Below are 72,089 nucleotides of genomic sequence, written 5' to 3' on the forward strand. Positions count from 1 at the left end.
GCTTGAGAAGGGCCTGTGAAAATGGTAAGAAGATGCTTGGGTGTTTGCAGGTGGTTAACAACCTGGGGTAGTGCTCATACGGAAAGAGTTAATGCTTGTGTGCTTGTACCATTTATTTTAGACAATCTCCAAATAAGATGTTAAATTTTGAACATCATCAAATAACCTAATTACAATCTGATTATAAGGACTCAAAAAAGGTAACTAAACTAATTAGAAAAAGTCAACTCTCCAACACTCCCCCTTAAGTTGGTGCACAAATGTTGTTTATGCCCAACTTGACAAGAGAGTTGTAGAACGCTTGACTTGTAATAGCTTTAGTTAAGATATCCGCTAATTGATTCTCTGACTTTACGAACGGGAATTGAATAATATTCCCATCCAACTTCTCCTTAATGAAATGTTTGTCAACTTCCATGTGTTTTGTGTGATCATGTTGAATTGGGTTGTGTGAGATATCAATAGCTACTTTATTATCACAAAATAAATCTGAGGCTGAATTCGAAGGAAACCCAAGTTCACCAAGTAACCTCTAAAGCCATAATAGTTCACATACTTCTTTTGCCATACCCATGTATTCCGCCTTTGCACTTGATAAATCAACGACTTTCTGTTTCTTACTCTACCAAGTCACTAAGTTTCTTCCCACAAATGTAAAGTAACCAGATGTGGACCGACGATCAGTAACGTTGCCTGCCCAATCTGCATTGGTGTAACCATCTATTCAGCAATGATCATTCTTGGAAAACATGATATCTCTACCTGGTGAGGACTTCAGGTATCGTAGGATACGTTCAACTGCACCTATATGTGCCTCACTCGAAGAATGCATAAATTTACTAACAACACTTATTGCATATGCAATATCAGGCCTGGTGTGAAATAAATAAATTAACCTCCCAACTAACATTTGATAACGATCTCTATTAGTGGGAACTTGATCAGGGTGAACGACAAGATGGTGATTTTGGACTATAGGGGTGTCAACTGGTTTACAATCAAGCATTCTGGTTTCAGCTAACAAGTCAAAAACATATTTTCTTTGAGATAGAAATATACCATGTTTAGATCGAGCTACTTTTATACCCAAGAAATATTTCAATCCACCAAGATCTTTCATCTCGAACTCAGTTGCTAAGCAATCTTTCAGCCTTGAGATTTCCTCTTTATCATCACCTGTAACAATCATGTCATCCACATAAATAATAAGTGCCGTCAATTTACCCATTCGACGTTTCAAGAAAAGTGTATGATCGGAATTGCTCTGCCTGAACCCATACTTCCTCATAGCCGTCTGGAACCTACCAAACCATGCCCGAGGTGATTGTTTCAATCCATACAATGCCTTATTCAACTCACACACCAGTCCGGGTTATGAAACCTATGCATAACCAGATGGAATATCCATATACACTTCTTCTTTAAGATTACCATGTAAGAAAGTATTTTTGACATCAAATTGCTGTAATGGCCAATCCAAGTTAGCCATCAACGAAAGTAACACTTTTACCGTATTAATCTTTGCTACCGGAGCAAATGTTTTTATATAATCAACACCATACATCTGAGTGTATCCTTTGGCCACTAATCATACTTTGTATCGTTCAATCGACCCATCAGCTTTGTACTTGATGGTGTACACCCATCGACATCCCACTCTCTTCTTTCTTCGGGGTAGGCGAACTAAATCCCATGTTTGATTTTTCTGAAGTGCATCCATTTCTTCCTCCATTGCCTTGGTCCATCGATCATCAGATAGTGCCTCATTCAATGAACTTGGTGTGCTATCATTGGATATTTGTTGTACAAAAACTTTGTCGGGTTATGATAATTTAAGTGATGACACATAGTTGGCAATGGGATATTTAGAACCTTTCATTGTTTCTGGTGAATATCAATTGGGTGGCTTTCCCCGGTTGTGCCTGAAAGGTAATTGATAATTCAGAACATCGGATACATCAATAGGGATGATAGATCTTACCTCAGGAATATTCTCTGGAGTATGGTCATCTGGTGGTACTATATTTTGAGATGTGGGGGAGTCGTATCAGTAGAAGTCTCAAGATCGGCAAGTGGCAGCACCGTTGTCGTGGGTGAGCACGGCACTACAGTGCTTGCCGCTAGTTCTGTGGGTAGCAATGTTGCTTCTATTGGCTGGGCTGGTAGTGTAGCCACTGCAGGCTCGGCTAATAGTGGCAATGGAAGATCAATGGTAGCAACATCCATCGTCCGAACCTGCTCGTTATGCAGTGTCTCCCCCTGAAGAGGAAGGTTGGAAAAAGCCGAAGAGTAATACATCTCAGACTCGGAAAAGTAACATCCATGGTAGTATACATATTACATGAAGGAGGGTGGTAGCAACGATACCCTTTTTGATGTAATTCATACCCTATGAAAGCACACCGAAGAGCACATGGGTCAAGTTTTGTCTGTTGATTTTTATGTAGATGAACAAAGACAACACATCTAAAAACTCATGGTGGGAGCACCAAAACGGACGGTAGAGGCACAAATGTAGCAAGAACTTGCAAAGGTGCAAGAAAATTCAATACTTTGGATGGGATACGGTTGATAAGGTAAGTGGCAGTCTGAAAAGCAACATCCCAAGAGGAGCGGGGAACATCTGCCCCAATCAATAGCGATCGAGCTGTTTCTAATAGATGGCGATTTTTGCGCTCAGCCACCCAATTTTGTTGAGGAGTTTGAGGAGGATTCTGTGATTAGTTAAATAATGTGTAAAATCATTATTAACATATTCAACACCATTATCAGAACGCAAAATCCAAATTTTAGTAGAAAACTGTGTCTGAACCATGGTGTGGAATGTCTTAAATGCCAACAACACATCACTTTTATGCTTAAGAAGGTATAACCATATCATCTGTGTGCAATCATCTATGAACATTACAAACCACCTAATACCAGATGAAGTAGTAATCGGAGATGGTTCCCAAACATCCTAATGAATCAGACCAAAAGGAATATCACCTTTATTAGAATTCAACGGATAAAAGACATGGTGACTCTTGGCAAGTACGCAAGTGTCACATTTAAAGTCTGAAACCAAACAACCAACAAATAAATCTGGAAACATATGCTGTAAATAACTGAAAGATGGATGACCCAAACGGTGATGCCATAACCATATCTGACGCCGTTTGTGATCAACGGCTCTTTGGGCGAGATTGACCTGTCCTATACTGACATCGTCCACAAAATAGAGATCCCCCCTCTTAGTACCACGACAAAACTTCGTGAGAATATCTTGAATAAGACAAAACTTCGGATACAAGTTGCTCAGTAGCTTGGCCAAGAGACATTAATTTATGCTTTAGTGAAGGTACAAGTAGTGTATACGGCAAAGAAAGGGTAGGCATGAGGCGTACAGTGCCAGCACCAGTTACCGGTGAGGTGACACCATTAGCATTAGTAATATTTCGTCGAAGTGGAACAGTATCACAAAATAAATCAGTGGGGCCATAGTCATATGATCTATGGCACCAGAGTCAATAATCCAATCGGATTGAGTATCACAATTATTCATATTAAAAGCATAACCATAGTTACTTGAGGACTCCGGAGGCATGTCAGAAGAACTCGTAACAGGAGGATTCATGGTAGGGTCAGTTAGGGTTGTAGTGTTTAGTATAGGGGTAAGATTGGTTAGGATGAAATTGTTTCCACCATGGAGAGTGGTAGGTTCTTCATGGGAGGGCCGAGTTTGCTTGATGGAACGGGCAGAGCAGAAATCCTAGGATCTCTGCTCTGATACCATGCTAATTATAGCTTATCTTTGGGAAGCATTAAAGATAAGGAATCAACTACAAAGAAGGAACATTATCCAAACAACCTTATCTTATCCAAACCTTATCCAATCTTATCTTTTCTTATCCTATCCTAATCTTTTGCTACCTTAATTCCTGCTGCAAGGGGGACATCTAAATGACATTAGAACACCTTAATATCAGGTTCTAGAAGTTCTATCCTTCTCCTACATTGGTGTCACACCTAGCCTTTTCTAGAAGCCTAAATCTATGCCGCATGGTCCCTTTAGTTTTTCCTCTAGAAGCCGTGTATTCCCTATCTTTATTCTCTTTGGTTTCTGATTTCTAAATGGTTTTTTCCATGTGGATTTGGAGTGTTTAATTCTTCTCCAAAACAATGACTCTATGCCGTGTGTTTTAGCCCTATAAATACTACATTCTGTCGCATAAATCAACCACCACCCTCATCCATCCATTCACTTATTCAAGCATTTATTCATTCAGCCATCTCATACCACAATTCACACCACATACACCTAAATCTCTCTAGTGTCGCAACAAGGAAGGAAGGAGAAGAAAAGTGTCGTGCCTGCCATCATCCAAGGAGTGCCGCAAGCCTACTTTGGAGTGTTGGAGCGTTTCTGGGTTCTTTCTATCCTTAGTTTTAGTTTGATGCTTATTTTAATTTGGTTTTCAATTATGATGAACATGAGGAACTAATTTCTTTATAGTTGGAGGTGAATTCGAAGCCATGATTATATGTTTTATATGAATTGATTACGTCCAGTTATTGTTTCTTGAGTCTTGAATGTGTTTTGCTTATCTGAGTTATCAAAACTTGTTTATGTATGTTGATTGAGGGTCGACACTTAATTTGCATGCATGAATTTGATGCTAGAGTATAAGGGAGTTTAACCTAATCGTTATGAACTTATATTCACAAGTAATGGAAGCCACTAGTCATGATTGTGTTAAGTAAATCCTTGGTATGAGTATCATGCTTTTCATAGTTACGAATGCCTCGTCAATGCTTATGGTTTTCAAAGAACTTAATGACCTTTGATATGTCTTTCTATCATGCTTTTCATAGTTAGGGAACTTGATAAGGATATTTTGGTTGCGATGCGTATTCCATCCAATTCAATGAGTTAAGGAAAATCTAATGGTTAATTTGTGCTATCACGGTTAACTTGGGGCGTTGTCATTTATAGTCTAAAGGAATAATAACTGGAAATTGGTTTGTATGCATATGTCATGTGTGGAGAAGGACCCTCTAACTAGTCTTTCACCCTTTTCAATTCACCAAATTCGTTTTTATAAAGTGTTTTATACAAAGTTTCTGTTTTAAGTTTAAACTTGTCAAAAACAATCCCCCTTCCATTAAGTCTTGTTATTTGAGTCAAAATCTGTTTTCTTTTAGTCTCTTGAGTTAAGTTAAGTCTTATTTTCGTAGAAATCACTTGTTTGGTCTAGAATTGAGTCTTTTTTATTGTTTGTTGCTGTTTTTGAGTGTTTTGAATCAGTTTTGAGTCTATAGAGTCTAATTTAGTGTTTTTAAGTCTTATTTGTGTTGATTAGCATCCCTAGTTAATTCCAGGTCTAGAACGATCCCTACTTACATAAATACTACAATTGTTAACATTAGGGTTTAATTTGTGTGTCAAGTTGATTTTCACATCAACTTTTCTAATACTCTTTAGATTAAACATTGATTCTATTTTGAAATTTGATTAAGACGCCTAAATAATAGCCATGCCAATATTTTTATATTTATTTAGATTACATGTAATTATTGTTTTTTTTTAAATTTAAAATGTTAATTATTATCCTTTAAGGTTGATATAGTTTTGTACGTGGAAGCCAGTTTATTCTCCCACGTTTGAGCCGTATGGTTTCTTCTCCCACGTTAGAATTCTGTGATCCTCATTTTTGAATTTTGAATGAACTTATCCGTTTCAATTAGTGGTTGTTTTCACTATTTTATATTGATATCATGCGAGATAATTAGACATATTCTCTATTTTCGGAGGCTTGAGGCTGGTACGTTCATATAATATATTTAAACATACCGAATACGTACCAAGAAGATATATAAAGTAACGTACCAAATATGTTTTTTTTAAAATAAATATAAATGTAGAAAAATAATATATAAACGTACCAAATTGACACACCCCGACCCAGAAAGTCCACTTGGACCCTGAATCGAGCTGTGCTGGCCGACACCTGGAAGGTGACGAAGCCATAAAATGTGATAGTGTATAAAAAGTGAATAAATTTGAATCTAAAAGTGTCTAAGTACCAGAGTGCGCTACGAGTGGGAGCGAACCCATTTCACACGCGATGTCAGAGCATAAGTAAGGTACAGTAGTGTAGGTAAGAATCATACCCTCAGAAATATCCATCAATACTAAGATTCGCCACAGATTCTTGTCGATACAAACTCAGCAGCTAAAACCTGGAGGGCACCAAACAGAAGGTGTGAGTAAGCAATAAAACCAAGCTTCCCAAAGTTATTACCTCTCTAAAAGTAATGCCCTAAATGTAAAACCCGTATCGTTTTCCATAAGACAGTACAACATATATACCTATATCCAAACCATACTCAGAAATGACCAAAACCACGGTTTACCATCAACTCCACCATACATTAATAAGTAGGCCAAATGAACTAAATCAATACAAAGTGATATATCAGTCAGAGTCATCTAAAATGACATGTACAACTTATCCATATCTCATCAATCATGGCTAGCATATAAGTCGGAGTCACCTATAGTGACCTGTACGACTTATCCATATCTCATCAATCCTGGCTAGCATATAAGTCGGAGTCAACTATAGTGACCTGTACGACTTATCCATATCTCATCAATCATGGCTAGCATATAAGTCGGAGTCACCTATAGTGACCTGTACGACTTATTCATATCTCATCAATCTTGGCTAGCATATAAGTCGGAGTCACCTATAGTGACCTGTACGACTTATCCATATCTCATCAATCATGGCTAGCATATAAGTCGGAGTCACCTATAGTGACTTGTACGACTTATCCATATCTCATCAATCCTGGCTAGCCAATAGCTCAATAAGTATAGCTGCACACGAGTCGAAACCACTTAAAGTGGTCTGTACGACAGGACTGGGTGTAAATAAATACGCTCAAGTGCTACGATCACGTGAAGACTGGGCGAATAATCGCGGGTCACCTACGAGTCGGAACCACCTAAAGTGGTCTGTACGACAGGACTGTGCACCTACCTTAAATCCAAGGTGAGCGTAAGGTGCGGGAGGTGAACATCACGTGAAGGACTGTGCCCTGGCCACGGGCGGGAGCACTAACACCGGGGTGTAGGTTTATGAGCTATACTATATCTTAACACAATCGTACTCACTACCATCACTAACATCAACATGTACTCACCTGAAGCTTACCTGGGTGTCCTGCGTCCACCTTTGCACTTGAAAGCATTCCCAATAATTATATGCAAGTAGTATACATATGGATATACCATGATGCAATCTAACACTCAACCATGTTGTAGCATTTTCAATTATAAACTATACAGTATGAAATGTACAATCAATAACGCTCTACTCCCGAACTACTTATTTTCAGGGATAATTATCCATGATAACCCAATTAACACTAATTAACTAACTAATTCACAAAACTAAAACTTGTCTTTATCAATTTCCTTCGCATTACTCAATTTCCCAAATAAGGCTTTTGTCTCAAATATTTTATGGCTGCATCTAACGTCTCGTTAGACTGCCTACGTACCCTAGACAGGGATCAAGCCATTCGTAGTTCATATAGGTACTTCAAGCATTCACAATAATTATACGAAGGTAATATGCCTAATCAATTTAAAAGTGTCGATAGAACTCTCAACAATATGTACGATAAAAAGGAAAAGATCCACTCACCTGGAGTCCACGCTATGATTCTCTAGCGCACGCATCGAGGCGTCCTGAATGATTGGTCCCTGTGACCAATCATCAAATCACATCTCAGAACTCTTATCCGAAGAATACGTCATTTACATAAAACACAACCTCAACGACATTCTAAAATAGTTTGAGACCCATTGACCACAAGTCAACCGTCGATCAAAGATTGACGGTAGGGTTTACAACCCTGTATAACTTGACCCGGAAGATCCGCATATCATATTTCCAATCCGCAACTCCCAACGATCCACAATATATTTCTAGAATAACATATTAAAATTTCATTACGATCCAACGGTCAGATCTCCGCCAATTGCCTAAAACAAGTGGCCGTGAACATTTATTACAAATCCAATTCAGGAAGATCCGTAAGTCGGATTCCCGATCCATAAATTCCTATGATCTTTAAATATTACATATTATAATGTACCCAATTTTGGTGACGATCCAACGGTCGGATCATCGATTCACATTTTTATCAAGTAACGTATCGTAACGAATTTAGGTTCCAACTATCAACCTATGTCATTCAAATGACAAAACTGAATTCAATACATTTAACATAGCCTAAAAATAGCATTGGCGACCCACTGGCCACGCGCCACCGCACGCACCGCCGCGGGTGGCGGTCGGCCGGCCCGACTCGCCGGAATATTCAACTATTTCCAAAAATTCTCAAACTTCACAGAAATGAACATCTTAGTGAGTGGAGAAACTTTCATACCTGCCACGAAGTCCAAAAGTGGACGGAAGATGGTCAATTTTGCCCACAAAGCTGGCGGGTGCCTAAAACTTCCCGACGTCGATTCGTCGTCTACGGTGGTCCAACGGGGTCAAGGTTGGTTGGGTTTTGCTCCTGGGATGATGGGCTACAAATTCCAAGTGGTGGCATCGGCCATCGCTTTGCCGATTTGCCGGAAAATCGAAAAGGGTGGCCGGAGCACCATTGATTTTCGTCAACTTTCGTGGCCTCAAACCACCTCATACCATAGTTAATCAAGGTGGTTCTTGGGTGGGTTTTGTAGAGGGGAATGAGAGCTTCAAGATGGTGGTGATGGCATCCAAAAACTCCACCGGAGTTGGCCGGAATCGGCCTTGGAAGATGGATGGTCGTGCATGTCGGGTCACGGTTTTAGGGGAGCTTTCCCATTTTTTTTTCTTTTCTTTTCTTCTTTCTTTTTGATTGGCTGCCAACTTTACTTCTTCTTTCCTCCCTCCATTTTCTGATTAGGCTTCCCCCACAAAGTGGGGATTTAATTTAAATAAACATTAAACCTTGAATAACCAATTTCGAACGTCCGTAACTATACCGTTATAATCCGGACTCGCAAACGGCTTTCGCCTATACGTTCGTACCAATGAGTACTACGAGGATATGCTAAAAGAATAAGTCCCACATCTCTCAAGTCGATGGTCTACGGAAGTCAAAGTCCTTGCCTCTAGGGCAATTTCGTAAATTCACGCTTTTAAAATAAAATAAAAACGTAAAATTTGGAACGGGTTGTCACACAAATACATACAAAAAAAGAAATATGAACGTACCAAATACGTACCAAGAAGATATATAAAGTAACGTATATAAAGTAACGTACCAAATATGTACCAATGAGAAATATATGTTTAATCAAGAGGAAATATATGTACCAAATATGTTTTTTTTTAAATAAATATAAACGTACCAAATACATACAAAAAAGAAAACAAACATACCAAATATGTACTAAGAAGATATATTAAGTAACGTATCAAATATGTACCAAGAAGATATCTACGTTTCATGTGTAATTTGAAAGACTTTTTATTAAAATTGAATACTAAAATATTTATCTACAAGATTTTGGGAGTTTTGAGATATTATCTAAGAAAATTAAAAGGTATATTAAATATAATGACAGGTCGCATTCATTCGTAGGTATTTTGAAAGACTTTTTATTGGAATTAAATTATACAATATTTATCTACAAGATTTTAGGAGCTTTGATGTATTATCTAGGAATTAAAAAGTATATTTATATAATGGCAAGTTGGGTAATTTAAATTATAAAAAAGGCTACTTCTAATCCATGTGGCACCTAAATTGTAGGAAATGTTTAATCAAAACTCTAAAAGGCATAAATGTTTAATCTCAAAATTTTAAAACCTAGGCATCTGTATCAAAACCCCCCTATTATTTTATGGGAATTGTTATTGGCACTCCAAACTTTCTATATTTAGAAAGAAAAATATACTTGTGAGGAGTGTAGAAAGAGAATTTTGGAGTACCAATAATACTTCCCTATTTTATTACATTATAAAATAAATGATTAAACTAATAAAAATTAATAAAGAACATTTAATTCATTATTAAATTGACACCCGTTCATCTTCCTTGATTGAAAATAAGAAAGAGGTAGGATAATTGCACCGATCAACTCAACACTAATTATAATAAATGATTAAAAACAACCCCTCTATTGCCAATCCATGTTACCGTTACATAGGAATTGACATTTCAAATTGACAACGTTACTGTAGTCTTTATTTTATTTTATTTTATTTTATTTTTACTGTTATAGCTGATGTGTACATTTTGACGTCTCATTTCGAGATGCTCTTATTTTTAGTTTGTATTTTAATAGGGATAATGATAAGGAAATCAAATTTTCAAATCGAATGATGTGTCACCAATAAGAAACAAACACGTTAATCAACACTTAATTAATAATTCAATCATTTAGCTACTTAATACTACGGCCAATGGTATTCCTCTTCACTTGTAAGTGAGAGATCTTAGATTCGATTGTCGTCAAAGAGGAATTTTAACCACATTATTGCTAGTCCATTGTGAGGCTAAGCTCACCCTCTCCTCCTTAGTATAGATAATATTGTTTGTTAAAAAAATAATTCAATTATCTACAATCATAATATTTGGATTAAAAATTTTGATCTCCTTAATATTACACTTTTAATACATTGAAATCTAATAGTATTAATTTTTGCATTAAGTAAATGGACAAAGGTCATTCAAACAAGTAGGAGACGTAAACGAGACACCAAAACCAGGACAGCAGACCCGCTGCTGGGAATGAGTTTGGTTTGGATTCTTCAATTTTTTTTGTTTTGCCTTTTCATATTTCTTTTTCGTTTTCTCATATATACCCTTCATTTTCTAATTTACAAAGTTGTTATAAGCAAATAGGGCTACATTTGTCATTTAGAATTTAAACAAATTTTTTGGATGTAAGTTCAATTAATTTACTTTTTTTTTTCTTTTGTCAAACGATAAATTTTGTTATATTAGATATTAAATTAATCATCGACGGGATTCGAACTCATACCATTATATAAGAGCTCAACTTCTTTCTACTATTGTAACTAGCATTTGCCTATACATTTTTTATGTATAAACATATTTTTTTAGAAAATGAGAAGGAGAGAGGGGGAGAGAGAGAACCCGGGGCGGGGGGGGGGGGGGAGTGAGAGGTTTTTGTTTTTGGTTTTTATTTTTTTATTTTAAATATTAGAGATATTTTAATATTACCTGTAGATGAGGTTTGAATAAAAAAAAAAGTAAAATTTGGACCTGTGAAATTACATTATTACCTATCATTTTTTATGTGTTAGAAGACTAAGTTATCTTCTCATCCTCTTTTGATTGATAAAAAAAATTTCATTAATTAGTAGAAACTAGCAATGTGCCGTGAATTACGTAAAAAAAATCATTGTGTTCCTTGTTCTTCGCTACCACGCAGTAGGGCTGAACTGTGACTAGATCCATCTAAATCGCAATTTCAACATGCAAAGGACTTGGACTGGATAGTTTCAACCGTGACGGCAAAATCCGTTAGAAGTTACGCATAGTAAACTCATTTCAATCAATATTTCAATAAATTAACATACTCAGAAATTCGTGAGAATTAATTTTCCTCATGAGAATTTTTCTCACTCGGCTTTTAATTAGCATGCAGTTAACGATCAAACTATTCTTTTTCACTTTTGCCATGGTTTACTCAAGATTATTCAAATTATTGTTCCTATGTACACAAGTTTTGTTACTCATCATCAACGTTAATTTCACTCAAGCCCACAGTTTGGACCTCCTGGAATTCCAGAAGCCAACCGTTTTAGCGACAAAGGTAAGTACACAGCTAGCAGCAGCTATCGAATAAACCGCAATGTCCTCTTCCACACCGTACGACAACGGCTACGGCTTTTACAATTCCTCCCTTGGCGAAAACATCAACAGAATATGTAAAATCCGGCTCTGTCGGGGAGATATTAAATCGCACCACTACGGTATGCAGTAGCGTAGTCATAATTTTTCAAATAATGGGGTCATAATATCAACCAAAAAACTTCATTTGACCATTTAATCGAGCACTTCGCAAACTCCATGCCAATATATGTCAAAGGCTTACGTCAACATATGTCGACAAGTATTATTATATGTAGAGGTTTGTTAAGTGTGGATGCAGGATACTGTAGAGTAATGTTGAAGACTACCAAAACTTGTCAACTAAGGTATTTCATCAAGCACGTGATGGCACAATAGAGTCACATACAAAATGAAAGAAAAGTAAGAAAAATATAGCAGAAAAAAATAAAAGTAGGAGGAAGAGGTTGTAATTTAATTTGTCTTAGTCATTTATAGAGTTCAAACACAATATACATAAGATTTTTTAAGTTGTTGAATGATCAAGGGCAACAAATGATTCTATGTTGGCTCACAATTGGCAGTACGTGCCTTAATGACGCTGCATCCGGTCTCAGGATCAATTGTCCTAATCAGGTGGAGGCAATTGGATGGTACCCCAAGTGCATGTTAATCTACCTAAACCGCTCCATACATGGCATGATGGAGATTAATCCGGCTTTCCACATGCCCCAAAAGGAAATTGTATCCATGGGCCTGGATGCGCTCAATCGAAAGCGCTATAGCTTGCTTACTGGACTAGGACAATAAGCAGGCAATGGGCGGTGATCTTCTTAAGTTTGCAACAGGAAACGCAAGCGTTACAAGTTTTTGTTTTTTATTTTTGTTTTTGTTTTTGTTTTTTAGTTTAGCTATATTGTTGTTAAGTTAAAAATTAGATTTGTCACTGACAGAGTTTAAACTTATGCCGTCCATGTAAGGACTTCACTCCTCTCCACCATTGTGGTAGAAATCATCTGCCATTCGAAGTTTTAGGGTAAAGTACAAAAAACTACCTCAACTATTGGTATCACGATACTTTCATACCTCATCTTTTTTAAATGACAATGTCATACCTCAACTTACGAATTTGTGTCAATGTCAGACCTCCGTCAGTTTTTCTGTTAAATTTTTTTGTTAAATGCTGACGTGGCTTAAGATGGGCTACACTCCTTAGTCCAACTAGATTAAAAAATAATTAAATATATTTTTAATAATTAAATATTATAAAATTAAAAATAAAATTATTTTTTTTATATAAAATTGTGGGATCCACCCTCTAACCCAGACACAGATGTGATGGCAGTGATATAAATAAAGCAAAATCGAGGGTCAATTATTTGACTGTATCTCGTCAAATTTAGAATAGATAATTCTTCACTAGTACGCAAAAAGGGCCGAGACTGCGTTTTACTCCGACAGCACCTACAATTCCAACACGCAAGAAGTTGGATTGGAAGGTTTTTCAACCGCGGCGGCGACACCTCACATGTCCACAATATTTCATGTTGTCTTGGTCAGAAGTCTACCAGACCCATTCCAGTCAAAATTTCAAATAATTAAAATAGTCAGGAACTCGTGAGAATGCTCCTCCCATTGGCTTTTAATTAGCATTTATGCAGTTGACGATCACATTACTCTTTTAACTTTTGCCATGGTTTCCTCAAGATTAATCAGATTATTGGTCCATTGTACACACATCTTGGTACTCATCATCAACGTTAATTTCACTGAAGCCCAGCTTGGAAATGAAATTCCATCAGCCGACTGTTTTGACAACAAAGGCAACTACACCACTGGCAGCACCTATCAAACAAACCTCAATGGCATCCTCTCCAACTTATTCGATGCCAACAACGGCTACGGCTTTTACAATTCCTCCCTTGGCGAAAACAACGACAGAGTTTATGCAATCGGGCTCTGTCGACTAGATATTAAAAAGGAAACTTGCGGTAGCTGCCTTTCTGGCGCTGCAAACGGTCTCACGAATAATTGTCCTAACCAGAAGGAGGCAATTGGATGGTTACCCGATTGTATGTTACGCTACTCAAACCGCTCCATATATGGCATAATGGAAACTAGTCCGGGATTCTACGCTTTCAATACAAAGCAAGTATCCACGGGCTTGGATGCTTTCAATCAAGGGGTGGTCATCTTATTTAATGGACTACGAGCCAAAGCAGCAAGGGGTGGTCATCTTTGGAAGTTTGCATCAGGAAACACAACCATTCCAAGTGCTAATATAACAATATATGGTCTTGCTCAGTGCACCCCAGATTTGTCCGAGCAAAGTTGTATTGATTGCTTAGAGTATGCTTGGGGAATTCTTGGATCATATTATAATGGATCAATTGGTGTGCGAGCTGTGACCCCAAGCTGTAGCTTAAGGTATGAAGATATCCCCTTTGTTGGAGATACAAATGAGACACCACCACCATCCGCACCATTAGCACCACCACCTGCCAATACCACGATTCCAGGAGGTATTACATATGTCAAGTTCCATTACTCTTTGAAAAAAATGTGGTTTAATTATTTGAGATGCAAATCGGACATCTTGGCATCATTTTTCTATCCCACCTTATTCGGAGTAATATGTCTGATTCTTTCCCTCGGATTGTAGCACCAACTAGAAACAAATTAATTTGTAACTTGGTTCTCAAAGTTTAATAAATTATCATTCGTTATACCTAGTGATAGAAAAGATTTAGATAACTGAAAATTCAGGCCCATATATAATCCGATATGATCAGAGAAGCTATATTTCTGATTTGTGCAGGAAAGAAGAGTAATGCTTCTCGGACTGTGATCATTACGGTTGTCACAACAGTTGTTTCCTTGGTACTAATTATATCGATCTGCATTTATCTGAGAGTGAAGAAGATAAAGGCAAAACTTGGAGGTAAGTTTAGATAAGTTAGTTTTTACTTCCCATGAAACAGAATGGCCTCACGGAACACCTACTATTGATATAAGAACTTAAACTCAAACATTAACATACATGTATCCGTTTAATTAATTATGCATGAAATGGCCTTATTTAGTTTTTGGTTTCATTTTGCATCTCTCTCATGCAAAGAAGCAGATGAAATTCTTGATACAGAAGCCTTGCAGTTCGACCTTGCCTCCATAAGAACGGCTACAAATAACTTTTCTGAAGCCAATAAGCTTGGACGAGGTGGATTTGGTACTGTTTACAGGGTAATGAATCGTATCATTAAAGATGTCGATTAAATTATTATTGTGAGAAAGAAGTCAACATACAGATGGTGGTTGAATGCAGGGTAGACTTTTGAACCAAGAAGATATAGCGGTTAAAAGGCTTTCTAGAGATTCTGCACAAGGAGATGTAGAATTTAAAAATGAGGTCACGTTAGTAGCCAAACTTCAACATCGCAATTTAGTTAGGCTCCTTGGTTTCTGCTTGGAAGGAAACGAAAGGCTTCTTATCTATGAGTTTGTCCCTAATGCAAGCCTCGATCATTTCATATTTGGTAGGGTTGAGAACTTGGATTGCTGGTTTTAGTTTGGAATGTATTGTAAATTCTTCTATGTAAATGCTTCCCAAAAAGAGTACACTGCAACAAACGTCAATAACTGTCATTATTATATAGTCTTCTTGCTTGAATGTGCAGATCCGATCAGGCGTGCACATTTGGACTGGGACAGTCGCTACAAGATCATATTAGGAATTGGGCGAGGACTCCTTTACCTTCATGAAGATTCTCGTCTTAGAATAATTCATCGTGATATGAAAGCAAGTAACGTTTTGTTAGATGCAGAAATGCAACCCAAAATTGCAGATTTTGGCATGGCAAGACTGTTTGATCTTGATCAAACACAAGGTGATACCAGTCGAGTTGTAGGGACTTAGTAAGTACTAGCAGATCTTGTACGGCTTATAATCTCAAAGTTCATGTCATTTAACAATACAAGTAAATTAAGAGCACACAACAAGATAATTTAGGCATAACTATTACAAGTTTCAAATATATTAACAACTAACCTTGCTTTCATTGATATGCAGTGGTTACATGGCACCTGAGTATGTGATGCGCGGACACTTTTCTGTTAAGTCCGATGTATATAGCTTCGGTGTGTTAGTTTTGGAGATAATTACTGGACAGAAAAATAGTTCTTTCCGTCACGGTGGGAACGTGGAGGACCTTCTAAGCTATGTAAGCAACACAAAAAGCTGGGCTATACCTTATCCCTGCAATTTATTAAGATTAAACTAACGAAAGAAAGGTCCTATCCGACTTGGTAATTTCTAACCATTCTCAAACTTATGCAGGCATGGAAAAGTTGGAATGAGGACACAGCTTCAAATTTAATAGATCCCATGTTGAAGAGTGGTTCAATACCAGAAATAATGAGATGCATCAACCTAGGATTATTATGTGTGCAACAAAATATAGCTGATAGGCCAACCATGGCTGCAGTTATTCTCATGCTTACTAGCAACTCTCTTGATCTTCCAGTACCCTCACAACCAGCATTTTTTATGGATGGTGGCATCGAATCCTCATCTGACACGTCTTTGGCATGGGATGATAATTCTGGTGTGACAAGGTTAGATCTGTCTAAAAGCAACTCTGTCAAATATATGCTGCATGGATAGCTTCGATTCCAAGTCACAACCTCACTAGTTGACGGATGACGGAATGAAATGTTTGTTGTTGTTTGGTAACACTTTTGTCCATTCATTTTTATGCAATTCATTGTCTATGTATACAGGTTCTGATTAATCTCAAGTTATTGGGATCAATTGGCCTTTTTTTTCCTGTTATTCTAGCGGTAGTCCACGTTAAAATAAGGCTTATTTTTAGCTAAGCCTCCTGAAATATTTCTTTCAGACATATTCCTTTCTTTAATCTCCAACCTTCTTTTAGGCATAAAAGATAAGTAGCTACTAATTAGGCAGTGTTAAATCCTAGCTCATGCATAATTGGACAATAAAAGCGATAGTATTATGAAATTGAATCCTCCTAAATTCGAACTCAAACAAACAATCCAAGGGTGTTCAATTGAAAATCAAATCAAAGTGCTTTTCATTCAATTAGCCAGGTGTATCTCATTACTTGATCTTTTTCTTGCTTTTTGATACATAGACATACTTAGATAAAGAATGACATGCCTGAATAAAAATGGCTGAATGAAATATAATCATGTATTGTGAGAAAAATTTATGAATTGCCCCAGAGCCGGTGCAAGTTTTGGTCATGACTCACCTCTAAAAGAATATCCTCCTTCTACTTTGGTCTTTTCTCCTTCATAGCTTGCCCTGAATTTACTGAACGGTTTTCAAAACCAATTCCAATGATCAAATTCACGAAATATTCAGTCTCGCGAAAATTCTGAAGCTTATTAGAAAATGGCAAATTATAAGATTTTGATGGTATTTGGAAAGTGTGGGAGAAAAGATCAAATTAGAAGGTCATGTCTTTTCTCTCGGAAAGTAAAGAACCTCCTTTGGAGGTATATGCATCCACTCTTTGTAATAGAACTATCTATATACAGCAGACCTATTCTAAAAGATTGTAAACCACAAACAATCTTGTTCGAAAGAGACGTATCATCTATAACAATATTGCAGCATCAATGAACTTAGGAACAAAAAAATTAACTGAAAATTAAAAATGTGAAATAAATGAGTCTTATTTCAATAAAGAAGCCCTCCGCTTCTGTAAGGATACCTGTGCTTTTCCATCGCTCACCAATAAGCTTTGTCAACTGCTCCGATGGAAGTGCTCTGAAGTGTTGACCACTCATCGACCAAAGGTTCGAATAAAACATGACGCCTGGGGGTAGTTTTTATCTGAACATGAAAATATATACCTAGAGCAGCAAAATCATTTTCTCAACTGGGAATTGGTTGTGGACAATCATCAGACAGGTTGACTGGACTCCATAAAGAATGCATTCAGAATGATTATTGACAGGAGGAAATCTCCCAACAGTTTGACAAAACATCCATAATCATAACAGCAAATCACCAACAGTTTTTAATATTCAAACCTACACAGTTGTTTGTTTGATCTTCCTACTTCCTAGTTTGCTTGTAATTTAAACTACCCAAAATAATTCAAACAAACTTTGGTGGGGCATCTCACGAAGCCGAACGGCAGTTCCCGTTCTCTTTGTTCCGAAAAATGGCGGCAATATTCTATGCCCTGCTACTAAGACATGCAACTGCCATTCTCATTTCTGGTTTCTTGACGGAATAAATGTGCCTAAGAAGAACGAAAAAATGGTGGCTTGATTTGTAGGTCTCTACCAATCAGTGCACTGATATATATACATCTCCATGTCCAATAGCCACAACCGCAATTGCAATCTCCAAATGTAAGAAAAAACTAAATCCTGAAAGCTAGCATTTAGTACACAGAATTTGAAATTAGATAATGTTATTGCAGCAGCAACAGCATTTAGTACCCAGTGGAAATCAAACTCATTGAACATAGTCTAGCTATGTAACATACAAATACAACCTCTGCAATCAATAAACAAAAACCAGATTTTAAAAATTAAAATCTGCGAAAATTCAACAAAGAAAAGAGAATCCAGAAATCAAACCCATCAATCAATTGCTAATCACAAAATTACCCGCCCAATTCTGCCGTAAAACTCAGGGTTTAAATTTTTCTTCGAATTTTGGGTTTCTCTTCGTCAATAAACTGCGCTCTTGATCAAGATCCGTCAAACTCAGGGTATAAACCGAAATTGCAGATACATAAACAAAATTAAAAACCAAAATTCCTTCGAATCAACACAAAATTGAAAAATTGAAAAAAAAGAAGAAAAAAAAAAAGCGATAAATAAATAGTCCAATTACCGCTCTAAAAACAGTGGTAAATTAGGATTAGAGTTTCACAGTTCTTACCCAAATTCGAGCCTACCCGCAACAACTCCAGTTCTTTCAGCCTCAAATCACCATTACGAAGACGAATCTTAAACATGCAACACAGAAACGAATTAATAGTGCATATACTAATCCGTGATAAAATTGAGATGAATTGAATTGAGGATGAATTTGAATTGAGGATGAATTAGATGGAATTAAAATGAGGTAAAATTAGAATCAGATGCTTGTTGAAGTTATTTATTAAAATTGTCCGGAATTGAAAGTTATTTATTAAAATTGTCCGGAATCGAAAGTTATTTTATAAAGCTGTTTATTAATTCAACAAAATCGGAATATAAACTGGTATGATTACTACAATGTTCAAATCAAATATTTTATATACTTTTTTTAATAAAATTTGATATGGTATATAATAGTAAGAAAAAATTAAATTGTTTTTTTATTTCATAGACATACTAAAATGATTTTGTTTATTTTTTTTTATAAATTTAAGTATTGACTTTAATATCTAAATTTTTTTGCTTAAGTTGTAGTTTTTCCTCTTCGGCATATGTATAGAGTTGTGCATAATGTGAATAAGCATAGAATTATGCTTAATGAGCTAAAAGCCTAGAAAGACATGGAAAGAATTTGTTAGAAGCATTTTCAGAAAAATAAGTCTAGGGTTAAAAGGATAATCTTAGAAATAATGAAAGTAAGTGAGGGCATAAAGGGGAAAAAATTATCATTCTGATTGCTTGGGCAATCCGGAATCCAAATACTTTATATATGTTGGGAATCCAAATCCTCCAATTTCAGGAATTGGATTCCATTTTTTGTGTGGGCCCCATGCACTTTTGATTCCTCCCAATTTTAGTAAAATCATGTATAATCCGTAATCAGAATCAGATTCCTTATCCTTATTTCAATTACGGGTTAGTAAATGCTCTATAAATTCCTAAAATTTCAAAGAAGATGACCATGCGGAGAAAACGAACTGAGTTGCACACGAAGAAGATGACGACGCGGTGACTACGTGGAAAGAGGCAAGGGCAAACATGAAATAACATTAATTAATCAGGGATAAATCCGCCATTTTACTGTTAATAAGTGGTGCACACGATGAACAGTAATTTTCTGCTGGCTTTTTTTACATAGATAATTTGCTTTTTAGTACGTACATACTATCTATTTTTTCCACAAAGTACCTTATTCCATATAAAAAAAAAAAAAAAATCTTCTCGAAAACCATCCTTGAAATTATATTTCCGTATAATTTTTGTTAATTGATACTATAAGAAGTGGTATATAAGAACTTTGTTTTATTGATAATTATAAAAAAATTTCTTTAACTGATACTATAAGAAAGGGTGAAATTTTGTTTAATTGGATTTTATTTTTTCGAACATTTCGGCAACGATTGCTTTTATTGATAGTGAAGTTATTATGCAACGTTTTCATTACATAAAACTTAGCTGGCAAATTATATCGATAAACTATGAACGACATTAATATTATCTATTATTTAAAAAGATTGGTAGTCTAAAATTTTTTGGAACATTTTACCCTTTTAAATTTCGCCCCTCATCCACCAATTCATAGCTTCGTCACTATATGCGTTAACATTCAATAATCATAAAATATACAAGAAGAAACTATGAAGTAGATTTTTTTGGGTTGCTGTGCTTGAGTTGTAGAGATGGAAAAAAATAAATAAAAAAGAAATGATTAATTTGGTAGACCAAATCAAGGCCACTTAATGGAATTAATAGAATTAAGACAAATGTGAAGCGAATTTTGAGTTGTATAAAGTAAAATGATGATTTTTAAGTTTCAGGGGGTAAATGAGATTAAAATCGAGTTTCAAGTGGCAAAGTAGAATGAATTTTGTGTTTCAAAGAGCAAACTAATTTATGGCTTTTAAATTACATTGGGCAAAGTAAAATTAAAATTGATATCTAGAAAGCGTGGTCAAAGATAAGTCATAAATTAATCTAAGCATTGAGGAGTGTTTGAAATGCAATGACCTTTCCTTCTCCCAACATTGTGAAGGAAATTGATTTAACACTTCAACAACATGAGAAGAACATATTCTATGGCTAATGGGATGTTTAATTCATGAAAAATATTGTTTTTTGAAGATCTAAGTACAAGGACATTATAAATTTCGGAAAGCGATCCTCTCCAAATCTTTCCCTTCAAAACCCAGGGATCAAGTGATTCGGGCATTTAAAATTTGATTCAACGGCTAAAAATTATTGTAGCTTTTAAAAGTTTTTACTAACTTCTCTTTTTTAACCGTTGGATCAAATTTTAAAAGCCCGAATCACTTGATCCTTAGGCTTTGGAAGGGAATCCGAAGAGGATCTCTTTCCATAAATTTCATTTAATTTCCATATTGTCGCAGCCGCGTGGATATGATCTTTGGTCAATGGCTCTTAGTCTTGTTCTTCCATTTATTTGTCTCTTCCCTTCCCTTTAACTTCCATATTGTCTCACCACTCAGTACTACGGTTTGGTAGTATTCATCTTCACTTGTAAGTAAGAGATCTTACGTTCGAATTTCGTGGATGGTGAATTTGTTGGGGAACAACATAGAGTGCACAACTCTAACACAAGTGTTGGAGAGACAACACAAGTAAAAAAATTACTTGTATTACACACACAAAATATTACAGCACACAAACTCTAAAAGAGACTTTAGAAGCAGTGACACTCACTTACTTTCTAGAGACACACTCTAGATCACTCACACTACTACAAGACTATTCTTGCTTCTCACTTTTACTTGATTGCCTACTTGCTTCTTGGCTACTTGATTGTTTGGTTACACACATACATACATATTTATAGTGAGGTTTGCCGACTTACTAAGTCGGTTAACATGGCTCAAATTCATCCTAGCCATATTCTAGGTATTTCTACAATCAGCCCACCGACATAGGCTTTGCATGACAACCTCACAATTGTACAAATAGCTAGATCTTTCTAGCTAGTGATCCACTGTCATGCTTGCTAGAGCTTTCTAGCAAAATCCCATGTATAATTCATCTAGAACATCAAGACTTCATAATGGGCTGGACTTTAAGTTATGGGCTGGTGTTGTACTTTCAACACTCCCTCTCAACACCAGCTCATTCTTTCCTCCATGCGGAGTTAACGACGGAGCTTTTTCTTACACACCCATTTGCATGATATGGGTTTCACATCTCTTTGCTTTGGCAAGATTCCAAGCTTGATTTAGCTCCGCTGCAGTGACCTCTTTTCCTAACTTTGAACCGCTCAGGTTCAGCTGCTTCTTCTTCTATGGCTGCATTGATGTATCTTGGATTTTGCTTCCGGATTCTTGTTGACCTCTTTAGTTGTGATTGTGGAGTTGATACTTCCACTTCACTAGGTCTATCTTCTTCTAGTTGTTGACATATGTCAGCTTGCCAAGGGTTTTTGGGCATTGCTTACTCAACACCATCACCATCAAGTGAATCTTCAGACTTATCTGGTCTCGACTGGATTCGAACAATTTGCTCCCCCATCTTTTGCTGCAACTTATCTTCTATCTCTCTCGAATCAGGCAACACATCATTTTCTAAGGACCAACAAGAAGATGCTTCATCAAACACCACATCTCGTGATGTGTAACACCTTCCATTCGTAGGATCACAACATTTCCACATTTTCTTTGGCTGTCGTATCCCACAAAGATACATCGGATTGCCTTCTTGTCAAACTTGCTACGCCTTCTTGTCAAACTTGCTACGTAAATGACTTAGAACAAATACGTAGCACACACAGCCAAAGACTTAAAAGTAACTAACTGTAGGTTTCATATCCCACAGTTTCTCAAAGGGTGAGACAAATTCTAACCTGGGTTGAGGAAGACTGTTGATCACATAAGCTACAATTCTCATTGCTTCGCCCAAAAACCTTCCTTGTACAATCTTGGCATGGAGCATACCTTGACATATCTCTGCAAGATGTTGATTCTTTCTTTCCACTACGCCATTTTGCTATGGCATGTTAGCACATGTGAACTGGTGACGTATTCTACATTCTCGTAGATACCAGGAAAACTCATTCGAGGTATATTTTCCTCCATTATTCGTACGTATGCAACAGATCGTCTTTCCCATTTCTCCTTCGAATGTCTCCTTAAACTCTTTAAATTTTGAAAATGTTTTAGGTTTTTCTTTCATAAAGAAAATCCATACATACCTGGAGAAGTCATTAATAAACATCACCATGTACCGCATCCCACTTATCGATGGTTGCTTGATGGACCCAAACACATCGGAATGAACCAACTCCAATGGCTTTTTCGCTTTAAACTTCGACTCTTCGTATGAAAGTAGGGATCGTTTTAGGCCGGGGATTAGAAGGGATGCTAATCTACTCTAAACTGACTTAAAAACACAAAACAAAGCTTAAAAACACTTAACTGGGCTTATATGACTCAAAACAAACTAAAAAGACTCAAAACAGCACAAAACAATCAAAAAGACTCAAACTAGACTCTAAAGGTGATTTGGACGAAAATTACTTTTAACTTGACTTTAAACACTTAAAAACACAACCTGGATAGATTCTAACTAATTTGACACAACAAAGTAAAGGGGGATTGGATTTTGGACGAAATTAAGGTAAAAACAAACAGATTATAAAGACTCTAAACAACTTGGACGAAATTAGGGAAAACTATGGGTGATAAGCTAGCTAGAGGGTCCTTCTCCACACATGATATATGCATATAAACCAATTTCCAGTTATTATTCCTTTAGACTATGAATGACAACGCCCCAAGTTAGTTGCATCGCACAACTAACCATCAGATTTTCCTTATTTCATTGAATTAGAGGGAATACGCATCTAAACCAAATTATCTTTCTCAAGTTCCCTATATGAAACGCATGATAGAGATACATATCAAAAGTCATTAAGTTTTGTGAAAATCATAAGCATTGTCAAGGCATTCATCACTATGAATTCACTTTTGAATGCAGAAATCAACTTTGAACACCAAGGGAAACTTCAAACAAAACTCAGGGTCAAATTCAAACTTTTGGACCCTTTCTTCAACAGTCAACACTTGTGAGTTCATTCTCACTTATTTTCAACTCCTTTTTCTTTCTTTTCCTTCTTTTTCCCAATTTTTTTTTTCTTTTTCTTTCATGCCCTATTCTTTTCTTTGGCACATAAATCATCCATCCCCCTAGACTCCCACGAAAATCCTTCCCCCACACTTGTTTTTCTGCAAATTGTAGAACAAAAGGAATTCCCTCTAAGTCATGCTTTACTATACTTTAAGAACAAGGGTATGGATAGTCCTATTCTAGGCTAGGTAAGGATAATGTGGTTAACAAAGAAAATTAGGCTAACTCAGGCTCAAAGGGGTTAACATACAATACATATGCAAAGGGTAAGGCTTTTTGGCTCTTGTTTTAACTAAACAACTTCATCTTGTTTTATGTTATGCACTCAATTTTATGCTTTGAATGAAATGGGCATGAGTTCTAGTATTTGGAACTATAGTGATGAAACGCATTCTAAGTAGCAACCAAGCAAAGAATAATGAGATCATGCAACGACTTAGAAAACAAGAAATCAAGATTAATAACTCTCCAAATAAAGTTTAGGCTCAAGTCTCTCAGGGTTGTAGCATTAGTTTGAGTTCCTTCCTTCAAGCATGTTACAAAAACTGATTTTTTTTCCTTTGTGATTACATGTGAATTCGTAAATGTCAACTACAACTAAGCATAAACCAAAGAGTCTATCAAACTTCCATCCATGTTTGTAACTTTCTTTAATAGTCATGCGATTAAAAACCAAATCCTCATCATTGTGTTGGAAGGTATCCTAAGACACAAACAAACATAAAAACAAAAAGGACTCTAAAAACAACTCTTTTTCGATTTTTTTTTTCAAATTTTCGGATTTTCTATTTAAGACACATACAAACACTTCAAAACACACTAAAAACACTTTAAAACAGTGAAAAACAACTTTAGAAATGATGGGTGATAAAATCCCACGAATTTGCATGAAAAACACTTTGTTTACCCCCCCCCCCCCCACACTTAAACCAAACATTGTCCTCAATGTTTTAAGCATAGACTCACAAACAAACAACCAAATAACACAACTAACAAACACGATAAACATGGCAAAATAAAAGCAATAAAGAGTAGGGTTTAGGAACGCAAATCTGGTTATGGAGCCGGAGATTCCTCGGTCTTCTTTATTTGCATGCATGCATGGGTTGCCTCCCAAGAAGCGCTTGCTTTAACGTCTTCCAGCCGGACAATACCTCCTTTTAAGCTACCCTAGGTCCCATGGCATGGAATTGATCTTTGAATGGAAGGTGATACTTGAAATGATCCGGTAATGGTTTAAATTCTAGAGTGGGTGACTGAATCATTAACAACATATTAGTATAAAACAAAATTGAAATTCGGGGAGGTGGCTTACCTGTGTGCTCCGACATGAACTCAAGAATAAACACCCCTTCGAAAGTTGTAGGACTAGAAAATTCAGCTAGATTTGGTGATTTGAGAGTTATGACTTGTCCCGTGTCATAAAATCCAATTTCTTTACGAATTGTTGTCTCAAGTATATCTCTTTGATGAATTCTAGACATTCCCCAGCCACATCTTGCTCTTGATTCTTTCGAAAGGATTCAAAGATGCCTTTCTCACCCTCTTCTTCCTTGGAGTGCATGATCCTGCAAGGAATAGGGACATTTGGTGGAACGGGGTTAGAAATAATTAAATTTGGAACAACCTTACCTGAATTGGATGGCGTAGGAGCAATAGGTGCCTGCGGCAAAGGTGTTTCCACCCTTGCCGTGGGTTGGGTGTGTTCCTCTTCCTCAAATTGCAATCTTTCATCTTCCTTGTAATTTGATTTTGATGGTTTAGGGTCTATTCCAACATCCTTACTACTTCTCAAGATGATTTCCTTGGCAGTTTCAAATCCTCCCTTCGGATTTGCAATGGTTGAAATAGGGAGTTTGCCTTGGTCTTGAAATTGTCCTACGAACTCCGCTATCTGCCCAATTTGCTTTTCCAAGTGGTCCAACCTTTTGTCTTGATTTTGCATTGCTTTGTCTTGATTTTCTTGCCCCTGAGACAAATTGGTGAGTAACTTAATAACCGTATCATTATACAAAGACGTACCTGAATTTGTTTGGGCAGGTTGTGGTGGCTGCATAGGTGTTGTATAGAACTCCTCATATGGCTGCCAATATTCTCCTTGTTGAGCCTCCTTGACTTGATTTTGTGAGCCCTGCACCAAAGAAACTAAGTCATTAAGAATTTGATTATAATCTATTGACGAACTTGAGTTTGGTTGGGCATATTGTATATGAGGTTGTGGCGGCTGCATAGGCGTTGAATAGAACTCCTTATATGGCTGCCAATGTCCTTTGTGTTCAACTTGTTGAAATTCCCACCACATAGAGTTTGAATGATCACTCCAATCTCTTTGTGGAAATTGATTTGCATGATATTCTTGCTTATAAAAAGCACCAAATGTAGGGACACTTTGCATTGTGGACCCTTCGGCATACTGTGATAACTGACAAGTAAGATTCGCTATTTGAGCCTGAAGATTAGCAATTGCCATGTCTTGCTTCTCTAGTACCTGAAATCAAAGAAATAAAACTAAATTAAATATCAAAAGAAAAATAAACAAACAAACAGAGGGATTAGCAATTTTACTAATCCCCAGCAACGGCGCCAAAATTTGATGTGGAATATTATAACCCTCAAATTAAAACCCTATGATTGTAGTATATGAAAGTAGGGATCGTTTTAGGCCGGGGATTAGAAGGGATGCTAATCTACTCTAAACTGACTTAAAAACACAAAACAAAGCTTAAAAACACTTAACTAGACTTATATGACTCAAAACAAACTAAAAAGACTCAAAACAGCACAAAACAATCAAAAAGACTCAAACTAGACTCTAAAGGTGATTTGGACGAAAATTACTTTTAACTTGACTTTAAACACTTAAAAACACAACCTGGATAGATTCTAACTAATTTGACACAACAAAGTAAAGGGGGATTGGATTTTGGACGAAATTAAGGTAAAAACAAACAGATTATAAAGACTCTAAACAACTTGGACGAAATTAGGGAAAACTATGGGTGATAAGCTAGCTAGAGGGTCCTTCTCCACACATGATATATGCATATAAACCAATTTCCAGTTATTATTCCTTTAGACTATGAATGACAACGCCCCAAGTTAGTTGCATCGCACAACTAACCATCAGATTTTCCTTATTTCATTGAATTAGAGGGAATACGCATCTAAACCAAATTATCTTTCTCAAGTTCCCTATATGAAACGCATGATAGAGATACATATCAAAAGTCATTAAGTTTTGTGAAAATCATAAGCATTGTCAAGGCATTCATCACTATGAAACGCGTGAGACTCATACCAAGGATTTACTTAACGTGATTGTGACTAGCAACCTCCACTACTTGTGAATATAAGTGAATAACTATTATGTGAAACCCCCTTATATTCTAGCATCAAATTCATGCATGCAAATTAAGTGTCGACCCCCAACCCACATACATAAACAAGTTTTAATAACTTAGATAAGCAAATCACATTCAAGCCTTAAGAAACAATAACTGGATGGAATCAATTCATATAAAACATATAATCATGGCTTCGAATTCACCTCTAACTAAAAAGAAATTAGTTCCACATGTTCGTAAAACAAAGATAATTAAACTTAAACATTAAAAACAAAGATAGAATAAACCTAGAAACACTCCAGGTGGCTCCTCCTTCCTTCCTTGCTGCCAACAATGGGGATTTGTGTGAATTTAGGCTCTTGAGGTGTGGTGGATGGTGTGGTGTGAATTTGTGGTAGAGGGTGGTGGTTTTTGAGTGTTGTGGCATCATGTATTTATAGGATGAAGGGGAGGCACGAATTTGGGCTGAAAAGGAGAGTAATTAGGACTCCAAATCACCAAAGAACAAGGATACTTTCAATTAGATTCCAAGGAGGACAAGGAATGGTCCTTGTGGCAGATTCTAGAATTTCTAAAAGGGTTACATGTGGCATAAACTTAATGCACGAAAATAGGGCTTCTAGAACTTGATATTTAGGTGATTTAATGTGAAAAGGAGTCCTTTTTGAAGTTGGAATTAAGTTAGGAAAAGATTAGGATAGAATAAGATAAGATAAGGTTGGATAAGGTTTGGATAAGATAAGGAAATTTGGATAAGGTTCCTTATTTCTTGCTCTTTCCTTATCTTCTTTGCATTTGGACTTCTTTCTCCAGATTTTTAGCCTTTCCTAGCCCTTCTTGACTTCAATTTCGTCCATCCTCTTTGCTCCATGGTTAAGCTATCCAATCCATGCCCAAAACTGCTCCATTTAGCTTCAAAATGCCATTTCTTGCTCCTTTTGCCATTAGGACCTAAAAACATACGAAAATAGCTTAAAAGACTAAAATAAATAGTAATTAACTCAATAAATGAAAGGAAACAACATAACTAAGTAGCATAAATATGCTTCTATCTCCTGAATCCACGATCCAATCATTCTGGTAGTCAATCGACTCTAGACTTGTTGCTGTGAGAGCTGACTTTTGCTTCTCCATAGCAACAAATGCTTCAGCGTCCCATTCTTCCTCTAGGGCTAGAAACGCAACGACGTCCCAATCATCTTCACTTTTCTTCTCTAAGTTGGCGACGTTACTTTTTGCAGGCCTTTTGAACCAGCAATCCTCCCTTATTTCCACAATTGTAGCATTTTCCCTCAAATCTTTTATTATTCTAGAACTGACCACGGTTGCCGTGATATTTCGAAGCTCCCCCTGGTCGAGAACTCCCTCCTCCTTGATAACCTTTTTCCTTGTCACCATTTCTTTTAGATCCACCACCACCACACTGCTTAAAGCTACCTTTACTTTTGGTGTAGAGCGATTCCTCCTCACCTTTTGACGAGACCCCTCCCATTTGCTTTGCCAAAGCTTCTTGATCGGCAAGCAAATTCTCAAACTCAACAAGTGATGGTTAGGTCGGCCATCATTGTACAGCGGCAACGAAGCCTCGATATTTGGATCTCAATCTATGGATAATTATTTTTTTTATCCTGGATTCTACAATGGCAACACTAGGATCTAATTCAGAAGTTTCATGACAAATAGACTTTACCTTGTGGAAATATTCAGCAATTGTCATGTCTCGTTGGGCCACCGATAACAACTTGTTCTCGAGAAGCTACAGTCTTGTAACGTTCCTCTTTGAAAAGAGTGTGGCGAAGGTGTCCCATGCTTCTTTTGGTATCTTGGCCTTCCATATGTGCTCCAACATGTCATCTTCAACTGTGGTTTTTAAGGCAAACATGGCCTTACCTACCTGATCTTCCACTTCCTCAAAGCGCCGCTGATGTCTTCTTCTGACAGCGTAACTTCATTACCGCCGACAACATACCAAAGATCTTGGCCTTGTAGGTAAGACTCCATACACGTTGCCCAAGTGTTGTAACTTTTGTTGTTCAACTTTTTGATTCCTCCAACAACTTGAAGGTTTCCCATCGTGTCGGCAGAGCTTCGATAAGCCGAACAAGATTAACCAATAATCTTGCGAAGTACTAAACTTTTCACGATTCTCGAAAGCTTCACTAGAGAAGGTCATTGATCGTACCACTCTAATACCAATTATTAGGGAACAACTTAGAGTGCATAACTCTTAACACAAGTGTTGGAGAGACAACACAAGTAAACAAATTACTTGTATTACACACACAAAATATTACAACATACAAACTCTCAAAGACACTTTAGAAGCAATGACACTCAATGACTTTCTAGAGACACACTCTAGATCACTCACACTACTACAAGACTATTCTTGCTTCTCACTCTTACTTGATTGCCTACTTGCTTCTTGGCTACTTGATTGTTTGGTTACACACATACATACATATTTATAGTGAGGTTTGCCAACTTACTAAGTCGGTTAAGATGGCTCAAATTCATCCTAGCAATATTCTAGGCATTTCTACAATCAGCCCACCAACATGGGCTTTGCATGACAACCTCACAATTGTACAAATAGCTAGATCTTTCTAGCTAGTGATCCACCATCATGCTTGCTAGAGCTTTCTAGCAAAATCCCATGTATAATTCATCTAGAACATCAAGACTTCATAATGGGCTGGACTTCAAGTTATGGGCTGGTTGTACTTTCAACATAATTTGATACCAAATTAAGTTGTTCATTACATGGTTTAGCCAAACTCCACATCTCTTTAGTGTAAAATATATTGTTGTACTAAATAAGCAAAACTTTCATATTGTCGCAGCCGCGTGGATATGTTCCTCTGGTCAATGGCAGAACCCAGCCATTGGAAGTTTTGCCCTGTCCTCACTCTTCTCAACCACTCCCCTTTGAATCTTAGACCAAGTTTGTAGTTTAATTTATTTTAGATAATAACAAAATATAATTTGTATAAAACGAAGATAATAATCATAATGTTGTAATCTTTCAAACCATTCAATGTGTGGATGACCAACCCACTACAACTCTACATGTTTGTCCACCGATCCACTTGCTACCTCATCCTTCCATATAAAATCACACACAAAAAACACAAAGCCTCACGGCTGAAAAGATAGAAAAGAAAGAAGAAGAGAGAGCCGCAACGTTCATAGCATAAAGAAGAAAAAGAGAGCAGAGAATAGAGAGAGTTATCTTTGTAATCTTATTACTTCAGATTATAAATGAAAGCATCACTGCTGCTCCGAGGACGTACTTCAATTACACTGACTATAGAGGAACCTCGTAAATTTTGTGTCTTATTTATTTATTCCACTGCACACACCATCAATTTTTACAACATGTTATCAGCACGCGAAGCTCTTGTGTTAGTGGAAAGTACAACACCACAAATCATGTTCACCTTTGTTGCCTGGAACCTCACAAATAAGAAAATATTTTCATTTCATCTTAAACTCTTTGTACTACTGATTTTCTTTAAGAAAAAAAATATATATATATATATATATATATATATATATGTGTGTGTGTTGTATGACTATATATCATCCTTTACAGAAGCAAAATAGTAGAGACTCAAAATTCACAGAGAATCTGACAGCCATGTAAACAGCCTTGGAACTCCAACTTCTAGACCTCGGATTGAAATACTTTATTCTTCAAAGTTGTTTGTCCGCCCAGCACCTACAACATATCAAATTTTCAGAAAATTCCAACGGTGCGATCATTGCAGATGCCTGAAATACCAAACCCGTTTCCAATTTCCACAAAAAATTGGACAGGTACCTTATGAGTACCAAAACTCCATTTAGACACTCTTGACTCCAAAACTTATGGAAACCGTTTCAACTTTTTCGAAACTTACCCAAGGAGGAACACCAATTGGAACTTAGTGCTACCCATCAAATTAAGGTACTGCCCATTTTATTTTCTTCACTCCCTTATCTAACTCCCTTATCAAATTAAGCCCTCTAAGAAACTTCTTCACTCCCTTATCCAACTCATCAGAAATCTTCTCCTGCAAATTAAGGTACAGCCCATTTTATTTTCTCATTCCCTTTTTAAGAAAATTATGTGCACATAAGAGCCTAAAGTTCAGCTCTCACATTGGTGAGTTAAATAGTGCAATGTACAAAAGGTGAGAGCTTAATCCAAAGCTATCATAACTAAAATACCAAAATATCAAAACTCGAAAATCTCCACCTAACAAAACATCTAAAAACCATATTTTCAATGAGATTGAGTAGAATCATGACTGCAAGCAGATCTTGTGGGACTGCTACAAAAAATAGAAACCAGTTGATTTTCGTAAGAAAATATAATCAGTTGATTTTCAGGCATACCTGTTCCATTGCAGGCAGTGTCAATAGTGCCACCATCTTGTTTCACACCCATTTAGCTTACAGCAGTTTCGAATCCTTCAAACGCAAAATGCCTTGCAACTTGATGAGTAATACAATTCAACGACGACATTCAAATTTTATTTTTCCAAAGAAAAAAAAAGATAAACTGGTCCACATAAATCTTTTAGCTTGAAAAACCACACCCACAAACCAACCCAATTCAAATGGTGAATTTGTTATAAATGAATCCTCGATCACATACCAGCTTAACAGCCACCTCCTCCCCACTGTGTACATTTACACCTAACACCAGAAGAGCAATTTCATTACAAAACACATTAAATTAACACAATGAATAATTTTCTAAGGAAAAAAGGATATCAAGCACTGATTACCATACCTAAATAGAGTTCTTCGAAAGACCCATTCCCAATGTTCCTCCCCAGCTTAAACTTCCCAGCAATCACATGCTCCACGATGCAACAATGTCCAGCACGATTCGACCCACAGACTCAAACTGGCTTTATTTCACAGCAATTTGTGCAAAATTCTTCCTTCCCAATCAAATCCAGCTGCACGGCATGCTCAACCGGCGAAAATATGCATATCCCCTTCTGATTCGTCCACTTTGAAATCTGCAACCTATAAGTATAACACATTATTACGAAAGCAGAGGAATTTCCAATTACTTATGATACAAATACATTAACTAACAAAAATCCTAATTCCCTCTTTCACTCACTTTCTTTAACTAAAATTTAATTACGTTGTTGATGCTTCTTTCAATTTTCTTTCATTTTCTGAGCAACCAAACAGGGGATAACACAAATTGCAAGGTAAGAAAGAAAGATGGAAACCTGGAGGGCTTGGGAGAAGCGTTTCCACTTTCAGAGGTCGTGAATGATGTGCTGAAGCTTGGTGACTCGGACTTTGTTGCCATTGGAGTTGGGGGAGAAGAACCAGAGAAATGAATATAAAGGGGGGCTTTTGGAGGAATGGGGAGAAGAAGAGAAGCATCTGAGACAGAGAAGCGAGCTTCCCTCGTGTCTTTCTTGGTACAGATACTGTGCTTAATTAGCATCACACGTCATGATATTAAAGTTCTAATCATGTTAGACCTATGCCATGTGGCATATGCATTCAACTCAAGATCTTAACATTACAGGCCAAATTAATTGATATTATCAAGAAGTTGAGACTTAACAAAGTAGTAAGGCAGCAGTTGCAAAATTCACAGTCAAAAGCTTTCACTTTGTTTTGATCTGCAAAATACCAAAAAGACATTCACGATCGAGGAAAGAAAACACATTTCATTAAAGAATGCACTTCAATCATTATCAAATTGTCAACCGAGTGAAACGTATAAAACTATACACATTTACATAGCCAAACTGTAAACTTTTTATCAACAAAAAAAGACAGCAATTTACCTAACAATAAACATAAAATTACATATTCAAATTGATTCGACAGTTTTTAAAGATTGAAAAACTGAACCAACAAACATTTGTTTGAATATCAAACTCATTGTCATCTGAATTCACTTGTATACATAAGCTACCAACGCAATTACTCTGCTACCACATGTGCTAAGCTATTAATAGCAGAGAAAAAAAAATTTACAGAACAAACTCGCAACCAAAATGAGTTAAGATCTGAAATAAGAGCCTAACGATCAAACCATCCGATAAGAAACGATGAATTAAAGCAATTTTCTATCAAACAACTAAAGGCCTTGGAAGATGGCCTTACTTGGGGAAGTAGGGGGCGAGCAACCTATAGGAACTAAGACATTACTGGTTTTTCTTTTGCATGTAGTTCCAAAGGAACAGACTCGATAGAATCTTATACAACAGTCCTACAAATTATATTGTGGGACATCTAATATATCAACCATTTTTGACTTTCTAGCTGCCTTATTACATGAGCCAGCAAGCCAGCCTATTCCCCATGTCTTTACATGGATCATCCCAGAAGCATGTTCTTTTATTCACCTGCCCTCAATATATTACAAACTCTTCCATCTTTTTACATGACACTCTCCTGCCTCACTCTTATACTTGCATATGTCATACACAATATGTGCATGCTCACAGCCAACAAAAAAAAGAAAGCGTCATGACAGTATGAACTAAAGAAAAATATAATAATAAGTGATAAAATTAGGCAAATTGAATGTTGTATGGACAATTGTAAAAATCTTTTGCTGAAATAGGAAAATCAACACTACCAACATGAATTTTGACACGAAAAATATCTCATATGCCCTGCCTTAATCACAATTAAGGGAACATTAAGCATCTTAATTAGTTTACAAAATTAATAGCAAAAATCACATTTCAGCAGCAATTAATAGCAGGAATCAAAGTTTAGTGGCAGGGACCAAAAGAATCCCAGTAAAAATGAAACAATTCCAAAAAAATAGAAAGAACTCAAGAAAATTCACCAAAAAAAAAAAATACTGGAGAAACAATTTCAAACAAATCTTTAAAAAGCAACTGCACCCGTTGCTCACTGTCTCTCTCCCCAATTCCCACTTTTCCCTACATCTATCTCTTTCTATCAGCTTGCAATCATGTAAACTTGTACCATGGAAAATGTGAGACAATGAATCAAAGAAAAACATTTGGAAAGCGTTAGCACTTCAATAATTCAAGGAACTTTGCTAAAATTCCATGATACAGTCATTAATCTGCCGATGCACCAAGAATGTTGAATACTTATAATTCTCTAATGTGATGTCTGGATGAGGGATTTTAAAGTACAGAGGGATTTTAGATTCGGTTGTTAAAAATGTACAACAAAAACATTAGACTAAAAATCTATGAAGCTACTATTAGAACACCACTAAAAAACACTAAACAAAGGTGTCTTGTACTGAAAGCTCTTTCAAATGTACTGGATCTAGTCCTTTCAAGCCTCTATCTAAATTTTCTAGTGTATTCCAAAAATATTTTAGCATAAATTATATAGCACTTCAAAATTTAAATTCCCTGGTCCAAACACACCATAGAGAACCAAAGATAAAGTCACGGACAAATTAGTATTGACATTAAAGAGCATTCAACTATTCATAAGATAAGTTTATGCAAACAATCAAATGCAAATAATTTTTTTGGGGTGATTAATTGTGGCAAAGAGATCATGTATAGATGGCAGAAAATGACACAGAAATAGGAATCCCAACCCAAATATCATCACAGAAGCAAAACCTCCCCTGTTTCAACTGTTAAACGAAGATCACAAAAGAACATGGAAGGGACCTAAGCTTGTCTTTCCATGGGCATCGCCACGACCCTCTAATGAACTCGAATAAGTCACGTCATGCAACATGTATTCAGTCCATAGCCCATACAACAAAATTCCACATAAAATTAGTTCCCAAGGGGGCATACACAAATCTACCAATAAAATCAAACTCATATCTAATGTTTATGCTGGTGTGATTGGGAAACTACTGATATAGGGTGAACCTGGTGTAGGTTCAAAACAAACAACAACCATGTTTGAAAAATGGGAGTAAACTATTAACTTCTGACCTATTATCTTTTTCCATTGCTATGTGCAGTTAAACATCTGCAAGAACGTTTTTCGTTGGTGGAACCTGTTTTCGAAGAGAATGGAAGTTCTTCCAAAGTCAGATTCTAGTTTTTAATCCTGTAATGATTTCAATCACTAGGCAAAGCTGATTTTCTAATACGTGATGGATTTGTTATTTCTCTCCTGAGTCATGTTTTCTAATTATTTTCTTCTAAAGTTTTGGCTGATCATCAAAGTTGCAACGACATTCAACCTTTGGGACTTATGTAAACTTGGGGCCAAAAAAAAAAAAAAAAAAAATTCAATATACCATGGCTTGTCATTTTTCAACCTATCCAATTCAAAGTAGCAAATCTCTAATTCAACATATCCAATTCATATCAGCACATATCCAAATTCCAATTCAATAAACCACATATCCAAATCAATGCAAACTAAATACCTAATATTCAATCACATATCCAATTCAAACAACATGGCTAATATTCAAGAACATGTCTAATCTTTAAGCACATTTACAAAACAAATTTAGAACACCATAAAATCCTCCTAGTAGCAGAACATAAACATCAAAATCCAATAGAAAGACAAAGCAACATACCAGTTCTCTATCTTGTATGCTATTTTCAATGGATCTTCCTAACTCGTCCCAAAAAACCATGCATATAGTTCACTTGCAAGCATCATCCCACAACCAAAAATTAGACAAAACCAAGGAATACATAAGTCCATCTCCAACCCTGGCCTAAAACCTAAAAATATTTAGCCCATAAAATTTAGGTTTTAGCCCAGAAACAGCTTTTCTGCTCCAACCTTTTTAGCCTAAAATTTTAGCATGGGATTATTAAAGAATGAACTTAGGCTAATTTTTTTCTTAAATTAACTTTTTTAAAAAAAATTATGTAGACTATCGTAATTTAATTTTACGAACATTTTAATCTAAAAATATTTAAATTCTGATAAATATTGAAAAATCACTAAATCGACACATGAAATTCATCAAACTTTCAACTTTCACCAACCGTTCAACTTTCACCAAACATTCAACTTTCACCAACCGTTTAACTTTCAACAAAGTTTCAATTTTCACCAACTGTTCAACTTTCATCCTTTATATAAACACAGGTCCAATATCAGTTGATCACATAATATTTCAACCTTCAATCATCCTCTATATTCACCAATCTTTCAACTTTCAAAGTGTTTTTGTTTCCTAAAAATCCTCAATATCTCACCAATAGGTGATAGAATAAGGCGTAGCAGGGTAATGCAGATGGCACAATACCAAGCAAGGCTTGACATTGAGGATGCTGAAATGATCAACGTTGAAGCTGAACTTGCAAACTCACTTATGCAATATGAGCACCATGCCGAATCTAGCCATCGTGGTTCTGTCACAGGGCATTCATTTGTGCAGCGTGATAAAGAAGAGTGTCATGACCGAATGATGAAAAGATTATTTCATCGAGCGTCCAAGATTTCCTGCTCATGATTTTCGGAGGCGGTTTCGAATGAGGGGAGAGGTTTTTGAAAGCATATTGAACGCAGTTGTCAATCATGACCACTACTTTGCAAGGAAGATAGGTGTCATCGGCTGACAAAGTCTTATCACCTCATCAGAAGCTCACTTCTGCATTTCGGATGCTAACTAATGGGTGCTCTGTAGATTCAACTGACGAGTATTGCCGACTTGCGGATTATTGCTATTGAGAACCTGGAGCCACATACCTTCGCAAGCTAGATCATGAAAACTTGAAGAGGCTTCTACGCAAGCAGGTAAAAGAGGCTTCCCTAGCATGATAGGAAGTCTCGATTGTATGCATTGGGAGTGGAAGAATTGTCCTACTGCTTAGGCTGACCAATTCAAAGGCCGTCATAACAAGCCAACCATTGTGCTTGAGGCTGTGGCATCTTACGACACATGAATTTGGCATGCATTCTTCAGTGCTCCTGAATCAAACAACAATATCAACGTTCTTTGGTTTTTACCTTTGTTCGATGATATTGTCAATGGATGGGCACCAGAATTTTGGTACAAGGTAAATGGTAATAGGTATGAGCTAGGTTACTACCTAAATGATGGTCTTTATCCTTGTTGGTCTACCTTTGTCAAAAGTTTTTCTCATCCCGATAGTGCAAAGAAGAAATTATTTTCACAGAGGCAAGAGTCTTACAAGAAGGATGTGGAAAGAGCGTTCGGGATCCTACAAGCTTGATGGGCCATTGTTAGAGGGCCTGCACGAGTTTGGCATATCGAAGACCTCCATTCAATCATGATGACGTGCATAATTTTGCACAACATGATTGTGGAAGATGAGTACATCGAAATTGAAGAAAATTCAAACGAAGATGTGGATGATGACCAACCAACACATGCGAAAGCTATTGCAAGAAATGTTGAATATCTCGCTGAAACCACATATGAGACCCAACAGGATAGGGTCACAATGAGTGAGTATATGAGACGTTTAAATATAATTCAAGCTCCTCAAGGTCATGACACACTTCGCAAGGATTTGGTTAAGCATGTATGGCGCCGAGAATGTGAACGTTGATGATGTTGGTTGAGCGTTTATGTAATAATTTTAAGTGTACTATGTTGGTATTTTCTAGTAATAAATTTAAGTGTCTTCTTGTGCAAAGTATTTTGTGTAGTACATTGGATAAATTATTGAATAGAGCTTGAATTATTGAAGGCTTCTATTCTACATCAAAGTGTGGAATAATAATACAATAATTATTGAAGGCATCTAGATTAATAGAAACAATAATTAATACACATGACAATTAATACAGTACATAAACTTAATACAAACGACAATTAATAAACCACATAAACTTAATACAATCGAAAATTCATAAACGACATAAACTTAATAATGATATCCACCATCTTGATTTGGTGATTGACTTCATGGTGGACTTAGGGTATAGCCTTGAAATGAATTATCTTCTTGAAATATACTCATTCTGCCATCCTTTTGCAAAATTTCCCTTTGCTTACCATGTAAGTACTTCTTCCTCTCTGGAGTGTATTTGTTGAGGTCCTCCATCATCAAATTTATTTCGAACCTCTCTTGCTCCCTATCCCCTTCTTCTTTCATTTGCAAATGCATTCGGACAACTTCTTCTTGGCGAGCGTTATGGGTTTCGCTCAATTTTGCAATTCCGATAGCAATGGGTCCACTCATCAGATCTTGCGACTTCCATTTTCTCTTTGCTTCCTTTTGGTTATCTCTTCATGGGGGCCTTGTAAAAGAAGAAGTTGGGGTCATTTGTTTGACACCTTCATTGACACCTTCATTTGCACCTTTATTGAAATCATTTGGGGGCGGGACTTCACTACGAAATAATCTTCCCCATTGTTGGTCCGCATCAGTTCCCCACCTTGAACAATCATTGAGGACGTTCCAAGCATGATGCAACTTAAAAGCTTGATTTTTTTGGTGTAGTTATTGTCTTGTAAATTGCCATTGCTTTGTCACCCTATGCATCAAATACGTAAAAACAATTAGTTGAAAAATATTATTATGTACATGACAAATAAAATATCAACAAAGAAACTCACAATTTCTGAGAAGCTCCTTCCACTAGGCATGTCAACGGTGGCTTTCTCCAAGCTTCCCTTCCACAAAGTGCATGCTTTGTTGATAATCTGCCACCGATCATAAACACCACCAGCTTCCCTTCGACTGGCATTGGAGTTTTCATGGAACTTATCAACGATTTTACCTCACAAAACCTTTCTATTTTGATTCGTGCCAATGGCACCATCTTCGCTAATAGAAATCCATGCCAAACATAAAGCAATATCTTCATCAAAGGTCCAATTACGACCTCTAACATGCTCTTTTGCCATCTTGAAAAATTTGAAGATAAGAAGAAATGGTAGAAAGAAAAATTGGAAGAATTGTAGGAGAAAAGTGAGTTTTGTGTGGATGTTTGAACAAATACATAGGTATTTATAGAGTTTTAGGGTGAATTTTGAATTAAATAATTTTTTTAAAATTATTTTAGCCGTTGAATTTAAATTTGGACCGTTAGATCTTTTTTTTTACCGTTCAATTTGATTATGTTCGATCTAAGCCGTTGGATTCAATAAATATATAAATATAAAACTAAAAAAAAAAATTGAACGTGGACCGTTGGATTAAAAAAAGTAGTCGTTGCGCTACCGACACCCACTGACAGTCGGGGGACACGCCCACGTGGGTGGGGTCTTCCTCAGCTTCAGTCTGGCGCATTAGGCATGCCAACTGTGGCGTCTGGGCTTCACAGCCCGTGTTTCACTCACACCTAGTGGGGCTCATTCCAATTTGTGGCCTAAACTTGGGCCAGTATTTGGCCTCGGGATGAGGTTTATGTTTTAGGTTTTGTTTAGGCCATGGTTGGGTTGGGTTTTGGGGGGGGGGGGGGGGGGGAAGGGGAATTATAGGTTTTAGCCCCAGGTTGGGATGAGAACAAACACTATAAAATTTTGAAGAAGCACAAAAATGAGCACAGTGAAACCCAAAATTCGAATGATGGTTCTAACAAAGCAAACAGAAAACAAAACAATAAACAATTATTTTCAAACAGTGCATAACCTATTGAATCAGAGGGAAAAACTAAAAACCCATACCCTGCCATACACCCCTCTGTTACTCTCTCCTCATTGACCATGTGCACTAACCCATTAATTAACCCCAAAAAATGCACACAGCCATGCTTTCTCCTCTCTTTGTCTATCTCTATCTCCCTATCCATCTTTCTCTATAAAATTAGAAATCCCCCAAAACCAGACCTAACATACTAAACAATTAGAAAACCTAAGGCACCATTAAAGAATGCAATTTAAAAAAGAAACTTATCTTTGGATTTGAGGCATGTAGCGCAAGATTTGGCACACCCCACTCTCAGTAGGGTTTGTTGATGACCCCTACCCTGTCTCCCTGAAATATTGACGACCCATATGGTCTTCTCTGACCATACCGACCCTCCCATCTGCAGCAACAATACCGAGATCCCTACCCCTCTCCATCTCTGTCTCTGTCTCTGTCTGTCTGTCTGTCTCTTTCTCGTAATAGACCATCCGCACCATTGGATTATAATCTTTGATAGGCAAAAATGTAATTAAATAATTGGGCTTCATTGAGGGTCGGGCTTCCCAGCTAAAACCAACACATTTGGGCCTGGCTGAAGGCCGAGCTGCTGACCCAAAACCAACACAAAGACCAATGGCATCGTTGTAATTAATCTGAAATTTGGGTTGAAACACTGTTCATTTGAATAATGCCAATTTCAAACCTTTCTTTAAACTAAAGTAATAGTGGGCTTACTTACCTCACACGTAATACAGAACCTATAAGAATAGGATCTTATAGATCACATAGGAATCCTAAATACAATCGACTATGAATTTACACTATCACATACCTAATTAAATAATAACTACAAATATATCCAAAGGGAACCTTGAATTAGTTGTGGAGCCCACTCCACATCAAACTTCAACGATCCGAACTGTCTATTTTTTAAGTTACACTTTATAGATCATCCTTGTAAAAATATTAGCCAAATCGGAAATGTTTGAGGTATCTAATTGGGTTCAAAGAAATTGACGAACACTATGTTCTACGGAACATTGAAATTTCATCGTGACAATCAAATGAGTAAATGTGTTTGAATTGAATTGATATTTTTGTAAAGATGATCTATGAATGAAGACTTAAAAAAATAAATGGTTTGGATCATTGAAGCTCGATGTATAATGGGCTCTACAATCAGTCCCCATTTTTAGAAGAAAAAAAAAAAATTGGGGATCCCTTTGCATAAGGTTCTTATATATATATATTAACTCTTTTCCAAATAATCTACCATAGGTAGGGAGCGTATGTCTACTCCTTGTCATTGCTTTGGTAGAGAATGGACGGGAATGCTACTAAGTATGCATTTGTTGCGTCGAATTATCCCTGATTGGATTAGCTTCAAGACTAAGCTGCACTAGATTAAAATAGATTACGTTGGACTGACTTAGTGAAGAGTTTGGTGTAGTGTTGGACTAAGAAGTACGATAATGTCAAAAAATAAAATAAAATAAAATAAAAAGAACCCATGATATATAACAAAATTTTCTGCAGAATTTTCTAATGCAAAGAAATTGAACCCCAAAATTAAAATGTTCAGCTAGCTACCAAATTCCACAACTTTTGAACCACGAGATGGCGGCTAGTGGTAAAGAACGGATTGCAAGGTTTCCTTCAAATTAAAAACTGGAGGTCTTGGGTTCGAAACTCGCTGCTGGTGTGAAAGCTAGACTTGTGGCAAGCATGAGGCTGAAATGCCTCTGTGAGTATTTCAGGCACTTGAAAAGGGAAGTAGTGGATAACCATGATTTGCCATCAGTTGTTCCTTTAAAAAAATAAAATAAAAATCCACAACTTTTGAACCTATAATACACAATAAACACAATTTCAAATTGATGGGGTACACAACAATAAACACAATTTCAAATTGATGGGGTACACAATCAGTAATCACAAAGAATCGCATATGAATTACGAAACCAGATCATTTTGCAATAAAAAGATCAGTGATCAGGCAATTAAACACAACCCACCAACACAAATCAACCAAATTGCAACTATCAAATCTTCAATTTCACATGCCCCAAAATTGAAAATCAACATTTCTATTCAAATCGATCTCGAAAATCCGAGCAAATTACGCAATCAACCTGCCGAATTCGCATTCCGTTTATTTCAATTTTGATTGTACGTACCTTGATTGTGATGTCGGCATGTTAGCACTCTACACATTTGTGAGCATGGATGTGAATTTGTCACTTGCTGCCACATGAGTTTCTTTAATTTTTAAGGATTTTTCTTAAATTTTAATCAGAAAATTGAAATTCATTTAATTAAAATGTCAGAAAAATTTACTAAAACCTTGTTGTCACGTTGATGATAAATTAAAGTTTCTGTCTTATTGAGACTTGTAAAAATCCTTATTCCTTGTGGGAACTAGCAGTGTGCTATATTATGTGAATCTTTGTGCTGTTTGTTCTTTATATCTGCATATTTGAAGTTATTCATCACTAATTCGCAAAAGGGGCGAGACTGCGTTTTAATCCGACTGCACCTGCAATTTCAACTCGCAAAAACTTGGATTGGAAGGTTTCAACCGTGGCGACGAAACCTCAAATGTCCCCAGTCAAATTTCAAATAATTAAAATAATTATTTGTCACACCAGACCCATGTTGTCTTAGTCAGAAGTCACACCAGACCCATTGCAGTCAAATTTCAAATAATTAAAATAATCAGAAACTCACGAGAATATTCCTCCCATTGGCTTTTAATAAGCCTGCAGTTGACGATCACATTATTCATTTTACTTTTGCCATGGTTTCCTCAAGATTAATCAGATTATTGTTCCTTTGTACACAAATTTTGTTACTCATCATCAACGTTAATTTCACAGATGCCCAGCTTGAACTCCCTGGAGTTAAAGAAGTCCAGTGTTCTAACGGCGAAGGTAACTACACCACTGGCAGCACCTATCAAACAAACCTCAAAAGCCTCCTCTCCACCTTATTCGATGCCAACAACAACAACGGCTACGGCTTTTACAATTCCTCCCTTGGTGTAAACAACGACACAGTTTATGCAATCGGGCTCTGTCGAGGAGATATTACAAAGGAAGCTTGCGGTAGCTGCCTTACTCTCACTGCAAACAATCTCATGACTAATTGTACCAACCAGAAGGAGGCGATTGGATGGTCGGAAACTTGTATGTTACGCTACTCAAACCGCCCCATTTATCGCATAAAGGAACTTAGTCCGACTTACTATGTTCGGAATATATTAAATGTATCCACGGGCTTGGATGCGTTCAATCAAGAGGTCTCTCGCTTACTTAACGCACTACGACAAATAGCAGCAACGGGTGGTGATCTTCGTAAATTTGCAACAGGAAACGCAAGCATTCCAAATTCTAATCTAAAAATATATGGATTTGTTCAGTGCACCCCAGAATTACCCGAGCAAAGTTGTATTGATTGCTTAAATTATATTTTTGGAGTGTCTGAATCATGTTGTAGTGCATCAATTGGTAGGAGAATTGCGACACCAAGCTGTGGCTTAAGGTACGAAAATTACACCTTTTTTGACGTTAGAACTGAGATACCATTACCAACACCACCGGCCGATACTGCGATTCCAGGAGGTATGACGTATATCAAGTCCCATTACTCTTTGAAAAAAAAAAATGTGGTTTAATTATTTGAGATAAAATTGGACATCTTGGCATCATTTTTCTATCCAGCGAATTCTAACAAATATGTCTGATTACTTCTTCCGGATTGCAGCTACTTCTTTCGGATTGCAGGACCACCTAGAAATAAATTAATTTATAACTTGGTTCTCAAATTTAAATAATTGTCATTCGTTATCCCTAGTGAAGATTTAGCCAGTTGAAAATTCAGGCCCACATATAATCCGATATGATCAGAGAAGCTATATTTATGATTTTTGCAGGAAAGAAGAGTAATACTTCTCGGACTGTCATCATTACGGTTGTCACAGTTGTTTCCGTGGTACTAATTGTATCGATCTGCGTTTATCTGAGAGTGAAGAAGATAAAGGCAAAACTTGGAGGTAAGTTTAGATCAGTTAATTTTTACTTCCCTTGAAACAGAATGACCTCATGGAACACCAGCAATTATATAAGTATTTAGACTCACACATTAACATACATGTATCCTTTTAATTAAATATGCATGCAATGGCCTTATTTAGTTTTTGGTTTCATATTGCTTCTCTCTCATGCAAAGAAGCAGATGAAATTCTTAATACAGAAGCCTTGCAGTTCGACCTTGCCTCCATAAGAACAGCTACAAATAACTTTTCTGAAGCCAATAAGCTTGGACGAGGTGGATTTGGTACTGTTTACAGGGTAATGAATCGTATCACTAAAGATGTCAGTTAAATTATTATTGTGAGAAATAAGTTAACATTCAGATGGTGGTTGAATGCAGGGTAGGCTTTTGAACCAAGAAGATATAGCGGTTAAAAGGCTTTCTAGAGATTCTGCACAAGGAGATATAGAATTTAAAAATGAGGTCACGTTAGTAGCCAAACTTCAACACCGCAATTTAGTAAGGCTTCTTGGTTTCTGCTTGGAAGGAAACGAAAGGGTTCTTATCTATGAGTTTGTCCCTAATGCAAGCCTCGATCATTTCATATTTGGTAGGGTTAAGAATTTGGATTTCTGGTTTCATTTTGGAATGTATTGAAAATTCTTCTATGTACATGCTTCCCAAAAAAAAGTACAGTGCAACAAACGTCAATAATAGCCATTACAAAATGGTCTTCTTACTTGAATGTGCAGATCCAATCAAGCGCGAACATTTGGACTGGGACAGTCGCTACAAGATCATATTAGGAATTGGGCGAGGACTCCTTTACCTTCATGAAGATTCTCGTCTTAGAATAATTCATCGTGATATGAAAGCAAGTAACATTTTGTTAGATGCAGAAATGCAACCCAAAATTGCAGATTTTGGCATGGCAAGGCTGTTTGATCTTGATCAAACACAAGGTGATACCAGTCGAATTGTAGGGACTTAGTAAGTACTAGCAGATCTTGCATGGCTTATAATCTTACAGTTCATGTCATTTAACAATGCAAGTAAATTAAGAACACACAACAACATAAATTCGGCACAATCATTATAAGTTTCAAATATAATAACACAGGCTAACCTTGCTTTTGTTCATACGCAGTGGTTACATGGCACCTGAGTATGTAATGCGCGGGCACTTTTCTGTTAAGTCTGATGTGTATAGCTTCGGTGTGTTAGTTTTGGAGATAATTACTGGACAGAAAAATAGTTCTTTCCGTCACGGTGGGAACGTGGAGGACCTTCTAAGCTATGTAAGTTACACAAAAGGCTGGGCTATACATTATCCCTGCAATTGATTAAGATTAAACTAACGAAAGAAAGGTCCTATCTGACTTTGTAATCTCTAACTGTTCACAAACTTATGCAGGCATGGAAAAGTTGGAAGGAGGACACAGCTTCAAATTTAATAGATCCCTTGTTGAAGAGTGGTTCAAAACCAGAAATAATGAGATGCGTCCACGTAGGATTATTATGTGTGCAACAAAATATAGCTGATAGGCCAACCATGGCTGCAGTTATTCTCATGCTTACTACCAACTCTCTTGATCTTCCAGTACCCTCACAACCAGCATTTTTTATGGATGGTGGCATTGAATCCTCCTCTGACACGCCTTTGGGATGGAAGGATAATTCTGGTGTGACAAGGTTAAGTCTATCTAAAAGTAGCTCTGTAAAATATCTGCTGCATGGATAGCTTCGATTCCAAGTCACAACCTCACTAGTTGACCGATGCTGCAATGAAATGTTTGTTGTTTTGTAACAGTTTTGGTCCGTTCTTTTTTATGTGATTCATTGTTATACAGGTTCTGATTAATCTCAAGTGATTGGGAACAATTGGCCTTTCTTTTTTCTTTTCTTTTTCTGTTATTCTAGCGGTAGTCGACGTTAAATTAAAGCTTATTGTTAACTACACTTCTTGAAATTCAATTTTGATCTTACTTTGTGACTGTAACTCAAAAGTCATAACTCTATTGGATTAATTTCAAAATTCATTCCACTTTAACTCGTGAACTCTCTCTTAAAAGTTGCCCAATAAATCATATGTGGGATCGACCACAATAAAACTATGTTACATTGCCAATGAATTTGACTAAACATTTAGTAGCGAAGCCACAGTAGGGCAAGGAGGGGGAGGCCGCCCTTTCGTCGTCGGAAATACCATGAATGGCGAAGAATCTGCCCCTTTTAACTTGCACCAAAGGTGTTTGACAAAATACTTTTTGCCAATACTTCCACATATCCACTTAATATCGATAAAATCGATAGTTTATTGGATAATTAGGCGATTCGTCGGCCAAGTTCGAGTGAGATTGTCCACAAATTTGAAACAAATTCACAGAAAATGAAGGGACTAGTGTAGAGGCTCTCAACTCTTGAGGAAGAAACTGACTTGGGGTTATTGCCTAACCAACAGAATCCTAAGGATCTATGAATCGTGTATGTTCATCGTATATCGTGCAGTCAGTTTTTGTCAGTTACTGTGACATTCCACATTGCCCAGGGAAGTGGATCATGTAAGCCTTATATATATATATATATATATATATATATATATATATATATATATATATTCTCATCTCTACCTAGCACAAGACCTTTTGGGAGCTCACTGGCTTTAGGTTCCATCAGAACTCCGAAGTTAAGCGAGTTCAGGCGAGAACATTTCCATGATAGGTGACCCATTGGGAAGTTCTCGTGTGAGTTCCTAGAAACAAAACCATGAGGGCGTGGTCGGGGCCCAAAGCGGACAATATTGTGCTACGATGGAGTCGAGCCCGGGATATGGTGAGGGCTTGGGCCGGAATATGACAATTTGGCATTAGAGATAATCCGTGGCTGGATGTGTGTCGACAAGGACATCGGGCCCTTAAGGTGGGTGGATTGTGACATCCCACATCGACCAAGGGAGTGGATCCTATAAGCCTTATATGTATATTCTTATCTCTACCTAGATATGACAATTTGGTATCAGAGTCAATCCCTGGTCGGATGTGTGCCAACGAGGACGTCAGGCCCCTAAGGGGGGTGAATTGTGACATCCCACATCGTCTAGGGGAGTGGATCCTATAAGCCTTATATGTATATTCCCATCTCTACCTAATTGTGACAATTTGGTATCAGAATCAATCTCTGGTCGGATGTGTGCCGACGAGGACGTCGGGCCCCTAAGGGCGGTGGATTGTGACATCCCACATCAACCGAGGGAGTGGATCCTGTAAGCCTTATATGTATATTCTCATTTCTACCTAGTACTAGGCCTTTTAGGAGCTCATTGGCTTCGGGTTCCATCAGAACTTCGAAGTTAAGCGAGTTCGTGCGAGAGCAATCCCAAGATAGGTGACCTATTGCGAAGTTCTCGTGTAAATTCCCAGAAACAAAACCGTGAGGGCGTGGTCGAGGCCCAAAGCGGATAATCTCGTGCTACGGTGGAGTCAAACCCAGGATGTAGTGAGGGCTTAGACGGGGATGTGACAGGTACTATTTGTGTTTAATTTTAAATAAATAAATTTAATATGATTTTTTATCGCACAGTGTACGATGAACGGACACGATTAGCAGATCTTCGAGATCCACACAAATAGGATCCAGCGAGGATTCAAATTCATTGCCTAAGAGCATCTCCAAAGGAGATGTCAAATTTTGAACATAAAATTTAAATTTAACAACCTATGTGATATTTTGACATCTTTTAAAGTTTTATTCTCCATTCGATATATCAAATTAAATTATTAAATTATTATATTATAAAATAAATGAATAAACTAATAAAAGGCATTTAATAATTACTAAATCCGGACCGGTCACCTTTTTTTTGAACAAAAGGAAATCGTTCAATTGAACAAAAGGTAACCTGTCAACAACAACATTAATTACAATAATGATTAAACGAATAAAAATTTAATAAAAAAATTAATAATTAATTTTAAAGATACTGTCAAATATGACCGTAACTCTCTTGACTATCAATCCATATAATCATCGTCACATAAGAATTGACATTGAAGAATATTAGTGTGGTCTTTTTTTCCTGTTATAACTTATATGAACATTTTGATACTCTTATTTGGAGATACTCTAATGGACTTATTGCCTAATGGGTTATTGTCCAAAAGTTCTAGTTTCAAGTTTCCACCAATGGAACATTATCTTCTGTCCTGCCGATTTGAATACTATATACTATATTTTCTAATAGATGAATACCATTTTTTTTATTTTTTATTTAGTTTTATATTTCAAAAGATGAAATACTATATGCTTTTTAGTGTAATGATATGGTTTTTAGTATGTACATATTATCTAATTTTTACACAAAGGATCTTATTCCATATAAAAAACATTCTTCTCGAAATAACCACTATTGAAATTTTCATCGATATATCTGTAAACCATTTTCTTTCCGTAAGAATCGATATTTTAGTAATTTTGTAAAATTAAGTGAAATCGATATTTCTGTATAACTAATATAAAATTTTGTTAACTGATACTATAAGAAGCGGTACCATAAAAATTTTGTTTAATTGATAATTATAAAAAAAAAATTTAACTGATACTATAAAAAATGGTGAAATTTTGTTTAATTGAATTTTATTTTTTCGAACATTTCGGCAATAATTTCTTTTATTGATAGTGAGTCTATTATGCGATGTTTTCATTATATGAAACTTAACCGGCACAATTGTAACTTATTTATATTAATAAACTATGAATGATATTAATATTGTCTACTATCTAAAAGGATTTGGTAGTTAAAAATCTTTGGAACTTTTTACCCTTTTAACTTTAGCCCCTCTTGGCTTCATCATTACATGCGTTAACATTTAATAATCAGGAAATATAAAGTTTACAAGAAGGAACTATTAAGTGGATTTATTTTTTGGGTTGCTGTGCTTGAGTTGTAGAGATGGAAAAAATAAAAATAAAAAAAATGATGAATCTGGTAGACCAAATCAAAACCACTTAACAGAATTAAAAGAATTCAGACAAATGTGAAGCGAATTTTGAGTTTTATAAAGTAAAATGATGACTTTTGAGTTTCACGAGGCAAATGAGATCAAAATCAAGTTTCAGGTGACAAAATGAAATGAATTTGGGTTTCAAAGAGCAAACTGACAACTTTTAAGTAACATGGAGCAAAATTAAATTAAATTTGATATCTAAAAAGGGTAGTTAAAAACAAGCCATGAATTAATCTAAGCATTAAGGAGTTTGAGATGCAATGACCTTTCCTTCTCCCAACATTGTGAAGTAAACTGAATTGACACATCAACAACATGAGAACAACATATTCTATAGCTAATGGGATTATGGGATATTTAATTCAAGAAAAATATTATTTTTCTAAGACCTAAGTACAATGACAATATAAATTTCATTTAATTTCTATATTGTTGCAGTCGCATGGTTATGTCCTTTGGTCAATGGCCTTTAGTCTTAGTTCTTTCATTTATTAATCCCTTTTCTTTCCTTTATTGTCTTCTTACTCAGTATTATAGTTTGGTAGTATTTATTTTTACTTATAAATAAGAGATTTTAGATTTAAATTTGTAGAAGATAAATTCGATATCAAATTAGGTTACTTATTGTGTGTTTTAGCCGAACTCTTCATTCCCTTAATGTATCGTTATACTAAAAAAAAAAAAAAAAAACCTTTCACTGTCACAGCCACGTGGATATGTTCCTTTGTTCACCGGCAGAACCGGAACATTGGAAGTCTTGTCCTCACGCTCCTCAACCACTCCCCTTTGAATCTTAGACCAAAGTTTATAGTTTAATTTATTTTAGATAGTAATAAAATAAAATATAATTTGTTTAAAAAGAAGATAATGATCATCATCATATATTCATTAAGTAATCACAGAATCAGACATAAACCATGAACGCATATGATACTGTAACACACAATGCCAAATCATCGTAATTACAAAGATTATTAATTTTATGTCATATAAATATAATAATAGTGGTGGGATGTAACCAGACTTGGAAGTTGGAATTTGGAATTAGAAAATAATAGGTTTGAATTTGTTGCGTTGTTGACTAATAAGAGCATGACTGTAAATGAATGAAGTATGATAATTGGAGGAGGGTTGAAAAGAAAAGGTCAGGATAGGCTTAGGCCAATCCTTGTATCTTCAACCCTCCACCACTCTTTTCTCTCTTAATAATGGCCTATATCATCACGGTAGATAAGGGATATCAGATGATTTCATTCATCCTTTTACGTGTTCATTATATGCTTCATCGAATGTAACTCATCACGTGACCCTTAACAATCTTTTTGTCCTAATGTCTCCGTGTGCATTAATGTTTTCCAACCGAGAAGTCAAATCTGATGTGACATGACATGGATTGGTATTTCTTCCCCTTGCTGCCAAATTTGATAGCACCTTCAGATTTTTTTAATTAATTATTAAATGCTTTTTGTTAATTTTTTTATTGGTTTAAATCATTATCTTTTTGTTTCTTTTCATTCCCAATGAAAAGAAAATACATATGAATTATTATTTTATGTTTAAAATTTGACATATCGGTTGAAGATCAAAAGTTTAAAAGATGCCAAAGTGCCACGTAAGCCTTCAAATTTAAGTTTTAGGTTTAAAATTTGACATTTCCTTTGGAGATGATATAAAGGTCTCATGTTCCATAAACAACCTCAAGTATTTCCACATATAATTGCGTATATATCCCATCATAAATGTGGGAACATGATTTTCCAAGATTAGAGTAAAGCGGATCGAAATATGAATGCCTCAGAAATCAGGTCATGAACTCAGAGTTAGTTTGGTATTGCTCTGCTTAAAAAAAAAAAAAAAAAAAATGTTTTTGTTGTGCTTTTAGAATAAAGTAGTTGAATATTTGGTAATTTTTTTAGCCTAATCGGATAAACGGTAGTGGAGTCTATTAGCAAATTTATTCAAAAATAATTTTTCTGTAAGTTGTCTGTTAAATATAAGGATAAAAATGTATTTTAATGTGCACACCTTCTTCTCCCTCATCCCTTTGCATTCTTCTGAAACAAAAAAGGCATGGTATTTCTTTGCCAGCGTATTGTTCTTGTTTACCGTCTTCAGCCCTTCAACATTCATATAGTCCAACCCAATCTTTTCAGCCTGCAATTAAATATAAAAGAATGAATTTGGATTCTCTCCTGAGCTAATGGAGAAGATCCTCCTAACCAATCATCGTATCGTTGAATTTTTATCCACCGGCTACAAACAGGAGGTCTCTTTAAAATTATAATGATTGTAGCCGTTGAATAAAAATCTAACGGCCCAAGATAATTGGTCAGAAGAATCCTATAAGAACAACCCACTAGCTTGGAATAAGTATTCAATGAAAGCAAAATCGTAGAAATTCATCATCCCATCCAAATGGTAAAATTGACACTTAAGTTGTAACTAAAGTGGAAATCTTGGCATTTTAAGAAACAAAAGAAATTTTGCAGATAACTGGAATGGCGGAAAAGAAGAATGGTACTGCTTACTGTTTACCAAAAAAAAGTATTGCACTTTGGGAATCGTGGAAGAAATTCAAATAAAACACACGTGGATGAGGGATGTGTGGCAACCTAACATAACCACTGAAACGTTTTGTCTTCAAATGTGTTATTGCGCGGCAAAAGAAAGACCTTTTGACGATTTTGTTCTTTTTGCCGGTAGGATTTTTGATGAACTACAATTAGTTTCAGAAGCTAGTTGAGATTACTGTTGTGGATTAGAAGGAATTTGGCATGAAATTTTGTTTACTTTTTGTTTCCCATTTTCTGCAGGATCATAATTTTTATAGCCTCATCTGAAGTTCAATAGACTCAGTGAAGTTGCGGTTTTTACGCATTTAGGATGATGGAAATACCCTATTGGAAAGTATGACTGTGAGGTTTACTATAGTGAAATGGAAATAGTCAGAAATTGATCGTGGTTTCTGTCAGTACTACACTAATTGAAGGATCAGGATCCTCTCCTGATCTAAGGATGAGGATCCTCCTGATCAATGAATATGGGCCGTTGGATGAAAATCTAACGGATATAATTATTATAACTTTAAAGAGATCCCCTGTTTGTAGCCGTTGAATTTTCATCCAACAGTCCACACTCCTTGATTAGGAGGATCCTCATCCTCTACGACATGCTCCTCAAAGTGCTCATAGTATGGCTCATTGAATGGGAGGGGATAGTGATCCTCCCTAATTGTGGTGTTTTGGTTCCTAAAGTCCATGTAAATGTTCTCACCACCTTAAAATCGATTGCGTATCTGCACTAAAGAAGGTAACAACCTATTAGTTGAAATGGGATTTGGAATTGGGATTGGAGAATTACAAACATATTGTGATGGAGACTCAAAAGTGGCAACACTGTCAACAATTTTACTATGGCTGCTTTCGGCCAGATTGGGTGTGTTTAGGGCAGCCACACCAATTCTTTCTTCGATGATGGTTCTAGATGCATCCTTCTTGATTGGTGCTGAACGTTCATGCCCTATATTTTTAATTACACCAATGGAAAAACAAGAATGAACATCATTAGGATTCTCAAAAGATTCAGAAACTTTAAAGTTAATCATATCGCCACCAAGCTTCATAGTTAAGGCTCCCTTGGCCACGTCAATCTTGGTCCGGGTTATTTTCATGAAAGGTCATTCAAGTAAGATTGGCGATGGTGGAGAGTGGGCTGAATCCTCCATGTCAAGAACATAGAAATCTGCAGGAAAAATCAAGTGGTCTACCTGCACCAAAACATCTTCCAAAACTTCTCTCGGGTATACATTAGATCGATTGGCTAATTGAATAATAACACCATCATTTTTAAGCTCTCCTAGATTCATAGATACATAAACAGAATATGGCATGACATTAATTGATGCACCTAATTCTAGCATAGCATGTTCAAACCTTGTATTACCAATTACACAAAGGATAGTGAAACTACCTGGATCTTTGCATTTAGGTGGCAGCTTTCTTTGCAACATTGCAGAGACATTCTCACTTACATGTACCACCTCTTTCTCCCAAATCTGTTTCCTTGTTGTATAAAGCTTCTTCAAAAACTTAGCGTACTTTGGGATTTGCTTTATAGCATTAAGGAGCGGGATATTGACGTGCACCTTCTTAAACGTCTCTAGAATGTCTTTTTCATCCTCCTCTTTCGTAGATTGCATAAACCTGCTAGGAAAGGGCACATTTAGTGGAATAAAACTAGAAAAATTTGAATTTGGACTTGCCTTGGTGGTTTGGGACGGTTTTGAGGCCTTAGGGGGCTACAACAAGGATTGGTCTTCACTTGTCGTGGCCCTTGCTTCTTGTTCTTCTTTTTGCAGCAGCTTTTCATCCTTGTTAAGGCCTGGTTTGGATGGTTTTGGGTGGTTTCCAAGCACCTTGCCACTTCTCAACGTAATGGCTTTAGCGGTTTCAAAGCCTCCCTTTGGATTCACAACGGTTAAACTAGGAAGTTTGCCTTGTTCTCGAAATTGCCCAAGGAACTCTGAAATCTGCCCTATTTGCTTTTCCAATTCATCCACCTTTTTGGCTTGATTTTGCATTGTCTGGGTTTGATTTTGGACTCCCTTCGCCAAATTGGTTAATAATTGAACAATTTGATCATTATCGATGGATTGGGCAGATTGTGGTTGGTTTTGAATTGGTGCGTATGGCCTTGGAAACATCCCAGGGGGTGGTGGAGAAAATCCTTCTTGTTGTTGAGTTTGTTGAGGCTCCCTCCACTTTATATTAGGATGATCTCTCCACCCCGGATTGTAAGTGTTGGCGTATGGATCATGCCTAGGTTGATTTTGGCCTTTATAACCCACGACATTGGCAGATTCCCATCCTTCATTGCCAATCAATTGAGGGCATTGCTCAGAGGGGTGTCCTTGCATGGTGCACACGCCACATACACTAGCTTTCTGCACTTTGGATCCATCAACAACCTGTGACATAAGAACAATAAGATTAGCTAATTGAGATTGAATTTCAGAAATTGCACTTACCTCATTCACTTGTTGTTGTCGTGCGGGGTCTCTTTGTCCAACTCCCTTGTATTGTTGTGCATTCAAGGCTCAATTTACAATTAAAATCTTGGCAGCCACAGGTGTTTTGTCAACCAAAGCACCCTCTGCCGAGGCATCTAGCATTTGTCTCTCAAGTGGAAGAAGCCCCTCGTAGAAATATTGAATTAAAAGCTCTTCCTTCATTTAATGTTGAGGGCACGATGCAACTAGAGTCTTGAAACGCTCATAATACACTAGAAAAGACTCCCCTTGGTTTTGTTGAATGCCACTAATTCTCTTCCTCAAGAGAATGACTCTCGAAGTTGGGAAAAACTTCTCTAAGAATGCTCACTTCATGTTTTCCCAAGAAGTGACGATTCCAGGTGCTAGTTCATAGAGCCAATCCTTAGCCTTTTCCAAAAGAGAGAATGGAAAGGCTTTCATCTTCAAAATGTTCCCATCGACATTGATGGGTGTTATGCTCAAACATACCATTTCAAACTCCTTGAGATGCTTGTTTGGATCTTCTATGGACAACCCATGGTATTTGGGAATGTGATGCAACAAGCTAGACTTCAATTCGAACTCATCGGTCTTGCCTTGAGCTGCCCTAGGGTATTAAATGCATAAAGGCACGGCATTGTCCAAACCCGAGGTTGAAAGTTCCTTGATTTTTCGATTATCCGTAGCTATGGCTTGTTTTTCTTCTTCCACTTCTTCTTCTTCAGATTCGGCCTCAGAGCTAGATGGACTAGGTTCTGGATGCCTCATCTTTCTTATCAACATTCGTTCAAAATCGCTGTCAAACTCCAATATATTCTCACAAACAGGTTGAGAACTACGAGTCATAAACTAGTACCTAAAACAAAACAAACAAAGAAGATAAAATCAGAAAACAAAACAAAACAAAACAGAAACAAAAGAAAGAACACACGACACTACTAGAGGAAGATTAGCAATTTTGCTAATCCCTAGCAACGGTGCCAAAATTTGATGTGAAAATTAACTTGACACACAAATTAAACCCTATTGTTGACAATTGTAGTATATATGCAAGTAGGGATCATTCTACACTAGGGATTAACTAAGGATGCTAATCAACACAAATAAGACTTAAAAACACTAAACTAGACTCTAAGAACTCAAAACAAGCTAAATAGACCCAAAATGCACTTTCTTGCCAACTTTTCCATTAGGACCTACAAACAAACGAAAATAGCTTAAAACACTATAATAAATGGAAACTAACTATGTAAATGTAAGAAAACAAGCTAACTAAGTCGCATAAATATGCTCCTATCAATTTCAAAGCCAAAATTTGTATAATCTAGTCCCAAAAAACACCAGGAACTCACCTAGGACCTTTTCAAGATGAGGAGACGCTGAATCCACCTCGGATTCAACAGTTTAGGCTAGGTGCAACTCGCCAAAATTTGGAAACAATAGGCAGAGGGTATGCATTTCAATACATGGAGATTTCTAACCAACAACTCACATGCAAATAGGTAATCATTTACCTGATATAATATTCAAAGGAGTTTGAGTGCCAACACCTTCAAACTCGCCGGAGAATGCTTAGGTTTCACCGTCAGAAACTAAGAGAAAGAGTATGGGTGCAAGCAGAGGGTTAGTCCCATAAGTTCAAGCTTAGGTTAGCCTAAACACCCATCAGAAGCCAAGATTGAGAAAAAACCCGGCAGTCACCACCTAGCTTTAAACTCAACGGCATTTGCCGGAATCGGTCGTCAGGGTGACATGCATGCACAGATTCAAAACAGGGTTTAAACCTTGGATTTTTGACATATACACACATCATAAACTAGATTATAACCCACTAACCAAGAGAGAGATCATACCTGAGATGGAGTTCGAGAGAGCTCAACCTTTTGACATTAATGGCAGAGCACACGAAGGTGCTCTGATGACGCATGCAAGGCTTTAGTTGGATTCCTCATGTCCCTTAGATTTTTGGGGTTTGATTTGGACAAAAATGGCATGGGTGATGGTGGTTTCCTTCTCGGTGCCAGACGGAAAATGAGAGTGTTTAGAGAGAGAATTGAGAGTTAAAGAGAGTGATTTAAAAAATGAGGAGGGAGGGAGACCAGAATAGGGGTGTAACTCGGGCGGGTTGGTCAGGTTAGAAGGTCAACCCAACCCTAACCCAACTTTTACAATTTGGGTTCGGGTTCGGGTTGGGTTTTAATTGGGTTCATTTGGGTTTGGGTTTAATCAAGTTTGAGTTTACTTAGGTTGGTTTCTGGTTGCCCAACTTTTTCAAGTTTTAATCGGCTTCATGCAAAGTTTGAATTAAAATACAAGAAATACCAAAGCTAGTACCAAAAGAAAAAATAGAAAAGGAAAAAGAGGAACACTTCATTGTCCAAAGCTAATACCCAACTCAAGTCTTGTCTGCAAAAAAAACAAGCTAGTACCCAAATCAAGTCTTGTCCTTCGAAACTCCTGCAGAAAAATCAAAGTGTGGCTGCTAGAAAAACAATTGCTTTTTGCAACTCCATGCACTTTTCTATCATAATCCATCAAAAGTCACTAGTGAATCCTCCACGAAGGTACAAAGGTCATTGAGAAGCATGTTACACAGCTCAACCCAATCGGGTTTGGTTAATTAGGTTAGGTCAGGTTGGGTTGGGTTGGACAAATGATCAACCCAACCCAACCCAATCAATGAACGAGTTGAAATTGGATTGGGTTTGGGCGGGTTATAACTAAAAAATAAAAATCCACTTGGTCGTATTTAAAGTAGGGTTGAACATGGGCAGGTTTGGGTTGGCCCAACCCAAGCTGTACCCCTAGATCGGAGTAGGTATAATCCCACTTAAAAAAAATTTTAAGTGAAATTATAAAATTGCCCCTCCAATTAATTTAAATTACAAATAGACCCTTGAGGTCTTGATTCGTAATTCATTTTCGACGTAAAACTAATGTACAAAAATAAAAGTTATGAAACTTAAGAAAGTACAAAGATATAATTATCGAGTCGAGGCTCGATAAATTAATTAAGACACACACTCAAGGGCAAAATAGTCATTTCACATGTCTAGAGAATAAAATACAATATTTTTAAGGCACGGGTTATAATAGTTTGCCCCTGTTAAGAAAATTTCGTCCTCGAAATTTCTACCACTCTAATAGAAGAAGAGATAGGGATATTGATTTCTCATACTTTCTTCAATTTCCCAATTAGCTTATTCAATCTTGTGATTTCGCCAAGGGACCTTCACCAAAGGTATCGTCTTGTTCCGAAGTGTTTTCTCTTTCCGATCCAATTAGCAACTGGTTTCTCTTCATAACTTAGGTCTTTTTGCAGCTTCGCCTGTGATGATTCTAACACGTGTGATTCATCCGGTACATACCCTTGAAGCATTGAACATGGAACACATTGTCCACACGCGACAACTCTAGAGGTAAGTCCAAACGATAAGCTACTACTCTTTCAGTGATAAAGTAAGGACCAATGTATCGAGGACTAAGCTTTCCTTGCTTCCCGAACTTCACCACGCCTTTCCCAGGTGACAACGTCAAAAATACACGATCGCTAACATTATATTCGTGATGCCTCGTGTGACCATCCATAATACTCTTCTTTCTATCTTGAGCTATCTTTAGATTCTTCTTTATTATTTATATCTTCCGTGTAGCCTCATCTACCATTTCAGGACCCAAAATGGTTATTTCACCCACTTCATTCCAACATAATGGGGTCTGACAAGCCTTACCATACAAAGCCTCGAAAGGTGACATACCGAGACTAGTTGTCACATCCCAGTCTCGGTGGAACCCGAAGCCAGTGAGTTCCTAAAAGGCCTTGTGCTATATGGAGGAGGGCATGTACATATAAGGCACGTCACCCCCTCTCCATTGGTCGATGTGAGATGTTACACTAGTATGAAAGCTATTGTTCTAGGTAAATTCCATTAACAGTAGATGACAATCCCAGCTTTCTTCGAATTGCATAACGTTTGCTCTTAACATGTCCTCAAGCGTCTGGATAGTCCTTTCAGACTGGTCGTCTGTCTGAGGATGAAAATGGTGCTATAAAGTAGCTGAGTACCCATGGCTTGGTAGAAAGCCCTCTAAAATTTGGAAGTGAATCAGGCATCCCAATCAGAGACAATGGTAATTGGTACTCCATGGAAATTGAGAACTTCTCACGCACCAGAATAAAAGTGTGCGGATTTCGTGACACAATCCATAATTACCCAAATACCGTCATGGTTAGCTCTTGTTCTTGGTAACTTGTAGAGAAAATCCATGGTAATTTCTTCCCACTTCCAATTAGGAATAGGAAGAGGTTGAGATAAACCAGTGGGTTTCTATCATTTTGCTTTGACTTGCTAGCAAATTAAACACTTTTTCACATACTCAGCGATATCCTTTTTCATACCCGACTAGTAGTGAAAAGGCTTGATAGTGTGATACATCTTGGTAGAACTATGATGCATAGCATAAGCTGAAATATGTGCTTCATCCAGAATTTCCTTCATCAACTATTCATACTGAGGAAAAAAGAGTCGGGTTCCCGAAACAAGCATACCATCTCTTCGAACTTTAAGATCTTGTTGTGTGCCGTTCACCACTTCTTTTATCACCTTTGACATATCGGGTTACTTTACTAAGCTAAGCAAAATTGTTCAACATGTATAGGTCAAACCTGAAAATGAGGCACTAGTGCTCCATTAACACATTCCAGCTGAACATCGGTATTTCCACTAGAAAGGATATTTGACCATAAAACTTCCGACTAAGTGCATTAACAATTACATTTGCATAACCAGGATGGTAATCGATCGTACAATTATAATTGCTAATGAGCTCTAACCATCTTTGTTGTCTAAGATTGAATTCTTTTTGTTAAAAAAGATATTTCAAACTTTTATGATAAAAGAATATGCGGCAAGTTTTGCCTAAAGATAGTGTTACCACAACTTCAATGCGAACACCACAACTGCTAATTCCAAATCATGGGTAGAATAGTTTTGCTCATGATGTTTAAGTTGTCGAGAAGCATAAGATATCTGTTTTCCATGTTGCATCAAAATGCAACCCAAGCCTTGGTATGATGCATCAGTATAAACTTCATATTCACCGCTCTTGTCAAGAAGTGCAAGCACTGAAGCATGAGTGAGCAATTCTTGAAAACTACACTCATAGTCTTTGTTCCAGTCAAAAGTCACCTTTTGAGTCAACTTAGTAAGTGGAGCAACAATTGACAAGAAATCTTTCATAAATATTTGTTAGTATCCTACCAAACCCAAGAAACTTCGAATCTCAGTAACATTCTTCGGTTGCTCCCAATTGAGAATGGCAGAAACTTTTTGGGGATCCACAAAGATTCCTTTGGCCGAAATAATATGACCTAAGAAACCAATGATCTCCAACCAGAACTGACACTGGCTGAACTTTGCATACAACTTTCTCTTTTGTAACCTATCTAACACCAACCTTAGATGTCGGACATGCTCTTGGTCACTCTTAGAATAAACCAAGATATCATCAATGAAGACAATCACAAACATCTCAAAATAAGGTTAAAAAACCATATTCATCAAATCCATGAAAGCCGCATGAACATTCGTCAAGACAAGAAATATGAGTATTAGGTAAAATCCTTCGTTCACCCTGAAATTCCACAAGTGGTCCTCCAAGAGGATGAAAGATTGCCAACTTTCGAAAATAGTCAATATGAACGTGATTCCTCGATAAACAATTCATACCCCAGATAAGGTCAAATTCTAACACTTGTAAGGTTACAAGATTCGCTTCCATAAGTTCCGCACCAATGAGAATCGGAAAATTTTTGAATTCCCAATTTATTCGAATAATTTCTCCTGTAGGGATAAATAGCCCAAACTCACAATATAAAGGAATAGGTTGAATATTTGCCATACGAGGAAATTGAGGAGATATGCAAGAATGAGTGGCAGCTGGGTCAATTAAAACTCGAGCAAGATATCAAAAAGCATTCAATGTACTAGTAATAACATTAGGATCCTCATCGGCCTGCTGACGATTAATAGCAAACATTTGATTCTGTGTTGCACCACCCGAACTACCTAAAGTACGTCCGCCACATGATTTCTGAGTTTGACTTCTACGACCTTGTCTGTTATTCTGGCTTCAATTACCAGAGGCTCTACCACTGGATTTCCCCTGAAAAGTATTATACTGAACAAACGGCGAAGTAGATTGTGGAACTAGAGGCATAACAGGTTAAGGAAACTGATGAATATGAAGAGAAGCATACGAACTGGGATGAAATAATTGATGCCCATAAGCAAGATAAAGTGCAAACTGCTGATATGGATTATCCGAAACTTCAAGCTCAAGTTGCTGAGTCATCCCATAAGATATCCCCGAATTTGCTTCAAATTAGGCCAATTCCTCCAATAATGTCCAGGCTGACTACAATTAAAACAAACTCCCGTACCCGCTTATCATATATGAAGCAAGTAGTGCTTAGATGTATATTGTCCTTACGAAACGGGCCACCCTTAGATCTGCTGCCAGAGGATCGGCCACTACCACTTGAATCCTTGCTGGCACGAGCTGCAGTACTATTAGATCCACCGCTAATAGACCTAGAAGGCTGACCCTTCTTCTTAAAGTCATCTTACTTTTCATTCCGCTCATAAATAATGCTTTCTTAATATTTTTGGCCTTGAACTTACTCTTAAATCCTCCAAGATGTTTTCCACCATCACTAGTGCTTGCTTGTTTACCCTTTACTGATTGTTTTTCCTCCTTCTAATTAATCACTTGTTTAATTTGTTAAGCTGTGAGGAAAGTTGTTTCATATGTGACATTGTTATTAACCACAACATAGGTGCACAACTCGGGATTAAGGCAAAAAATGAATGGCTTCTTCTTCTCATTGACATTATCATGAATACCAGGGCAATACTCGACCAAGCGCCAAAAGTTTCGTTCATAGTCGACAACAACCATGTCTCCTTGCTTGAGAGCCAGAAACTCCCGCCTCCTAATATCTTGAAACTCAGGGCTCAAAAAATTGTTGAACCGCTCCTTAAAGAGATCTCAAGTCTAAACCTTATCAGCCCGAAGATTAAGATGCTCTGTCTTCCACCAATTCTTGGCACTGTCAACCATGAAGAAAGTTATCATGCTCACTCTCTGGTTGCATCATCCATATGCTCCAACAAAGATTTAGCTTTTGCTACGGCTCCACAACCATCAAAAGAGTAGGCACCATGACTCACTACAATTCTGCTTGAGTGCAACCACAACTTGCATTAGGAATCAGTTGGCCAATGCCTCAATTAACTGTTGTAACCTGTATATTTCTCCTAACCATGCTCTGATACCAAACTAATACACCCCAATCCCAATAACACAAGTTATAAGGCTGTGATGTGCTGGCAGACGCTAAATTGACCATATAACCTCATCCTAAGATGACATCACAAGCCAACTTAAAGACGAAGCCATAGTAAGATATTTATGATGTGAAGGAATTTGAACCAAAAACGTTCATTAATAATAAATCCAAAGCTACTATAAGAAATCACTTATCATCCTCCCCATTTGGGGACACAAATTATCTCGGGTTTAAACCCGTTATTATCACATCATGTCAAAGCAGCTAGAAGTTTCACTTAATAGTAAACACATAAAAGTGCAGTGCTATGCATAATCAAAACTATGATCATGCCATTATTACAACAAGATAAAATTGCAGTAAATGAATCATCACCTAATATCTAGAGGATGAAAGCTTCACTTCCAAGCTCACTCGTCACCACCAGTGTTCTCCTTACTTTCGTTACCACCTGAAGGGATTAATAAAACAAAATGTGAGTGGACCAGTTTTATCACAATTATAAGATCATCATTTGACATAATAACCCCTGTTTTGAAAACATATATAGCAAAAATTATTAATAATATTTACTACCATAATAGTAAAATCTCATCAATCTCTACAATCGAAAATATTCAATCCAAGTTAAAAAATCATACCTTAACTCAATCAATCACACTGGGGTCCACTAGCATAAGTATAGCAAGCAGGATATACTAGCATTAACTGGCTAAACACAATACCAGTAATAATCAACAACCTTAGCATCTACTAGGATAAATATCCCTTACAAGTAATCTACGACCGAAGATAACTATACAACATATATAAGAGAACATGTGGTGAAAATAATCACCAATGATCTAAAGATATTGTCAAATCGTCATAAGTCTTATCAAAGACCAACATACACACTTAATGCTAGTATATATGCATCCGCATATAAAACATCTAAAACACACACACACACACACACACACACACACACACACACACTTAAAAATGTTTAGTTTTTGAAGGGGTCCCTTCATAGGTAAGTAGAGCGTCCTACGCCACTAGGCTCCCCGCCTAAATCCTTTTTGATCCTCTAATAACCTTGTGATAGTCAATATAAGCTAAATCAAGCTTTAATCATCAATTTATGGGATATTGCCCAAGAATACCATTTAGGCATTGAATTTGCACAAACGGGAGGGCACCACATTATTTAGAACATAAAAAAAACTTGGGTTAGGTCTCGGGTCAATCAAGTGCCGCCACATACGTTGCCACATGCTACCGTGTGTGTATATATATAATGTAAAAAAGTTTAGTTTTTGAAGGGGTCCACTCACAAGTAAGCAAAGAGTCCTTTGCCACTAGGCTCCCTGCCTAAATCCTTTTTGATCCTCTAATAACCACGTGATAGTCAATATAAGCTAAATCAAGCTTTATCATCAATTTATGGGATAGTGCCCAAAAATACCATTTATGTCTTGAATTTGCACAAACGGAGGGCACCACATTACTTAGAACACCAAAAAAACTAGGGTTAGGTCTCAGGTCCGTTAAGCGCCATCGTATGTACCCCCACACGCTGCTATGCTTCAACCACGTGCCACCATGCATTGCAGTGGTGGTGCCACATGCCGTCATGCGCTGAGAAACACGCGGCACCGTTGATCACTATCGTCGGTGAACGCGCCATCGTACTAGCACCCGCAGTTTAACAAATAGATGTCACACTCGCTGTCGCTAGAGCCACACACCAATGCAGTGACGCTTAATTAAGACTTAACGAAATATACCTTTTCCGTTGCAAGATTCTGTGAAAATTAACGGAATCTTAGTTCCTACCGTCAAAGTTAATGATGACCGTCGCTGGTCACTGTTGCCAATCGTCGGAGTCTCGCTAGAAACTGCAAAGAAAACCCAAAATGCCATTAGGGCTTTCCCAAGCTCAATTTCATCGTTTTCAAAGCCAAAATTTGTATAATCTAGTCCTAAAAATCATCAAGAACTCACCTAGGACCTTTTTAGGATGAGCAGAAGTTGAATCCACCTCGGATTCAACAGTTTGGGCTCGGTGCAACTTGTCAGAATATGGAAACAATAGGCAGAGGGTATGCATGTCAATACATGGCAATTTCTAACTGACAACTCACATAATAATTACCTAGGATAGTATTCAAAGGAGTTTGAGTGCAATTCGAACTCGCAGGAGAATGCTCGGGTTTCACGGTCGAAAACTAGATAAGGAGTATGGGTGCATGGAAAAGGTTAGTCCCATAATTTCAAGCTTAGGTTAGCCCCAAGCACACATCAAAAGCCAAGATCGAGGTAAAACCAAAGAATACAATCACCATCAAGCTTCAAACTCAACGACATTCGTTAGAATTGGTCGCCGGGGTGACATGCATGCACAGATTCAAAACAGAGTTTAAACCCTTGGATTTTTGACATAAACACACATCAAAGACCAGATTATTACCCACACTAACCAAGAGAGGGATTAAATCATACCTGAGATGAAGTTTGAGAGAGCTCAAGCTCTAGACGTTAATGGCAGAGCACACGGAGGTGCTCTGATGACACATGCAAGGCTGTAAGTGGATTTCCCATGTTCCAAAGGTTCAAGGTTCAGATTTTTGGGCTTTGATTTGGACAAAAATGGTGTAGGTGATGGTGGTTTCCTTCTCAGCGCAGGAAAGGGAAAATGAGAATGTTTACAGAGAGAATCGAGAGTTAGAGAACAAAAGGGAGTGATTTCAGAAATGAGGAGGAAGGGAGACCGGAGTGGGTTTAATCCCACTTAAAAATTGTTTTAAGTGAAAATACAAAATTGCCCCTCCAATTATTTTAAATTACAAATAGACCCTCGAGATCTTGATTTGTAATTCATTTGCAATGTAAAACTAACGTACGAAAATAAACGTTATGAAACCTAAGAAAGTACAAGAATATAATTCTCGAGTCGTGGCTCGATAAATTAAGACACCTACTCAGGGGTAAAATAGTCATTCCACATGTCTCGGGAATAAAATACAATATTTCAAGGTATGGGTTGTAACATTAATCTTCATCAAGGTCTCCCAAATCTAGTCCATGGAAGGTGGGGCTTGTTGATGTACTCCCAGCTGCTACTTTTTGTAGGTCATTACTCGCTCCAGAAATGGCAAAGTCATTAGGTAACATTTATCTGTTCTTGGGCAACAGATGCATCAGGTAGTGGATTGTCCCCATTAATAGTGTTGGTGTTACCAGAGATGAACCTTAGATGGACTGACAGGGAGAGAGACCTTTTAGGATAGAATCCTTGTACTAAACCAGAAGAATCCTAGATGACACCTAAGAGTAAAGATACTTACGAGTAGATATTGTGTCCTCTTAGGAGCGTGATTACTTACAGTGCACGCCAATTCCTAAATTGTAGGAACGCCAAGACTTATGAGGAATATGATCGAGTCCTTATCCGAATCAGATCTCGTGTCTTTCGGAATAAGCATAGTCATTCCAGTGGAGTTGCTCGGACTTCGCCTATTACCCTGGAGCAGGGTAATGGTAGCATTACTGCTCTGTCTGATACAACTCTGCTCAAAGTTGCAGAGTCTATTACCGGACTTATGAGATAATTGTATTCCGATCAACCTTACTTTGGCCTTGAAAAATCATGACCCCACAATGCGATTAGCACTATGATGAAACCCACCCGCTCTAACTAGGTTACATGGAAATCAAGAATGGAGGACATGCTTTATTGAATGTGTTAAGAACAAGCCAGTAAGTATGTCTGATGTTGATTGGACCAAAATAAAGATTAGCAAGGTTTTTTGGCAAAGAAGTCTATAATTCCCTTTGCTAATGAAGGTGTGTAGTTCTAATCAAGGGGAGCCTAGTCAAGAGAAGTCTGATCAAGAGGAACTTGGTTAAGAGATGTTTGATCATGAGGAGTCTGGTTATGACTAGTTTAATCAGAAGGAGCCTGATTATGAGTAGTTTGATCACGGGCAGTCTTGTCCTGTGTAGTTCAAGCAAGAGGAGCCTAATTATGAGAAGTTTGATTAGTGGGAGTTTGATCAAGAAGAGCAATCCCATTTTGGTACACCTTCCTCATGACCTAAAGAGAGAGATTGTTGGGTTTTTCCAACACATGATGAGTTGTCCTCAGTCTATTAGGAATTATAGACTTACATGATTTAGTGGTTTTCCCATTTAGAGTCGTTTTCCCAATTGGAGTGGTTTTCCCAATTGGAGTTGTTTACCCAATTAGAGTTGTTTTCCTAATTGGAGTTGTTTACCCAATTTAAATTATTTACCCATTTAAGTTGCTTTCCCAATTAGAGTTAGTATCTCAACTGGAGAAGGATTCATAACTAGATTCTAATTAGGATTAGTAATCCTTATTGAAGAAAAAAAAGAGATAAAGTGTGTATTTCTATTCTTATTCTTTCAGGTTTTTCATTAAGTCTTAATTCTAGAGGCTTGACAAGATTATCCGTTGTACTCATTATTGATATAGTGAAATATTGTTGTTCCTACCTTGTGGACATAGGCACATACAGCCAAACAATGTTAATTCTTGAAGTTAAATTATATTGGTTATTTGTTCGATTTCGGAGTTTGTTATGTTTTTTCTCATTCTTAAACACGATATTCACAACAAACAAGTTGAGGAATTAGTTTTGGAGCTTCAAGTTCCATACATTAGTGCAATTGGTGCTTTATTTTACTTAGCTTAGGGTATTCGACTGTACATATCCTTCGCTATTAATCTTTTAGCAAGATGTAGTAACGCGCCTAAACAGACGCTGGATTGGTGTTAAAGACATCATTCATTACCTTAAGAGTACTTTAGATTATCAAATGATAAAGAAACGGTAATGTTATACTTATTATTTTCATCCCACATTTGTACTACATCTTTAATAAAAGTAGGACTACTGACACATGTGAGTCTCATCTCTATTAAAAAAAAAAAAAAAAGGTGGTACAAATGTGGGATGTGTGGTATTTATTAAAATGAAAATAATCACAAAATGAAAAATAGATGGCGGCATGTAGTGCCCTTCGTGTTTGTGATCATGGATGTGAACTTCGGAAAAGGATCCTTGCCAGATCTTTTTCCTAGGGATCTTACAATCTTGTCCGTTCATCGTATATTGTGCGGTCAGGTTTCGTTAGGTACTATTTATATATTTGAATTTTAAATTTTAAATTTTAAATGATTTCTAACTATACGATGTACGATAAACGGATACGATTGCTAGATTCCTAGGATTCTTAGGAAAAGGATTTGACTTCTAGCTTGCTACCGCATGTGTTTCTTTTAATTTTTTAATTAAAAAGTCAGGAAAAGTATTTTGAATATTTCTACAGACTCGTTGTCACATTGAGTACGACGATAAATTAAGTTTATGTTACGTGTAAAAGTCCTTCCTCAGTGGAATCAGTCTATGGAGTTTTCTATTGTGTATGTCGCTTTACCGCATAAACTAAAGTGCTCTTCGTTTTTTATAATTGTCATTCATCACCGCATTTTAATCCTACTGATTACACCTACTCTAGATCTGCCTGATTAGCACTTTCAACGCGTAAGAACTTGGATAATTTCAAGCGCGGCGGCGAAACCTCAGTTAGAACTTACACCAGACGCTTTCCAGTCAATATTTCAATTAATTTAAGGGATAACTTGATATAGATCCAATTTTGTGAGCCATTAGTAGAATTAGTTCACTTCATTGAAATAGGTCCAATAATTGAGATTCTATGTATGTTTATTTGTGGTTTGTACCATATTTGCCCTTTAGGCTTACGAATTGTAATAAATACACAAAATTTCTTAATTATAAGATAATTTGTGGTTTAACTAATCCCTTAATTGTAGGATTAATTATAGCCATATAATCACCTCAACCCCCAGTCCGTTTCATCCCTCCTTTTTTTCCTTCTTCCAAACAATTCCCTTTAACAATCCTCCTCTTTTTTGTCTTTTCTTTTCATGAGTGATATTTTTGTGTTCTTCCCTCCAAATTCGTTCCTTTAATAGAGGTATATTATATCATATTTATATTTTTATGTACCGCCATGTAGGTTCCCAGCATTTTTCTTCCAATACAATAGGTAGTTTATTTTTGTTTTGCAGGTAGATTATATCTGCTTTGTAGGTATAAAGCATTTTCTTCCTATACAATAGGTAGGTAGTTACTAGATTATATCGGTTTTGTTTTCTTCATAAATAGTAGGTAGTTACTAGATAATATTTTAGTTTGAGTATTTAAATATTCAAAATTTAAAAACTGAATAAATGATAAAAAAAATTAAAGAATTTAAATATTTTTATCTAAAGGGGCAAAATTGATATCAAAATATGTAATTGGATAACTGGACTTGGTCCCAAAAACTACCTAAGTTTTTGGACCTAGATCCAAAAGCCCCTTAATTTAAATAGTCAGAAACTCGTGAGAATTTTCCTCCCATTGACATTTAATTAGCCTCCATGCAGTTAACGATCACATCATTCTTTTTCTTTTTGCCATGGTTTCCTCAAGATTAATCAGATTATTCTTCCTTTCCACACAAATTTTGTTGCTCGTCATCAACGTTAATTTCACTCAAGCCCTGCTTGGACCTCGTGGAGTTCCAAGAGTCCGCTGTTTTAGCGACAAAGGTAACTACACCACTGGCAGCAACTATCAAATAAACCTCAACAGCCTCCTCTTACTCTCTTACAACAACGGCTACGGCTTTTACAATTCCTCCCTTGGCGAAAACATCGACAGGGTTTATACAATCGGGCTCTGTCACTAATTAAAGAGAATATTTGCGGTAAGTGCCTTACTGACGTTGCAAACCATCTAAGGGAATATTGTCCTAATTGTAAACCTTATAATACACACACACACACAAGGGATCCATTCAATTAAGTTCTAAACTACATGTGATTCAGTATGTAATATATACTACCAACCCTAGTATTTACTGCAATGAATGCAGTGTCAATATGAACCCTAACGTTAAATTAATATGCATGAATAAGCATGCAAACCTGAACCATCCAGCCATGCAGCCATGGTTTGCAAGGAGAAATGTCTTCCCTTCTCTTGTACGAGACCAAGGTGGTTCTCTAGGTTACAATGGGGCAACCTTTATACTGATACGAACACCATATATGTACCAAGAGAGACCAAATCCCAATCACTTTGGTAACCGTCTCATCCCATCACTACGGCAGTTACATGAAGTTATGCACTTAAATTAACTTCCATTTAATTCAAATAATAATTAAATGTCCTTTTTCCCTCCATTATGTTTTAGTTTGTCCGGACCTAAAACCTTGAAGTCTATCCTTTATGCCTAGCTCATTTACCAAGTATTGCTACAGTTCATAATTTGATGAACTCACATGAATTAAAACTTGTGAATTCACATGATTTCTTACATTTTGCCATATGAGTGAGATCAAATATTCAATATTACTGCAGTTACTTAGTAAATGTGATCACTGAGCTATAACATCCATTAGACTTCATCAGCTAACCAATATACAATTCTTGCAGAACCTAAGACATCATAATACCAAAGTAATGTATCAGTTTTCCAAGATTACAAAACAATATCACATAAGGTGAATACTGTCAATGAGGAATGCTTATTTTTGGGATCAAAGTTAGTATTCGGAGATACTCTCCTACATTTTTGATTTTTGAGGTACTAAGAATATCTCAACTTAATTAACTTTGCTAAGATTCACATTCAAGTTAACAATATACCCTTTAGTCAGTACTTTGCATTACAAGTGATATTAATCAATTCAGTAGGACTCTTTAACACAATACAACATATAAGTAATGAGACACATTCTCAAATACTTTACTCCCACATTAATAAAGATCCATTGCTGAATGCAATCCCATTTTCATGACATGTTTGTTGAATGCAGTGACATTGAGAGCTTTTGTCAAAGGGTCTGCCACCATTTCATGAGTACTATTATGCTCAATATCAATGAGTCCATCTCTGACTTGATCTTGCACTTTCAAGTACTTGATATCCATCAATCTTGAGGCTTCTGATCTCTTACTGTTCTTAGCAAAGAACACTGTTGAAATGTTATCACAGTATATTTTACGTGGCCTCTCTATAGTACTCCTTACAATCTTCATGTGATATAACAAGTTTTTCAACCAATTTGATTGCCTCATTGCTTCAAAACAGCCTATATGCTTAGACTCCCTATTTGACATTGCCCTTGTTTGTAGTTTCTTTCTTTTCCATGAAATTGCACCTTTGGTTACCATGAAGATTTATCCATTGGTTGACATTCTGTCATCCACACATCCTCCAAGATCAGCATCTAAGTAGATTAATTCCAAGTTGTCAACATAGATGTAGCACAACACATATGATTGTGTTCTTTTTCAAATACTTGAGAACTTTCTTTCCAGCATGCCAACGAGCCACTCTAGGATTCGATTGAAACCTTCCCAAAACACTCAATGCAAATGCCAAATCAAGTCTTGTACATACTTGTGCATACATTACACTGCCAACTAATGATGCATAAGGCTTGTCCTTCATCACTTGAATATCATCATCTGTGACATGACAGTGCTTTAAAGTAAGCTTACCACCTTTCCCAATTGGCAACTCTCCTTCACTGCAATGCTCCATATTAAACCTTTTCAGTACCTTTTTTTAATATATGCTCTATGTGCTAATCTCAAAGTCCCTTGCGACCTGTCTCTCATGATTTCAATACCCAAACATATTGAACTTGACCCATATGCTTCATGTCAAAATGACTAGACAGAAGCTTCTTAGTTTCATTGAACAATTCAACATTGGTACTAGCAAGAAAAATATCATCTACATATAAAACCAAAAAGATGAAATTAGACTTCACTATTTTCATGTAAATGCAATTGTCAATCTTATTTTCTATAAAGCTAGAAGCAGTCACACTTGATCAAACATACCACTATTTTGAAGCTTGTTTTAACCCATAAATTGATTTGTTCAACTTATAGACCCAATTCTCCTTCCCCCTTTCAATGAATCTAATTAAGTGGCTACTTCATATAAATGTTCTCATCTAATTCACCATTAAGAAATGCAATTTTTACATCCATGCAATTCAAGATTGAAATGTGCAGTAAATGTCATGATAACTCTAAAAGAGTCTTTGGTAGACACTGGTCAAAAAGTTTCATTATAATCCACTCCTTCTCTTTGAGTGATTCCTTTTGCCACCAATCGAGCCTTATATCTTTCTACATTGCCTTGGGAGTCACGTTTTGTCTTGTAAATCCACTTACAGTAGATGGATTTCAAGTTTTCTGCATTATCAACCAAAGTCCATGATGAGTAGATTTTATATTATATATTTTCCCCGATTTTTGATATATTTTGGTTATTATTTTGGTGAGATTTTGATGCTTTGTTATGTATTTTCAATGTAGAACATGCGAACTTGTTCTAAGCATAAAGTAATCAAACGATGAAATTTTTTAGTGATTCCAATTGGAGTAGGTTCGTGAGTCTGTCAAGAAGATTTTATCAAAATTTCATAATTTTATCCCGAAGCATCTGATCATGACGAATTCATTTATGCCCAGCGTGCAGTGTTGGCAGATTGGACTACAAAGCTTGTTTGTGATTTTTGGGCTGGAAGTTTATAGATTTTCGACTTGGGCTCTTCTTGGGACTTCAAGAGGAGGTTCTAATCTTTAATTTGATTCATTTTGGGCCTAGTTTGGACCCCTAAAGGTCTAGAAACATGACTATTTCTCTACTGGGCAAATTTTCTAGTCAGATTTGGAGTGTGTTTTTAAGTTATCCTTTTATTATTTTGTTTCCTAGTTTCTAGAAAACCTTTTCTAAGAGGGATTTTAATTTGTAGTAGTATAAATAAAGTTTTTTAGCCATTAGGGTTCTCTATGTGACATTGAGAGAACTTAGCGAAGCTTTGGCGAATTTTAGACTTTTTACCTACAAGGTGTTTTCAATCATTTTTCTAGTTAATGATACTTTCTTTGCTTTTTATTATGAGTATGCATAACTAATTCCTTTTGCTAGGGTGAGGCCATGAGCCTTAGCATGAATATATGATTTTATTAATTTGCTTATGAAATGATGCATGCTTGTTTTGAATTATTAATCACCGTGTTTAAACTATCTAATTGTCTTAATGCTTAGCTACCATTAGGGTAATTAGACAAGTAATTTGAAGCAATTTCTATAGGAACATCACCCTGAAATTGAGGAGGGCTTCTTGTGAATAGTAATTGTAAGTTCACTTAAGTTGAACATCATGCTCTTAAGAGTTGCATGGTTTTTCAAAGGATTTTCACAAAGCTTAATGAGTCTTATATGTTTATATTTGACCTGAACATCGTAGACGGGTTGCATGTTAGATATACGTTTTCACTTGAACATCATGAGGAAAATATGCATTAGGAAAACCTAACCTTCAAAGCATGTATGTGGAAATTCATAAGTAATTGGTAAAATTGCATAAGATTGTTAATGGTAACAGCAGAACCCTAGTCTTTCTCATAATTGTTTTAATTCAAAAACATTTTCCTTCTTTGCTGCCATTATTTCCAAATTTTCAGATTTCTTTTTGTTAATTTAATCTTTTAAAATTCAAAAATCTCAAATCTTTGATAAAATCTGTTTTAAATAATTAATTAAGAATTAGTATAATCACAAATGAGTTAAACAGTCTTTGTGGAGAACAACCTTGCATGAGCAATTATACTATAATTTTCTTGTATTCTTACAAGTATTTTTAACATGCTTTTAACCCTATTTGCGCATGTACTAAAAATCCTATCAATCCACACCGTGTTTTTGGTCATGGAAGCGAACTCTTCTTCCATTGCAGCTTTCCATAAGTGAGAATTGATACTTTCTATAGCTTCTTAAAACTGGCAGGATCATTTTCATAACCAACATCATAATCTATTTCTTGTAGGTAAACCA

The 72,089-nt window shown here is 36.6% G+C and overlaps 2 protein-coding genes across 4 annotated transcripts; both read left to right on the plus strand.

Annotated features, from left to right (window-relative positions):
- The first annotated feature begins 13,429 nt into the window (after window positions 1-13,429).
- On the plus strand, window positions 13,430-18,180 carry LOC137717295 (cysteine-rich receptor-like protein kinase 29). 3 transcript variants are annotated; one of them, XM_068456603.1, is made up of 7 exons: window positions 13,430-14,375; window positions 14,672-14,794; window positions 14,972-15,093; window positions 15,176-15,386; window positions 15,528-15,765; window positions 15,920-16,070; window positions 16,187-18,180. In XM_068456603.1, exons 1-7 carry the CDS (start codon window positions 13,547-13,549, stop codon window positions 16,511-16,513), a joined length of 2,001 nt encoding a protein of 666 aa, XP_068312704.1. In that variant the 5' UTR covers window positions 13,430-13,546; the 3' UTR covers window positions 16,514-18,180. The 3 variants fall into 3 exon arrangements, with proteins under 3 accessions (XP_068312704.1, XP_068312705.1, XP_068312706.1); XM_068456604.1 differs by having other exon boundaries at window positions 14,975-15,093; XM_068456605.1 differs by having other exon boundaries at window positions 14,978-15,093.
- Window positions 18,181-42,527: 24,347 nt separating this feature from the next.
- On the plus strand, window positions 42,528-45,577 carry LOC137717297 (cysteine-rich receptor-like protein kinase 29). Its single transcript, XM_068456607.1, has 7 exons — window positions 42,528-43,350; window positions 43,662-43,781; window positions 43,958-44,079; window positions 44,162-44,372; window positions 44,515-44,752; window positions 44,910-45,060; window positions 45,177-45,577. Exons 1-7 carry the CDS (start codon window positions 42,528-42,530, stop codon window positions 45,501-45,503), a joined length of 1,992 nt encoding a protein of 663 aa, XP_068312708.1. The 3' UTR covers window positions 45,504-45,577.
- The last annotated feature ends 26,512 nt before the right edge of the window (window positions 45,578-72,089 follow it).

This window comes from Pyrus communis, chromosome 15 (assembly GCF_963583255.1).
Source record: "Pyrus communis chromosome 15, drPyrComm1.1, whole genome shotgun sequence".
Classification (NCBI taxonomy): Eukaryota; Viridiplantae; Streptophyta; class Magnoliopsida; order Rosales; family Rosaceae; genus Pyrus; species Pyrus communis.

Excerpts from the sequence above, each read along its gene's own strand:
- LOC137717295 (XM_068456603.1), top strand. The coding sequence starts at position 13,547 with ATGGTTTCCTCAAGATTAATCAGATTATTGGTCCATTGTACACACATC. Across the intron at positions 14,376-14,671 it reads CAATACCACGATTCCAGGAG|GAAAGAAGAGTAATGCTTCT; the intron begins GTATTACATATG and ends TGATTTGTGCAG. Across the intron at positions 16,071-16,186 it reads TGGAGGACCTTCTAAGCTAT|GCATGGAAAAGTTGGAATGA; the intron begins GTAAGCAACACA and ends AAACTTATGCAG.
- LOC137717297 (XM_068456607.1), top strand. The coding sequence starts at position 42,528 with ATGGTTTCCTCAAGATTAATCAGATTATTGTTCCTTTGTACACAAATT. Across the intron at positions 43,351-43,661 it reads CGATACTGCGATTCCAGGAG|GAAAGAAGAGTAATACTTCT; the intron begins GTATGACGTATA and ends TGATTTTTGCAG. Across the intron at positions 44,080-44,161 it reads GATTTGGTACTGTTTACAGG|GGTAGGCTTTTGAACCAAGA; the intron begins GTAATGAATCGT and ends GGTTGAATGCAG.